The sequence below is a fragment of the Triticum aestivum genome, chromosome 2B, assembly GCF_018294505.1.
Source record: "Triticum aestivum cultivar Chinese Spring chromosome 2B, IWGSC CS RefSeq v2.1, whole genome shotgun sequence".
NCBI lineage: Eukaryota > Viridiplantae > Streptophyta > Magnoliopsida > Poales > Poaceae > Triticum > Triticum aestivum.
The window spans coordinates 382961651-383033739 of record NC_057798.1 but is presented as its reverse complement, the minus strand read 5'-3'; positions in this window follow the sequence as shown (position 1 = coordinate 383033739).

The window sequence follows — 72089 nt, the reverse complement described above, 5'->3', positions numbered from 1 at the left end:
TGTTTATGGAGTTTTGGATAAGTTCGTCGTGGTGTTCATTGATGATATTCTGGTCTACTCGAAGAATAAAGAGGAGCATAAGGAGCATTTGTGATTCGTACTTGGAAAGCTCAAAGAACATCAGCTATATGCCAAGTTCAGCAAGTGCGAGTTTTGGTTGAAGGAAGTTGGATTCCTCGGACATGTTATATCTGGAGAAGGAATAGCAGTAGACCCCACCAAGGTTGTCATTGTGACAAATTGGGAAACATCCACATCAGTTGGGGAGTTCCGGAGTTTTCTGGGACTCGCGGGATACTACCGGAGGTTCATTGAAAATTTCTCGAAGATTTCAAAGCCCATGACTAAATTGTTAAAGAAGGACACCAAATTGAAATGGACTGAGGAATGTGAGGCCAGTTTCCAGGAGTTGAAGAAATGTTTGGTTACATCACCAGTGTTGATTCTGCCAGATCAGCGCAAGGATTATGAAGTATATTGTGACGCTTCTCATCGAGGACTTGGAGCAGTGCTTATGCAGGAGGGAAGAGTTGTTTCTTACACCTCACGACAGCTTAAACCCCATGAGTTAAACTATGCTACACATGATTTGGAGTTAGCAGTCGTAGTGCATGCGTTGAAGACATGGAGACACTTTCTCATCGGAAACCATTGTGAGGTGTACACAGATCACAAGAGTTTGAAGTATATCTTCACGTAGAAGGAGTTGAATCTCAGGCAAAGGAGATGGTTGGAGCTCATCAAGGATTATGATATGAGATTGCACTATCATCCTGGAAAGGCTAACATAGTAGCTGATGCGTTGAGCCGCAAGAGCCATGTCAACACACTCATGACCGGAGAGTTACCCAAGGAGTTAGTAGAGGATCTTCGCGGGCTATGTTTGGAGATAGTTCCGAGAGGCTATGTAGCAGCATTGGAGGTTCAGTCTACTTTGATGGATAAGATCCGAGCAGCTCAGAAGACGGACAAGGAGATTGCCGATATAAAGGAAAGGATGAGCAAAGGAAAAGCTAAGTGATTTCATGAGGATGAGCATGATACCTTATGGTTTGAGGACCGCGTATATGTGCCTAATGATCCGGAGATCAGGAAGTTAATTCTACAAGAGGCCCATGATTCGCCGTACTCGATTCACCCAGGAAACACCAAGATGTATCTGGATTTGAAGGGCAGTTTTTGGTGGACTGGAATGAAGAAGGATATTGTGGAGTATGTAGGAGTTTGTGATGTATGTCAGAGGGTAAAGGCAAAGCATCAGAAGCCAGCAGGTTTGTTACAGCCATTGCCGATACTATCACGGGATTGCCCAGGACTTGTTCAGGCTATGACTCGATATGGGTTGTAGTCGATCGTTTGATGAAGGTAGCCCATTTCATCCCAGTGAAGACCACTTATACCAGTGCTAAGTTGGCAAAGATATATATGACCAGGATCGTATGTCTGCATGGAGTTCCGAGGACCATTGTATCAGATAGAGGAACCCGGTTTACCTCAAAGTTCTGGAATCAGTTGCACGAAACCTTGGGTACCAGGCTAGAGTTCGGTACAACCTTTCATCCGCAGATAGATGGACAAACCGAGAGAGTCAATCAGATTCTGGAGGACATGTTGAGAGCTTGTGCACTTGATTGTGGATCAAGTTGGACGACAATTTGTCTTATGCAGAGTCCTCTTACAACAACAGTTATCAATCCAGTTTGAAGATGGCCCCTTTTGAAGCTTTGTACGGAAGGAGGTGCAGAACACCGTTGTGGTGGGATGAAGTTGGAGACCGTCAGTTGTTTGGAACAGATTTGGTCAAAGAGTCTGAAGAGAAGGTTAAGCTGATTCGCGATAGACTCAAGGTAGCCCAGTCCAGGTAGAAGAGCTATGCGGATTCGAAACGCATGAAACAGTTTACGAAGTCGGAGACAGAGTTTATCTTCGAGTGTCCCCGCTTCGAGGAGTTAAGCATTTTGGAGTTAAGGGAAAGTTAGCGCCACATTTTGTGGGACCATACAAAGTATTGGAACGTATGGGAGAAGTTGCTTACAAGTTGGAGTTGCCCGAAGGATTGTCAGGAGTTCACGATGTGTTCCACGTTTCTCAGTTGAAGAAGTGCCACACCGAGATGGCTGATATTCCTTTGAGAGATACAGTGCCACTGGAAGCGATTCGGTTGGATAGTGATTTGACCTATGAGGAGAAACCAGTCAAGATTCTCGAGTTTGCCAGCCGAGTCACATGCAGGAAGGTTATCAAGTTCTGCAAAGTTCAGTGGAGCCACCATATCGAAGATGAAGCCACCTGGGAACGAGAGGAAGACCTATGGAAGGATCACCCTCACCTATTTTCTAGCCAACCTGAATCTCGAGGGCGAGATTCATCTTAAGGGGGGTAGGTTTGTAACATCCCAAATTTTCAATTTGGAATGTTATACATTAGATCATCATTGCATATCATATTTTATTGCATTTTGGTTTGATCCAAGAAAATTCTAGGAAACACAAGGACCTACGGAGAGAGTTGGGGATTTCGTTATTTTCCTATTTGAGTTTTCTCAAATTTTTGAAAATAAAAGAGGATCATTTGGTTTTAAATATATTTTTTCGTTATATTTCATTTACAAAATAAAAGAGAGGGAATAATATAAATGAAATACCAGAGGAAAAATATTAAAATCAAATAAGTATTTTATTTGGGAGTTTTATTGCAATTTTATTTGAATTAGAAAAAAATGCACGTTTTCAAAATTGCATTTTAGGGCCAAGAAAATGTTCATCTTGTTCTAAATATTTTATTTAGACAGAGAAAATTTGTTTTGGTATTTTTAGATTTTTATTTATTTTTTTAGGATTTATTTTTGGTGGTACGTTATTTTTTTTAAAAAACGCGCGCCCGACTGGGCCGAAAGCCCAGCCGAGCCGGCCCAGCGCCGCCACCATCTATCGCACCGGCTCGGGACCGGAGTCCCGAGCGAAACCGCCGCCGCCGCCCGAGTCCGGGAGGAGCACACCTCCTGAGGCGGCCCCTCCCCCACGCCAGCCGCCCCCCCTCCTCAAAAATACCGCCGCCACCGACCCCCACCACCACCACCCAAGCCGCCCCGCCAACCCTACCGCCAGCGCCGCCGTCCGCCGCCTGCCATTGCCGCCCCGCCGTCGACCGAGCAGCCCGCCGAACAACCGGACCCCGCCGGAGCCGCCGGATCTCGCCGGAGCCCCGCCGAGGTAGACGCCGCCGCCGCTGGTTTTCTAGAGAAAACTGATTCTGTTTTTTTAATAACCCTAGGTTTTATTTTTTTAGATCGGTTTAGTTTTTTCTTCGGTTTAGTTTATTTAGCGAGTGTCCGCTCGTTCGTTCATTTTAATGAACGATTTTCAACGTTTAGCCGCAGACAGCGAACATTCGTTCGTTAGCATGTTCGTCAGTTTTTCTTTTTCCAGGGTTTTTCCGCAATTATTTTCGATCACGATTTCTGCCCTAATTTTTGTTTTAGTTTATCTTTTCGCTTGTTTATCGGAATCAGGCGATTCAAGCGCCTAGAGTTTCGTCTTGAAACCCTCTTTCTGTTTAACCAACTTAAACAAGTTTTTGCTACTGTAAAATTTGACTTAAGTCCAGATTAGTAAACAAAGCTTGTTTCTTTCGCAGTTTGAGTTTCGTTGCCTTGTTTGATTTGATTCTTTTTGCAAAACGAAGTTCTTAAGTTGAACTTTCTGGTTAGATATCTTATTTGAGTTTTACCCATGCTTCTAGTTGAGTGCTTATTGTATGCTTGTGTGTTTGTCATAGAGTATCCGGAGTGCGAAGGGTGCTACTACGAGTCTCTAGGTTTCACGGATCATCAACAAGGCAAGTAACACTTTGATCATACCTCTTTACTAACCAGTTTTATTGCATTAGATCAATCCTCAAACAATTGCATGATTAGGATCTTTTAATATGTGGGTTTTGGGAAGTAGATGAGGTACTACCTATTATCCTGTTTATTATCAAACTTTGGGAGTTACTTCTACGTTGCTTATATTGCTATGCTATGCTTGTAGACGTGGATTGGGTGAGTGTATTCATGACAGATGTGAGTATTGTTAATTAATGGTTAACTTAAGGTGGCAACTTTAATACACATCTGGGTGGATTGAGGCACCTGGGGAACCCAGTGTTGCCTGTATTTTTGGAAATCCCGGGGTTTCATGTGATTCTCCTATGGACCGCCACCCAGGCTCAAAGGGATCATAAGATTATTCATGCTAGAAACTTATGTGTGCAGCCACAAGCTATTATGGGATCTAGCATAGTTGAGTAGGTTGCATGACCTCTTTCAGTGGTGGGCTAGTAGATGTAGGGGAAAGTAGGTGTAACTATCCATCCAGAGTAAAGAGTTATTGTTTCTGAAAGACTGTGTCTCGGTCATCCGTTTCTCAAACATCATGTAGTGCAAGAAATCCAACGGAGGAGATCGAGTCTTGTGGGGAAAAGTGCGCAAACCTCTGCAAAGTGTACAAACTAATCATGGTTAGCCGTGTCCTCGGTTATGGACGTTTTAAGTATCTAGTTCTTGGATTATCATGTTGATCTCATCATGTTACTTAATTTAATTTGCTTGGGTTTAATGATGATCCTTAATTGGGATTGAGTTGGAGGAACCTTCTCAGTGTTTAACAACCACCATGATAGTTAAATAAATTTATTCCTTTGTTGTAGGGAAAAATTGACTTTATGCAAAATTGTAACCATAGAGTTTTCCACCAGCCACATATGCATGTAGTGATAGCATTATTCAGTTCATTACTCTCTATGTGTTACATTGCCTGCATATTCCATGTGCTGGCCCGTTTTCGGGCTGCAACATTCATGTTGCAGACTTTTCAGACGACGAGTAAGGTGCCTTAGGTCGTGATCTTTCACTCAATGATGCCGTTGGAGTTGATGGACTCACTTTGTCTTCCAATCCTTCCGTCGTTATCATATTTAGATGGCCTTAAGCCATATTTATTGTAATAAGTTCTCTTTTGAGACATTCGATGTAATAAGTGTGTGATTGATACTCTGTTATAAATCCTTCAAGTACTATGCGTGTCAGCATTACCGATCCAGGGATGACACTGATGCATAGAGATCAAACTGTTTGAGGTCTGGTCGCTACACCAAACTAAACCGATAATTCGAAGAGACTTGCAAAGATATCAAATCATGCATATAAGAATTCAGAGAAGAACCAAATAATATTCATAGATAATCTGATCATAAATCCACAATTCATCAGATCTCCGCAAACACACCCAAAAGAATATTACATCGAATAGATATCCAAGAACATCGAGGAGAACATGGTATTGAGAATCAAAGAGAGAGAAGAAGCCATCTAGCTACTAGCTATGGACCCGTAGGTCTGTGGTAAACTACTCACGCTTCATCGAAGAAGCAATGGTGTTGATGTAGTAGCCCTCCTTGACCGAATCCCCCTCCGGCAGGACACAGGAAAAGGTCCCTAGATGGGATCTCATGTGCACAGAAGGTTGCGTCAGTGGAAAAGTGGTTTCGTGACTCCCCTGGATGTGTTTTTGGGTATGAGAGTATATATAGGTGAAGGAGCTAGGTGAGGAGACCCTCGAGGGGCCCATGAGGTAGGGGCGTGCCCTACCCCCTGGGCGCGCCCTCCTACCTCGTGGCTGCCTCATTGCGTCTCCTACTTCATCTCCAAGTTTTCTGGTTTCCTTCTGGTCCAAGGAAGATCATCGCGAAAGTTTCATTCTGTTTGGACTCCATTTGGTATTCCTTTTCTGCGAACTCTAAAATAGGCAAAAAAAACAGAAACTGGCACTGGGCTCTCGGTTAATAGGTTAGTCCCAAAAATAATATAAAATAGCATATAAATGCCTATTAAACATCCAAAACAGATAATATAATAGCATGGAACAATCAAAAATTATAGATATGTTGGAGACGTATCATGATGCCTATGTTCATGATCATTGCCTTAGATATCATCATAATTATGCGCTCTTCTATCAATTGCTAGGCAGTAATTTGTTCACCCACCGTATTATTTGCTATCTTGAGAGAAGCCACTAGTGCAACCTATGGCCCCCGGGTCTCTTTTCATCATATAAGTTCTATTTTCCATCATACTAGTTTCTGATCTACTATTTTACAATCTTTTACTTTCCTATCTATAAACCAGAAATATCAAAAATATTTACTTTACCGTTTATCTATCTCTATCAGATCTCACTTTTGCAAGTAACCGTGAAGGGATTGACAACCCCTTGATCGCGTTGGGTGCAAGTTTGTTGTTCGTTTGTGCTGTATCCGGTGACTCGTGCGTTGTCTCCTACTCGATTGATACCTTGGTTCTCAAACTGAGGGAAATACTTACTCTACTTTGCTGCATCACCCTTTCCTCTTCAATGGAAAAACCAATGCAATCTCAAGAAGTAGCAGTCCCTGAACTCCATCCTCCATCTCATTGCCTTCATCATGGTCTGCGAGGCCTTTCTTGCTGCGAGCCCCACTTCCGCATGTGTCTTAAGATCTTTGGAATCAAGCCGAAGTCCAGTGGCTCCGACCTCGCGGAGTGTAGAGGGGCCATGATCAGCAAGAATCAAGGGGTCGAATGGTTCAAGGGCACCTTCATCGAAATGGTGAAAGAATGGCAGCGAGAGTGGTTCTACATCACCGAACCGCTTACCCGTGGCCAGGCTGGAGTCCCAACATTCTCAGTCGGGCCTCCCAAGAAGCTCAAGTCCTAGAAGAAAAAGGGCGTCATCTGAGGGAACAATAAGGAGGTGGAGACCTTGGAGGGTCAAATGATGGTCCACCACGGAGAAGGTCGAGCTGGCGGTCATCATCAACGTCATGGTCAACCACCGCATGCTCCCTCTCCAACTTCTGACCACCCCATGTGGGCACAAAAGTCTGAGGACATGGGCCCTCTCAACGCCTTCTTCTGCGCCACCTTGGCTGCCATGTGGACCAAGCTCATGAAGCTGGCCAAGGACAAGATCCCCAAGGAATTCAAGGACTGCGGCCTTAAGGACGGCTATGAAGCCCCTCCCCCCCGGTAAGCGACTCTACTCACAATTTATTATTTTTGTCCTCCGAAGAGTAGACTTTATCGAATCATTATGCTTGATGCTCTTGCAGAAGTAGTTGTCCTGGGTAGTGGGCGTGCGGTGCCTCGCCCCACTACCAGAAGAACAACAGACTCCTCTGCTGGCGGCGCTCCTAACAATGGAGCCGCACGTGGTGATCCCCAAAGGGACGAAGTCCCAGAGAGGCAAGCTAAGTGCTCGTACATGGGGGACTTTGGCCTCCCGGTCCGAGGAGATCCACACCTCCGCCACCCATGACGGAGACGTGGCGGTGGATGATGTGGAAGAGATTCCTCCCCCGAAGCAGAAGAGGGTGGCATCCGAAGACGCCGAGGCCAGTAAGCAGCCCAACGGATCAAAGAGGGCAAGGAGGACCTCGACCAGGGTCGGCGACTCGGAAGAAGACCTCCCCGCGATGGGGAGGAAGAAATCGGCACCTCGAGGGTGAGCCGTAATCTTTAAATTATGTCTTTCTATTTGACAAGTTCTTTTTACAGAAGGAGGACTCACAAGGTATCTTTTCTTATGCAGTCCGCCAAAGGAGATCCCCAGCGGCTCCTCGAGCGGACTATCCTCCGCTAGCGGCACTCCGGAGGCCGTCATCCCTCCCTCGTCGCATGATGGACTGGGGGAGGCGACGTCTATCCTGGCCCCTAACATTGACATGACGAGGATCGAGGAGGAGGCCGTCATGGCCAAGGTCGACACCTCGGCCCAACAAAACCCGAGGAAGAAACTCCCCGAGGTTGCCAAGGATGGGTTGGGCCAGTCGTTGGCTCAGTCAATATCTGCTTCAGCTCTGCCACCGCAAGTGGAGCCTTCTCGACCCGGCACGTCGGTGCTTGGGTTCGAGGTCATCCCACCACCGCTGCCAATTGCCCAAGAACTGATGAGTGTGGGGTGGAACAAGGAGATGGAGGAGACCCTAAAAGGTTCCTCCATTAAGGAAGAGCACCGTGCCTTAATAGGCGTGGTGCTGCGGGATTTCTGGTCCGCAAGTGCCGGCCTGCATGAGGCTTTCAAGATCCTTGTGATGAGCTTTGAGGTGCGCTTCTATCCCTTTATTTTGGTGCTATTAGAGATTCATTTACTTGTCCAATGACATGTCATTACAGCCTTCTAAATGCTTAGTGAGTGAGTAGCCCTGAGCCCAAAGTTGGTTTCAAGAAACCGGCATTGGGGTCGTATAATTTAATAGGAGCTTGCCATGTAGCCCCAGGTTGTTGCCTAAGGCAGTCGTCCTGGATAAGTATTTTGACTGTGGGTAATGTAATAAAGAGTTCTGTTGACAGGTTTTGACCTTGGTTCCAGGCTCTGTCTCCGAGGAGATAGAAGATATTAACCGGAAGCTCGAGAGGTCCCAGAAGGACCTCGAACTGGTCAAGCAGAGGTTCGAGCAGTCTCAAGGTAAGCAAGGCAAACTTGCGTGATGTTTTTACAAGGAATAATATATTTTACTTGATCAAAAACTAAGGTCGAGCTAGTTTAATGATAGCAGCGTTAGTTGGGCTTGAGACGCTCAAGACAGAGCTTGAAAGAGCTCGGCAAGAGTCGAAGTAGCATGAAGTTGTAGCCATGAAGGCGGAGGAGGCCCGAGCCTCCGAGATGGTGGCCGGGGACAACGACCGGGTGCAGGTGGTTAAGGTCGAAGAGACCCTGAAGGGCGTGTTTGAAGCACGCGAAAAGCTTCAGGTGGAAGAGCAGCAAATGAAGGAGGAGCTCGAAAATCTCAAGCTTGCCCATGCCGACCTCAAGACCGTGGCCCGGGCGGACCGCGAGGTGCTCCATCAGTTGGAGCAAATCACCTCGGATAAACACTACTTACTATAGTGTGTATTTGGCACCAAAGGGTGCGTCGAGCTCACCTAGCTATGGCATTCTGCAGAAGTCTTCGCAGATCTCCCGCAGAGCATGACAGACGCTAAGCAATTGAATGAAGCAGTTGGACGAGCTGCTCCGCATGGCGAGGCTGGCACTTCAAGAGCTCTGTGTCACGCTCTGGCCTGTCGACATCCTTCCAGGAAACCTCTTCAGCCACATGATGCGCCTGCGGGAGTTGTCCCGCGTGCCTATATCTAGAGGAGGTCTGTGTGCTCTGAAGGAGCATAGAAGGTGTACGTCTGCGTGAAAACACACTAGCGCAAGGTTAACACAATGACTGTGGCTCTGGGTCCTTGATATGTCCATTTTGCATCATGTTTACCTACTATTATTTATATTGTTTTTATGCATAATAATGCTTTTTGGAGTAATTCTAATGCCTTTTCTCTCATAATATGCAAGGGTCACACAAAGAGGGAGAATTCCGGCAGCTCGAAATTTGGACCTGAAAAAGCTACGTCAGGCTACCTATTCTACACAACTCCAAATGAGCTGAAACTTCACAAGGAATTTTTATGGAATAAAAGAGAATTATTGGAGCAAATAAGTACCAGAGAGGGCCCACTAGGTGGGCACAACTCACCTGGGCGTGCCAGGGAGCCCAGGCGCACCTTGGTGGGTTGTGCTCCCCTCGGACCACCTCCGGTGCCCCTCTTCTGGTATTTAAGTCATTTGACCAAGAAAAAATAAGGAGAGGACTTTCGGGACGAAGCGTTGCCGTCTCGAGGCGGAACTTGGGCAGGAGCACTTTTTCCCTCCGACAGAGTGATTCCGCCAAGGGAACTTCCCTCCCGGGGGGAGGAATCATCGTCATCATCATCACCAACTACTCTCTCATCTTGGGGACGGCAATCTCCATCAACATCTTCAACAGCACCATCTCCTCTCAAACCCTAGTTCATCTCTTGTGTTCAATCTTTGTACCGGAACTATAGATTGGTGCTTGTGGGTGACTAGTAGTGTTGATTACATCTTGTAGTTGATTACTATATGGTTTATTTGGTGGAAGATTATATGTTCAGATCCATTATGCTATTTAATACCCCTCTGATCTTGAGCATGATGATCATTTGTGAGTAGTTACTTCTTGAGGTCACGGGAGAAATCATGTTGCAAGTAATCATGTGAACTTGATATGTGTTCGATATTTTGATGAGATGTATGTTGTGATTCCCTTAGTGGTGTCATGTGAACGTCGACTACATGACACTTCACAATATTTGGGCCTAAGGGAATGCAATGTGGAGTAGTTATTAGATGATGGGTTGCAAGAGTGACAGAAGCTTAAACCCTAGTATCCAAAAGTTTGATGCTATGGTTAGAATTTATTCTTAATATTTTTCTCATAGTTGTGGATGCTTGCAAGGGGGTTAATCATAAGTAGGAGGTTTGTTCAAGTAAGAACAACACCTAAGCACCAGTCCACCCACATACCAAATTATCAAAGTAGCGAACACGAATCGAACCAACATGATGAAAGTGACTAGATGAAATTTCCGTGTACCCTCAAGAACACTTTGCTTATCGTAAGAGACCGTTTTGGCCTGTCCTTTGCCTGAAAAGGATTGGGCTACCTTTCTTCACTTTTGTTACTACTACCGTTACTTGCTTGTTACAAATTATCTTGCTATCAAACTACTCTGTTACAATTTCAGCACTTGCAGACATTACCTTGCTGAAAAACACTTGTCATTTCCTTCTGCTCCTTGTTGGGTTCGACACTCTTACTTATCAAAAAGCCTACAATAGATCCCATATACTTGTGGGTCATCAAGGCTCTTTTCTGGTGCCGTTGTCGGGGAGTGAAGCACTCTTGGTAAGTGGAAATTGGTAAGGAAAAATTATTACTACATGCTGATATTTATTGTCATTTGTTACTATGGAAAACAATCCTTTGAGGGGTTTGTCCGGGGTATCCTCACCTTGACCGAAACTACAATTAGTTACCCCTCAACCTACTACACCTACTAAAAATATTGAATATGAAATTCGTTCGTGTATTGTAGAAGAACTGCTAGCAAATCCTTATGCAGGAGATGGAACCGAACATCCTAATAAGCACTTGATATATGTGGATGAAATTTGTGCATTGTTTAAGCTTGCAGGTTTACCCGAACATGAAGACAAGAAGAAGGTTTTCCCTTTATCTTTGAATGGAAAGGCATTGAAATGGTATAGGCTATGCGATGATATCGGATCTTGGAATTGGAATCAGTTGAAATTGGAGTTCCATCAAAAAAATTATCATATGCATCTAGTTCATTATGATCGGAATTATATGTATAATTTTTGGCCTCGTGAAGGAGAAAGTATCGCTCTATCCTGGGGGGTCTTAATTCAATGTTATATTCATGCCCCAATCATAAGCTCTCAAGAGAAATTATTATTCAGAATTTTTATGCTCGACTTTCTCATAATGATCAATCCATGCTCGATACTTCTTGTACCGGTTCTTCTATGAAGAAGACTATTGAATTTCGGTGGGATCTTTTAGAAAGAATTAAACACAACTCTGAAGATTGGGAACTCAATGAAGGTAAAGAGTCAGGTATTGAACTTAAGTTTGATTGTGTTAAATATTTTATGAATACCAATGTTTTTCAAAAGTTTAGCACTAAATATGGACTTGACTCTGAGATAGTAGCTTCCTTTTGTGAATCTTTTGCTACTCATGTTAATCTTCCTAAAGAGAAGTGGTTCAAATATCACCCACAATTAAAGAAGAAATTAAAGAACAAGTAAAAGCTAAAGGTGAAACTATCATTTATAATGTTGATCCAGTTGTTCCCACTGCTTATATTGAAAAACCACATTTCCCTGTTAGGATGAAGGAACATACTAAAGTTTCAACTGTGGTCAACAAAAGTTATATTAGAACACCTAAACCAGCTGAACAAATCAAAGTAGAACCTAGTGTTCCTATGGTTAAAGATCTCTTTGTCGAATATTGATGGGCATGTTATTTACTTCTCTGATGAAGCTACTAGAATTGCCAAACCCGATGAAAAACATAAACATAGACATGTTGTTGGCATGCATGTTGTCTTAGTTAAGATGTTATCACGGTTTATGTGACATAAGTGCTAGCGTGAGTGCTATTCCTTTTACCTTATATCAAGAAATTATGAATGATATAACACCCGCTGAAATAGAAGACATAGATGTTACTATTAAGCTTGCCAATAGAGATACTATATCACCAATTGGGATTGCTAGAGATGTTGAAGTCTTGTGTGGGAAAATAAATTGCCCTACTGATTTTCTTGTTCTTGTTTCCCCATAAGATGACTTTTGTCCCACTATCTTTGGTAGACCTTTCTTGAGCATCGTTAATGCTAAAACAGATTGTGAGAAACAAACTACCGGTGTTAGTTTTGGTGATGAGTCTCATGAGTTTAATTCTTCTAAGTTTAGTAGAAAACCTCATAAGAAAGATTTGCCTAGTAAGGATGAAATTATTGGTCTTGCTTCTATTGCTGTACCTCCTACTGATCCTTTAGAACAATATTTGCTAGACCATGAAAATATTTTGCATATGCATGAAAGAAATGAAATAGATAGAATCTTGTTCGAATAACAACATCTGCTTAAACACAATCTGCCTACTGAAACTCTAGGAGGTCCTCCTCCACCTAAAGGTGATCCTGTGTTTGAATTAAAACAATTGCCAGACACTTTGAAATATGCTTATCTTGATGAGAAAAAGATATATCTTGTTATTATTGGTGCTAACCTTTCAGAACATGAAGAAGAAAGATTATTGAAAGTTCTAAGGAAGCACCGGCTACTATTGAATATATTCTTGATGATCTTAAGGGCATTAGTCCCACTTTATGCCAGCACAAGACTACTATGGAACCTGATGCTAAACCCATTGTTGATCACCAACGTCGGTTAAATCCGAAGATGAAAGAAGTGGTAAGAACGGAAATATTGAAACTTCTGGAAGCAGGTATAATCTATCCGATAGCTGATAGTAGATGGGTAAGTCATGTTCATTGTGTCCCTAAGAAGGGAGGTATTACTGTTGTTCCTAACGATAAGAATGAACTTATTCCACAAAGAATTGTCATAGGCTATAGAATGGAATTGATTTTAGAAAATTAAACAAAGCAACTAGAAAAGATCATTACCCCCTCTCTTTTATTGATCAAATGCTAGAAAGATTATCTAAGCACACACATTTTTGCTTCCTTGATGGATATTCTGGTTTTTCACTAATACCTACTTCTCAACCCGATCAAGAAAAGACCACTTTTACTTGTCCTTTTGGAACTTATGCTTATAGACGTATGCCTTTTGGTTTATGCAATGCACCTGCTACCTTTCAAAGATGTATGACTACTATATTCTCTTATTTTTGTGAAAATACTATTGAGGTTTTCATGGATGACTTTTCTGTTCATGGGAAGTCTTTTGATGATTGCTTAAGCAATCTTGATCGAGTTTTGCAGAGATGTGAGAAAACAAATCTTGTCTTGAATTGGGAGAACTGCCACTTTATGGTTAACGAAGGTATTGTTTTGGGCCATCAAATTTCTGAAAGAGGTATTGAGGTGGACAATGCCAAGGTTGATGCAATTGAGAAAATGACATGTCCTAAAGATATCAAAGGTATTCGTAGATTCCTTGGTCATGCTGGTTTCTATAGGAGATTTATCAAGACTTTTCAAAAAACTTAGGCCTCTTACAAATCTTTTGCAAAAGGATATTCCTTTTGTTTTTTATGATGATTGTTTAGAAGCCTTCGAAATACTCAAGAAAGCCTTAATTTCTGCACCCCACCTGATTGGAACTTGCCTTTTGAAATTATGTGTGATGCTAGTGATTATGTTGTTGGTGTTGTTCTAGGACAAAGGGTTGATATGAAACTAAATGTTATCCACTATGCTAGTAAAATGTTAGACAGTGCTCAACGAAATTATGCTACTACTGAAAAAGAATTCTTAGCAGTGGTGTTTGGTTGTGATAAATTTAGATCCTACATTGTTGATTCCAAAGTGACTGTTCACACCGATCATGCCGCTACAAAATATCTTATGGAAAAGAAAGATGCTAAACCTAGACACATTAGGTGGGTTCTTCTACTACAAGAATTTGATTTGCATATCACTGATAGAAAAGGAGCAGAGAACCCCGTAGCTGATAACCTGTCTAGGCTTGAAAATATTCTTGATGACCCACACCTATTAATGATAGCTTTCCTGATGAACAGTTAGCTGCAATAAATGTTTCTCATAACACTCCTTGGTATGCTGACTATGCTAATTATATTGTTGCTAAATACATTCCCCCTAGCTTTACATACCAACAAAATAAAAAAATTCTTCTATGATTTAAGACATTACTTTTGGGATGACCCACATCTTTATAAAGAAGGAGTAGATGGTATTATTGGATGTTGTGTACCTGAGCATGAACGGGAATAAATCCTAAGGAAATGTCACTCTGAAGCTTATGGAGGACATCATGTGGGAGACAGAACTACTCATAAGGTATCACAATCTGGTTTTTATTGTCCTACTCTCTTCAAGGATGCTCGTAAGTTCGTCTTATCTTGTGATGAATGTCAAAGAATAGGTAATATTGGTAAGCATCAAGAAATGCCTACGAATTATTCTCTTGCTGTTGAACCATTTGATGTTTGGGGATTTGATTATATGGGACCTTTTCCTTCCTCTAATGGGTATACACATATTTTGGTTGTTGCTGATTATGCTACTAAGTGGGTAGAAGCTATTCCAACCAGTAGTGATGATCACAACACCTCTATTAAAATGCTTAAGGAAGTTATTTTCCCAAGGTTTGGAGTCCCTAGATATTTAATGATTGATGGTGGTTCACACTTTATTCATGGTGCTTTCCGTAAAATGCTTGTCAAGAGTGATGTTAACCATAGAATTGCATCACCCTATAATCCTCGGTCTAGTGGTCAAGTTGAACTTAGCAATAGAGAAATAAAATTAATTTTACAAACGACTGTCAATAGGTCCCGGAAGAATTGGTGTAAGAAATTAGATGATGCACTTTGGGCTTATTGAACTATATATAAAAATCCTATGGGTATGTCTCCTTATAAAATGGTTTATGGAAAAGCTTGTCATTTGCCTCTTGAGTTAGAACATAAAGCATATTGGGCAATTAAAGAACTCAACTATGATTTCAAACTTGCTGGTGAAAAGAGGTTATTCGATATTAGCTCATTAGATGAATGGAGAACCCAAGCTTATGAAAATGCCAAGTTATTCAAAGAAAAAGTTAAAAGATGGCATGATAAAAGAATCCAAAAGCGTGAGTTCAAAGTTGGAGAATATGTTCTTTTGTACAACTCTTGTTTCAGATTCTTTGCAGGAAAACTCCTCTCCAAATGGGAAGGACCCTATGTTATCGAGGAGGTTTATCGATATAGAGTTGTCAAAATAAATAATGCTGAAGGTACTAACCCGAAGGTTGTTAATGGGCAACGAATAAACATTATATCTCAAGTACGCCCATTAATGTTGAAAGCAATGTTATCCAAACTATGACACCGGAAGAACACATAAAGAAACCTTCTGGGACGCTCCAGAATCGTGAAAAAAGGAGGTACATGATACAGTCAGTAAACAGACTCCAAAAAGTCTGCAAAAATATTTTTCTCAGTTTTAGAATATTTAGAAAATTAGGAAAATAAGAAACTACCAGGTGGGCACAAGACACTAGGGCGCGCCTGGCGCCAGGCGCGCCCATGTGGGTTGTGCCCACCTCGGGTACCTTCCGGACTCCGTTTTTCTTCTATTTGCTTGTTTCCCAAGATAAAAAGTCTTTATATACTCCCCGAACCTATTGACCTCCGTATCACGGACAAATCTTCTATTTTATTTTCTTGCTGTTTTCCTGACATATCTGAAAACATGTCATCCCAAGACTCGGAGGGTGAAAGATGTTGCTGATTATATTGCAAACCCCAAGGTTTATGGGGATGTGGAGCACTATAGCTGGACTTCTGAGGAAGAAGAAGACTATGATCCTAAAAGGGAGGAGGAGACGAGCTCAGACGAGGATGAAGCCCCATTGCCTCAACATGGGGACATGCACATTGAATTTAAGAAGTCGAGTCTCCCCAACAAAGCAAAGAAGCCTAAGATGCAGTTTATCCCCTTTCATATTTTGTAGCAAAACAAGCAAGATTTATGTAAAAAGGTATTGGAACTTGAGCAGAAGATCAGTGAATTGAAGGATGAGAATTCCATCCTTAAGCGTAAGCTAAGGAAGAAAGACAAACCCTCTACTTCATCAGCACCACCTCCTTCTTCATCACCAAAAGAAAATTGAGTATCGGGTATGGGCACTCCCCTTGGCTTTCGCCAAGATTGGGGGAGGTGCCCCGGTATCGTATCACCTCCACTATCTTTTGCTTTTACTTTTCTTAGGTCGATCCATAGTTATCCTTTGCTTTAGATGAATAAAAGTTTAGTTTGATCATTTCTTTTCGAGAGTTTGTTTAGTGATCTATCCTTGTAACCGTGTGCAATATTTATAATAAAGTTTAGTTTGAGTTTTGCTTTCTTTACTTTCATGTTTCAATAAAAAGAAAGGAAATAAATGAAAAAGATCATATGCTAATCTTATGGTAAGTAATGACATCACACAAGGAAAAGTATAAGTAGAAAATTTTATTGTAGATTGACAAACATAGCATTGGTCAATGATGCAATTCATGAAAGAATTAATAAGGGAACAGAAGTTTCACATGAAAATACACTATCCTGGAAATCTTTTGTGATTGTGAGCACCCATCAAAATATTATATGCCAAAATTGTTGGCGTTGGACAAGGAAGACAACGTAATGATTTATGTTTGTTCATATTCACATAGAACCTATATTGTCATAGATCCTTCAACATGTGGTGTTTTCCCCCTATCTTTGCTAGCCAAAAATTCTGCACCAAGTAGAGATACTGCTTGTGCATCAAAAACCCTTAAATCTAAATCTTGTTTTGAGAGTCCACCATACCTACCTATGGATTGAGTAAGATCCTTCAAGTAAGTTGTCATCCGTGCAATAAGGCAATAAAAATTGCTTCTAAAAGAGTTAGATCATTTAATGTAAGAGAAAACTGAGCATTCTACGAACTTGTGATGGCGAAGAATAAAAGCGACAGACTGCATAATAAAGGTTGCCATCATAAGGGGCAATATAACATGGTGTTATCTTGCACTAAGGGATTGAGCATACAAACAAAAAGTGCATGGCAACCACTGCTTCCCTCTGCGAAGGGCCTATATTTTACTTTTATGTATTTACTTTCACGCAAGAGTCAAAGTTCTTCTCTCTATTCCTTTTTATTTTCTATTTTGGCAAGCATAATTTGGTGAGGAAAGATCTAGGCACATATATCCAGTTGAATATGGGTAGCATGAGTTATTATTGTTGACATCACCCTTGAGGTGAATACGTTGGGAGGCAAAAATATAAGCCCATATCTTTCTATGTATCCGGTTGAAACATTTTGCTCATGTGTATGCGGTGAGTGTTAGCAATCATAGAAGACTATATGATGGTTGAGTATGTGGACTTGCCTAAAGGCTCCGATACGTGACCCTTCCTGAAAAGATGATGAATTTTAGTTGCAAAGTTGACTGAGAACATAGTTTGGGTTTCCAGTAGAGTTTATACTTTATACTTCGATGTTGTGATGAATTGTTACTTTTTCATGAGAGGTCTATAATAAAAGTTTTATGTTAAAGTTTATTGTTGTCATAGTAAGTTAAATGATGCTACTATGTCCGTATTTTGTTTTTATCGACACCTCTCTCTCTCACTCTCTCTCTCTCTCTCTCTCTCTCTATATATATATATATATATATATATATAAGCACGTGGACATGTTTTTCGATTTCCGTTTTCGCTCGAGGACAACCAAGGTCTAAGCTTGGGGGAGTTGATACGTCCATTTTGCATCATGCTTACTGTTATTTATATTGTTTTTATGCATAATAATGCTTTTAGGAGTAATTCTAATGCCTTTTCTCTCATAATATGCAAGGGTCACACAAAGAGGGAGAATTCCGGCAGCAGGAAATCTGGACCTATAAAAGCTACGTCAGGCTACCTATTCTGCACAACTCCAAATGAGCTGAAACTTCACGAGGAATTTTTATGGAATAAAAGAGAATTATTGTAGCAAATAAGTACTAGAGGGGGCCCACCAGGTGGGCACAACCCACCTGGGCGCGCTAGGGAGCCCAGGCATGCCCTGGTGGGTTGTGCTCCTGTCACGCCCAATATGTGACCCTATCCTCGAGGAACTTGAAGGTCCCACCAAGGATAGAAGCGCATATTGAATACGCTTCGCAAGGTGGATATCATTACCTCGTACCATTACATAATAGACGGGGATACATACAAAAGGCATACAATGCCACATGAATACAACAACATCATACATAAGAGCAACATCCGACTACGGATGTAACACAAAGAGAAACTCAAACGACGTGCACCCTGCTAGCCCAGGCTGCTGACGAGGAACCAATCCCCTGATCAAAGAAGAAGAAGTAGAAGAACTCCAAAATAAGAAAACATCGCTCTCATGTCAGATCATCGCATTACCTGTACCTACAACTGTTGTAGTAATCTGTGAGCCATGAGGACTCAGCCATCCCATTACCATGGGTATCAAGACTAGTAGAGCTTAATGGGAATGGAATGGAGAAGTGGTGAGGTTGCAGCAAGCGACTAAGCAATGTATGGTGGCTAACTTACGAGTACAGAGTAAGATGAGAAACTACGCAAACGGTCACAAACTAGTAATGATCAAGAAGTGATCCTGAACTACTTACGTTCAAACATAACCCAGCGCGTTCTCTTCTTGAATTGAAAAGAGACGGTTACACACACGGTTGGTGTTTTTTAATTCGGATCTAGTGTCAAGTCCTCTACAATCGGATATTAAAAACTCCCATCTGCCACATAACCGTAGGCACGGCTTTCGAAAGATTAAACCATGCAGGGGTTTCCCAACTTTGCCCACAACAAGCTCTCACGATCAACGAAGGAAAATCCTCCTCTTGGAACAACTCAATCAAGCTCGAAATCTCGGTTCACAAGACATTTCGATGATGGTAAAACAAATCCAGCAAGACCTCCTGGCATGCCAGCACCCTGATAGCCATGCATATCTCGTCTTGGGCCACGACCTGATAGGTCAATCTATGAGTAAAACCAGATCCTCGGGTTGCCCGTGATGGCCCCGTAATCTGCCCGTTTGGGACCAACACTATCAACACTGGCTCCCATGTATTATGTTAAATTACTCCTCGGATAGCGCTAACTCCCTATGCATCAAATTTAATATCAAGTTTATTATGTTGGGCAAATGTTAAAACCAATGTTGGGCCTTGCTAGAAGAGTTTTATTCAAAGCGAACTGTCAAGGGGGGGCATAAACCCCGGCCATGTTAGGAACGCAAAATCAAGGAACATGACACCGATATGACGGAAACTAGGATGGCAGGAGGGGAACAAAACACTAGGCAAAAGGCCGAGCCTTCCCCCCTTTGCCAAGTATATATGTGCATTAACTAAATAAGGGATATTGTGATATTCCAAGATATCCATGTTCCAACATGGAACAACCTGCAACTGCACCTGCAACTAGCAACACTATAAGAGGGACCGAGCAAAGCGGTAACATAGCCAAACAACGGTTTCCTAGGATGGTGAAAAAGGTTAGAGGTTGTTTCATGGCATATTGGAAGGCTTCATAAACAAGTGGTAGGAAGCGCGACATAGCGATAGCATCGAGACAACTAGCATAGCAATGATAGTAGTGAGATCCAAGGTGATGGTCATCTTGTCTGAAATCCCGCTAGGAAGAAGAATGAGTCCATGAAGAAGACAAACAAGCGTAGACAAACCAACGTAGTCGAACGAATCCTCACAATCGCAATGAAACAGGAACTATCGAGAAGAAGCACAACCGGAAAGAAGCAAACAACATGGTAAACACGACACATAAATGACATGATGCTCAACCAAGTATGATGCATGACAAGGCTATATGATGCTACTCATGGCAAGAGACGATGCATACAAGAACCCCACATCAAAGCAAGTTTAAATGAGGCCGGAAACAACATATAACAATTCCGGCAAGTCCTCATATGCAAATTTCGAAACTCGTCCAGATCTGAATAACACATTATGTTGAAGTTGTTAAACAGCAAGTTAAAATGCACCACGATGATCTACACATTTTTCTAGTCAAGTTACATATAAAGTTCATTTAATTCGGAGCTACGGTCTAGAAGATATGAGCAAAACAAGTTAAACATGGCATCGATGGAAAATGCATTCAAACATCAAGCACAAACCTCAAAATATGGATGCAACATAACAAGTTGAAACTACATGTAAAACCAAGCAAGTTTCATCTAGAGCATGCTCAAAACGGAGCAACGGTTCAACACATACACTCTAAACAAGATATAACAACAATCTGCCCAAAACAACAACTAGGCACATTGCAAGCATCAAAACAACAAGCTATAGGAACTATATGAGCACAAACTTGATGTGCACTTCAATTACAGATAACATGCTTCAAATATTATTAAGTTTCAGGTTCATAGGCATCAAGATTAAACCAATATGATCAATTCAAAAAGGCAACTTTATAACACATATTAGGACAGTGAAAAACAGGGTATACATATGAGCAGAGTTAACATGATGACATGTTGGAGGCATGAAATAAAGATGCTACATTGCAAGATCATGGTAAGAGAAAGCATGGCATGCTAGTACATAACATGCAGCTCAAATAATACAACATGGCATATACATAGAGGTAACAGGTTCATGGGAATCATCAAGACATAATGCAAACATGAAATAGCAGATTCTCAGACTTGGTGAAAATCTGGGAATGCAAAACAGTAACATTATGATGCTTTTCCGCCAAAAAAATAACATTATGATGCTGTGTTTGGAGGCACATAACAGCAAACACAAAAATTTTAATATTTATGCAAAGGACATGAGCAAATAGTAGACATGGCATACTTCAACTTACTCCATGGGCACAAGTTCGTATGACGAATATATTGATTACTATGATTTTTGCAAAATGGAACATGTTGTTAACAGATTGACATATTTAGCATGATGGCAACTTGAGAGCAAGAAAGAGACAAGCTACAACAATCTATAATTGCAAACAAGGGCATAGATGGATAGATCACGACATGGAAATCAAAACATGATTACTGAAGACCTCCTGATTATGCATTGATTTGATGGTAGCATCAAGCAAACATGGCATCAGAATATAACAGTTTCAAACAGTAGAAAATACTAAGTCTCAGAAAATAGCAAACAGTGAGTAGCCCACTTCACAAGCTTGTTTTAGACACCACATGGCATATCATGACATGTGAGTTACACCATGGCAAAGATGACATAATTGTTCTTCTAAGCATGTAGGCATGTTGCTCAAAAGAAAATCACACAAAATGCTATGAAAAAGACAAAATGACAAGTTTCAGACGCTTTCAGCAGGTTATATCACTTAGCACTTTTGCAACAGAGATTATGGAAAGTAGATGAACCCTATCATGAATGCAACAACAACCATCATATAGAGCATCAAGAGATGAACATTTGACATATCATACACTCCAAACGGACCAATATGCACAAAGTTACATCATATTGAAAATACACATGTGATGCTGAAATTCACAAACTTGGCCGAAATTCGGAACCCGGGCGACATATAACTATACCGCGCACAGGCGGAGTTTAACGGGCGCTCACCACGGGCCTAGCTCAAGTTGAGGAGAGGAAGCAGGTCGGGGCTGCTGGGCCAAGGAAGTTGCAGTGGGCTGGGATGGCGGCCCACGCGGGGCCCACACGGCACGAGCGTATTGCGGCGGCGACCGGATTAGGCTCCTCCCGATCCGACTTCGGCGGCACCTGGAGGGGCTCTCTGGCGAGGGGCAGGGATGGCGTGGGTCAGAGGAGACCGGCCGAGACGCGAGCGCGCGGATCCGAGGCCGGCGATGCCGGATCCGGCAACAGGCGGCGCAGGCGCGGCATCTCCGACGAGGAGGAGGCTGCGGTAGGGGAGGTCCGGGCGGCGCGGCGCACGGCGAGGCGGCGGGAGGATGCGCGGCGGCGCGTCTTCGGTGGAGGGGCGACGAGCGGCGGGCGGCGCGGAGGTGCGGGGTAGTGGCGATGGGCGGCGGCGAGGAGATGGTAGCCCGAGATCCAGTGGCGGGTCTGACACGGGTGGAGGCGAGGTGCGGACGGCGAGGCGGCGGTGGTGGCCAGCGAGGAGAGGGCTCCCTCGGGCCCGGCGTGGCCTGGGGCAGGCCCGATCTGGGCTCTCACGGGCCCTGGCGGCTGTGGAGGTGGGAGGAGAGAGGGAGGCGGCGTGGATTTCAAGGAGGATTAGGGTTTGCCCAAATTTCGGGGGAGGGGACTAATTTATTGGTAGAGGGAGCTAGAGAGGTCTATGGAGGCATCGTTTTTGCCCGCACGATTGTGATCCGACGGCAAAGAGAATGGACGGGAGTTAGATGGGTTAGTACGCTGTTGTGGAGAGGTGGTGGGCTGCAAAGAGAAGGAGGGCTTCGGTCTGGTTCGTTTCGGAGTACCGAAACGTCCGGCGGTTAACGCGGTTAACCGTTGGGGGATCCAACGACCTCCAAATGGAATGAAATTTGACAAGCGGTCTACTGGTGATATACCAAGAATGCTCGTCAACTCTCAGCCCATTCCGAGAACGTTTTTCTCCCGCTCATAAAAGAAGAACTCGGAGGTGCGGTGCGTGCGTGTGGGAGTGACTGGGATCAGAATGGACAACGGAGAGATTTGTGAGACCCGGACGGATGCAAGTTTTTGAAAAACATGCAGATGAAATGTGCATGATGACATGGCAAAGCGCAACACGCAAGCAAATGACATGGCAATGATGGCAAATAACTGGAAGACATCTGGCGCATCGGTCTCGGGGCGTTATACCTCCCCTTGGCCCACCTCTAGAGCCCCTCTTCTTGTATTTAAGTCATTTTGACCTAGAAAAAATAAGGAGAGGACTTTCGGGACGAAGCGCCGCCGTCTCGAGGCGGAACTTGGGCAGGAGCACTTTTGCCCTCCGGCGGAGCGATTTTGCCAGGGGAACTTCCCTCCCGGAGGGGGGAAATCATCATCATCATCACGAACAACTCTCCCATTCTGGGGAGGGCAATATCCATCAACATCTTCAACAACACCATCTCCTCTCAAACCCTATTTCATCTCTTGTGTTCAACCTGTGTACCGGAACTATAGATTGGTGCTTGTGGGTGACTAGTGGTGTTGATTACATCTTGTAGTTGATTACTATATGGTTTATTTGGTGGAAGATTATATGTTCAGATCCATTATGCTATTTAATACCCCTCTGATCTTGAGCATGATTATCATTTGTGAGTAGTTGCTTTTGTTCTTGAGGTCACGAGAGAAATCATGTTGCAAGTAATCATGTGAACTTGATATGTGTTCAATATTTTGATGATATGTATGTTGTGATTCCCTTAGTGGTGTCATGTGAACATCGACTACATGACACTTCACCATATTTGGGCATAAGGGAATGCATTGTGGAGTAGTTATTGGATGATGGGTTGCGAGAGTGACTGAGGCTTAAACCCTAGTTTATGCGCTATTTCGTAAGGAACCGATTGGATCCAAAGTTGAATGCTATGGTTAGAATTTATTCTTAATACTTTTCTCGTAGTTGCGTATGCTTGTGAGGGGATTAATCATAAGTAGGAGGTTTGTTCAAGTAAGAACAACATGTAAGCACTGGTCCACCCGCATACCAAATTATCAAAGTAGTGAACACGAATCGAACCAACATGATGAAAGTGACTAGATGAAATTCCCGTGTACCCTTAAGAACACTTTGCTTATCATAAGAGACCATTTTGGCGTGTTCTTTTCCTCAAAAGGATTGGGCTACCTTGCTGCACTTTTTTTACTACTACTGTTACTTGCTCGTTACAAATTATCTTGTAATCAAACTACTATGTTACTTACAATTTCAGCACTTGGAGACGTTACCTTGCTAAAAACCACTAGTCATTTCCTTCTACTCCTTGTAGGGTTCGACACTCTTACTTATCGAAAAGGCTACAATTGATCCCATATACTTGTGGGTCATCAGTCCTCCTGCGGACAAGCCTCACACCGAGAAGCAGTTCTACCAGGAGGTGGAGGAGGAAGCTCGGATTACCGACGCCGAGTGTCCAAAGGACACTTTGTATCATTAGATAGTACTTCAGAATGCCGAAGTGCTGGATGTATAAAACATTATATTTTTATTGAATGGTTATGGCTTTAAATTTCATACATGTTGTTTTAGTTATTTTTACCTCCTGGGTGACTTTTTTAACCTGAAAGTGGTCAGTCGTCGGCTTCAGCCCCATGTAGTTTAGTACAAAGGGTGTTCCGAGATTTAGATTTGACTCTTAGCCGATGTCTCCATTCCCGAAGGCGGTCTTCTACATATAGGAACAAGGCAATCAGACTGTAGTGACTTGAGAGCTTTCAAGTAGTCCTAGGAGTATGACTGTGGGGCTGAATGACCAGCCCCTGGTGTGGGAAGTGGTCGGCCTGGCAGGCTAACGGGGTACACAAACAGGGGTGTATGTTTCCCCTGACTTGTGCATGGACAGCAAGCCTCCGACCCGTCAGCAAGGGAGCAAACAACACCAAGCATTCAAGTCAAGGCCAAGCCAGAGCGATAGCTCTTTGAGAGATCAAAGGGCGGAACAAGAAGACCAAGACAAGCCAAAGCAATTGGATATCACTAAGGGAAAACCTCCCTTGTCGAGCAAGCGAGCTCGATCAGGTCGAGCGCTCCCCTAGGATGAAGCCAATATTCCCCCTGCAGGCCTGCCGGGGCTGCTGATGGTGGTCCACCCCACCAAGACTCCACTGCTCCATCGCATCGCAATGCAAGTCACCTATCAATGCGACGTCGAGCCTCCAGGTGATTAAGTGGTTATTATTTGGCATGTGGCATCCATTCGGAAAGAAGATTACCTGCAGGTGACACCCATCCAGAGGCATGTCAAGCTGACAGACAAGCAGTGACTAAGCGGTGCAGCAGGCTTGCCGGGCTGCATCCACAGCGTGACACCTAGCAGTGCATTTAATGCACTTTGTCCTAACTGCCAGAGTTAGGTATGATAGCACTGTTGGCTATCTAATCTGTAGATAATAACCTTTTTGCCATTGTGGTAACCCCTTAGCGTATAAAAGGAGGACCGTGGCTAACTACGAGAGGATTCGGACCCTTGTACAATCATACGCGTGTAGCTGATCTCCTCGAGGAACCCTTGCCTGGCTCGAGCGCGGCATGATCTTTGCGGTCCCTCCATCAGTCCACCAAAGAAGGAGTAGGGTTTTACGCCTCGCGGCGGCTCGAACCAGGGTAAAAACTATCGGCATCACCAATGTCATGTTGTTTCCATGGCCTTTGCTCTTTCTGCATTGTGATCCTCCCCCTTGACGGACCACAAGGGGATGACGTCCCCATAGGTGATCATGTTCCACCGCAACATATTTGGTGCGCCAGGTAGGGGGTAGAACGTGCGTAAACCTGAGGTTTTGATCTGCACGTCAATATTCATCTTCTTCTTCTTCATCGTCGGCTTCATCATCTATGGTGCTCAAGAAGAAAACCTGACACGATAGCCCGCCCTTCCACCTCAAGGGCCCCCTCGAACACAGCCACTGTGTTGTAGGGTAGAACCCTAGATGCCCAATCTTTCACGATTGGAGGGGATCCTACGAAGAACACGAAGAACACGAGGAGAAATCACGAGGTGAAACACGAGAGAAATCACTCAACCAACAAGATTTGGTCACACATATGCTAGATCCTCGAAACAAAAAGAGTGATACACGATTCAAAGTCAACAAAGGACGATACAAAGGTATTCTCCCTGAGGAGGTCTTGAAGGGTCTTCCCATGATGGGGTCTTGAATCCGCTTGGGGGATCTTCTTCGAAGAGGTCGTGAGCTCCGAGGAGAAGTAACTAAGTGGATGAGCAAAGCTCTATCTCAAATATGAGCTAAACCAATGCTAACCCTAACTGGGAGGGGGAGGAGGTCTATTTATAGTCTAAGTGCAAATGGGGGCGAAATGAAAAAGTACATGGGCCTCGGGCCCGTAACTGTGCACACACAGGCAGCGAACGTCCGGCCTTTACTGGTCGTCCAGTGGCTCGTGAGGGACCGGACGTCCGGTAGGGCTCGGACTTCCGCTATTTTCGTTCTGTAAAAGTGACACCGGCCGTCCGGAGATGGCCGGTCATCCGGTCACCGGTCGTCCGGTCCTAGACGGACATCCGCTTGTTGTAGCTGGCGATGGCTGGGACTTGGGCCGGCTGGGGCTTCAGGCATCGGGCGTCCAGTCCCGACCGGTTGTCCGGTGGCTTCCAGGCGTGGGACGTCCGGTTGCTATAGATTTCTGATAGCTTCTCCGTTTGGCCCTTGTACTTGGTGTCCTCGCCGTCTTGTCCATGGCCTTCCCTCTTGGTTCCTGGTCATGCATAGCACATATGTTTGAGGTAGTAGCCTTGTCTCACATGTGGAAAGTGATGGTTCGGAGAGGAGCGAGTTCACCTTGCATCCAATGGCATATAGTCGAGGTCTCATCTTATGTATCCTTGGGTCATGGGAAGTGGTCGAAGTGAACATGTGGATGATCGTAGGATGTTCCGCATCATCTCCCCCCCCCTGGGAAAGATCCGACCTCGGATCGTGATCCTCATCACCATGGAAACGGTTGTCGTGGACGGACTTGTAGTTGGACTGAGTTGAAGGAATGGCACAATCCAAGTACTCCAAGGTGTCTCCGGTATGTGGTACATGCAAAATGAGCAAACACAAGCGACACTCAGAAATACAATGGTTAGTGCACATAAAGTGTCCATCAATTAAGCGTGAGTCCGTGCGAAGAGATAGTGTGTGGCAAAGCGCAAGATGCTTATCCAAAAGATGTAGAATGATACGTAAAGCATTCAAGGGGTAATTAGCATGGTGCACAAAGTAACAAATTCTACCATTGTGCAAAATGATGTCATAGAGAGACGGTTTATCAATAGCATGAATATGGTAATGGATGCTCAATATGTGTATGTTATCATGCAACTGATGGTGGACAATATGATCATGATGTATGAATATGCCATCAAGGAAGATCACAACAAATTTTCTAAGGAAGTGCACAAGCTCAAATATCATGGATGACATGGGAATACAAGATGCAACAAGGCAATCATAATGTGAGTCAATCCATGCATAAGATGCAAATTTGTCATGTGTATGATATGTCCATCGAGCATGACATGTGTGAGCACAATCAACATATATGGAGGTGTTGGTGCAATGTGTCAAAGGAGTGTTGATGTACCAATGCTTGATGTCGTGGCATGAGTGGAGGTTCAAAGGTGCATCCAATAAGTGCGAGCGCTCCTCAACTTGAAGGTCCAAAGGGTCCATCTCCAATGCTGCTCCTCCATTTGCGAGATGTATCATGTAGACAACAAGAAGGAGACAACAACGAAAGAATGACCCATCCAACATGTGTCTTTGAGGATGGCTCAAAGGGAAGGAGTTCACCTTTATGAGGATGTCAAAAATGTTGGTGTCGCACATCGTGTATGCCTTCACATGACCAAGTTGTCTCATGATGTTACCACCTTGTGAATCCTTCAAAATGAAAGAACATGACAAACACTTGGAAAAAGAAATGAGGTTAGTGCAAATGCAACACCTATCATTCATGTGGTAAGATACCCAACAAGTGTATGCATCATTCTCATCATAAGAAAGGACAATGGAGTATTTCATAGTGTGGAGGCATATGATGCAAGAACAACCAAATACAATAGGCTCAATCAAACAAGCATGCATCACAAGTAAGGTGTCCAAGTCTCCAAGATCAATAAGCATAGTATGGTTGCACTCAATACAAGTGGATATGAGAGAGGCAACTAATGGACACAAGAGACAATTATCAAGATATATCATGTGAGAGGCATGAACATATATATCATCAACCAAAGAAAGCGGGTAAGAGTGGAACATGGGTGATGCAACAAAGCAAGCAATCATAGTGATAAGTTGAGTAAGCTAGTGGTGCGAAGATGCAATGTACTAGAAGGAATCATGGCAAGCATGTCATGTTTGCAAATAGTGGGCATGAATAATTCACATGTCATATCACAAGCATGAAAGCAAGATATGAGGAAAGTATCATCATTGTATTGGCGAGAAGTCGTATGTAAATAGCAATGATACCTCATGACTCTCCCAACACAAGAATCAACAATAACATGGGGCACAAAGAAACCATGGCAATAACTATAAGTATCTCCACCAAGCATGCAAATACACATAGAAGTAGCATGATGGTGAATCATGGGTAGATGCATGCAAGGGTCACAATTGCATGGCAAAATCATGTAAAGAGGCATAACATGCAAAGTGAACATGGTACAATCGGCATAAATGAACAAGTGGTATATAGCCCATAGCCGTGTGAGAGCCAAGTAGAAGAGATGTGTGTAGTCCTTGCGCGAAGGGAACGATGGTAAGGATGGTCCATGGGATCCAAAGTCAACGTTGCTCTCAAGAGCTCGTTTCGTCAACTCATGGGATTCTGAGGTTGACGAGTGTTCATAAGTACCTACACAAAACAAAGGCAAAGGAAAAATTGTGTGTGCATGCATCATCCATCAGAATGGGCACGTGCTTGTGTTGGTTAGCACAAAATATCCAATGCTCAAATAGATGAGTTGCGTGATATAGAAACATGTCACCCATCATGATAGGTTTGTTTCTATGTATAGCATAATGGAAACTCAAAGGATGTAATGCATCACGAGAAATATGTAGAGAATTATTGTTCATGGAATGCATATGGTGCACACAATCATGGTGATCATGCAAGTTACGGAATGCATCAAGATCTCCTAGTATGTATGAGGACACTATGGGGGTCTCCTCATGAGAATAGTTGAAACATCACATGGAGAATATTGACAACATCCAAAACAATGCATATTTGGAACAATGTGATCATGGCATGGCATAGTAGATGAGTTGCGCAAATTATGTAAAGGAAGCTTAGCAATATCATCACAAGAAAAACAAAAACCAATGACCATCATCTCGTCATCTTTGCCATAAGTGCAAATGGGATTGATTTTAATGGGGCATGCATGGTTACTATGTTGAGATTGAAATGATGCAATAAGAGAGATCTCACTCATAGCATATGACAACCTTAAAGGGTTGTCGAACATGATGTGACCAAAATAATTTTCACATGATATCCTATGGAGCATAGCATCACAAGTAGGCAATTCAACATGTTTATTATCATATTCATCACAAATTGGTAAGTCATGACATGAGGAAGTCGCACTAGCATGAAGCATGGGAATAGTTGGATCAACATCATGCAAGCAATTATTGGTGAGATAGTCCGCTAGTGGGACAGGAGAAGCACCATCACCTATGTTACCTTTGGAGCATCGCTCATGTGTTGTAGGTGACGTGTCGAAGATCAAGTCATGGTCATCGTCATCTTGATGGAACCATGTGTGGGTGGTGCATCTTCTTCCATCATGGACATCGGTTTGTCCATTGGAGGGATGGACTCGTCGAGGGTAGGCATGTCGTCATGTAGGAGACCTAGCACCAAAGAAAACACACTCGGATGAGAGGTTAAGTTGTTAGAATTCATAGTGGCCTCACGTGCCCTCTCAACTACCTCACTCACTAAGTGTTGTGTCTCACTCACTCCCTCTTGGATGCTCTCACTCGTATAGTTGGTGGAGTCACTCAAATGACTCTTAACCTCACATAGGATGTGTGGCATGCTCTCACGTGTTGGGCTACTGATGGTCACACTCATCCTCTCTGTCACGCCCAAGATGCGACCCTATCCTAAAGGAACTCGAAGGTCCCACCAAGGATAGAAGCGCATCTTTAAGACGCTTTTGCAAGGTGGATATCATTACATCAACATTACATAATAGTGGGGATACATACAAGAGGCATACAATGCCACACAAATACAACATCATCATACATAAGAGCACCATCCGACTACGGATGAAACCTAAACAGAAACTCAAATGACATCCACCCTGCTAGCCCAGGCTGCCGACCTGGAACCTATCCCATGATCGAAGAAGAAGCAGAAGAAGAACTCCAAAACAAGCAAACATCGCTCTCGCGTCATGATCATCGCATAACCTGTACCTGCAACTGTTGTTGTAGTAATCTGTGAGCCATGAGGACTCGGCAATCCCATTACCATGGGTATCAAGACTAGCAAATCTTAATGGGTAAGGAAGGGGTAAAGTGGTGAGGTTGCAGCAACGACTAAGCATATATGGTGGCTAACATACGCAAATAAGAGCGAGAAGAGAGCAAATGGAATGATCGTGAAGCTAGCAATGATCAAGAAGTGATCCTGAACTCCTACTTACGCCAAACATAACCCAAAACCATGTTCACTTCCCGGACTCCACCGAAAAGAGACCATCACGGCTACACACGCGGTTGATGCGTTTTAATTCGGATCTGGTGTCAAGTTATCTACAACCGGACATTAACAAATTCCCATCTGCCCATAACCGCGGGCACGGCTTTCGAAAGTTTATACCCTGCAGGGGTGTCCCAACTTAGCCCATGATAAGCTCTCGCGATCAATGAAGGATATACCTTCTCCCAGGAAGACCCGATCAGACTCGGGATCCCGGTTTACAAGACATTTCGACAATGGTAAAACAAGACCAGCAAGACCGCCCGATGCACCGACAATCCTGGTAGGAGCTGCACATATCTCGTTCTCAGGGCAACACCGGATGAGCAATCCTTACAACTAAAACCAGACCTCAAGTTTCCCTGAGGGGGACCTGCAAAGGGCTCTAGTTCGGACCAACACTTAGACAAGCATTGGCCCGGGGGGCTAAAATAAAGATGACCCTCGGGTTGGCCGACCCAAGGGAAGGGTATAGGTGGTGGTGAGGCAAATGGTAGAACCAAGGTTGGGCCTTGCTGGAGGAGTTTTATTAAAAGCGAACTGTCAACAGGGTCCCATAAATCACCCAACCGCGTAAGGAACAAAAAATCCGGGAACATAACATCGGTATGACGGAAACTAGGGTGGCAAGAGTGGAACAAAAAACCAGGCATAAGGCCGAGCCTTCCACCCTTTACCAAGTATATAGATGCATTAATTAAATAAGAGATATTGTGATATCCCAACATAATCCTGTCCATCATGGAGCAATCTTCAACTTCACCTGCAACTAACAATGCTATAATAGGGGCTGAGCAAAGCGGTAACATAGCCAAGCAACGGTTTGCTAGGAAAGGTGAAAAAGGTTAGAGGCTGACATGGCAATTTGGGAGGCTTGAAGAGCAAAAGATAGGCAGCGCAGCATAGCGATAGAACGAAGCAACTAGCATGGCAATGATAGTAGTGAGATCCAGGGTAACAGTCATCTTGCCTGGAATCCCGCTAGGAAGAAGAACGAGTCCATGAAGAAGACGAACGGGAGTAGTCGAACGAATCCTCACAATCGCAACATTACCGAAACTAAGAAGCAACACCGGAAAGAAACGAACAACATAGTAAATGCGCAATCATAAACATGGCATGATGCACAAACAAGCATGATGCATGTCCGGTTTAATAAGGCATGGCATGGCAAACGTCAACACACAATACTACAAATTAAGTGGAGCTCAATATACAATGAGTTTCATATTGACAAAACACCACATTGACATATTTAGTTTAATCTCGTTTATTTACCCAACAATATTAAATGTTGATTAACATGGCAAGGGGTGTAACAAAAGTAAACTAACTATTTAGGCAAGTTTAAATGAGGCCGGAACAACGAACAACAATTCCGGAAAATCCCCATATGCATATTTCGAATTTGGTACTGTTCTGCTCTAAAACATATTTTATTGTTGTTAAACAGGAAAATAAAGTGCACCATGTTAAACTAGGCATTTTTCCACCCCATTTACATATAAAGTTTATTAAATTTGGAACTACGGTTATTTAGTTGTGAAATAAATCATTTTAACATGGCATTTGATCAAATTTAAACAAACAACATTTTAAACATTTTACACATGGATGAAAGTGGCATATTATTAATCTACACAAAATTCTAAGCATTTTACATATATAAATTATTTACATAAGATGCACAGTTGTGGTGTTATTAAATGCATGATGTATGAGGGTTTTTCTGTAAAACTGTTAATTCACTCGATAATGTGAAAATCGCAGATCTGAAAAAAAACTCTACAGTGGCCGAAACTAAAACTGGAGCAGGCCCAACAGTGCACAGGGAGGGTTTGGGTCGCTCACCATGGGACATGGCCCAGATCTGGGGATGCGGTGGCCCACGCGGCAGGGCAAGGCGCGGCTGGGCCCTGGCGCTCGTCCACGCTGGCGGGATCGAACGAGGAGGCGCGGTCAACGCGCTCGGGAGCGGTGACCCGCATCGATGCAGGCGCGCGCCTGAGGTCGCAGCGAGCAGGGAAAGCAGAGGATGCAACGGCGCTGGGCTTGAGGAGGCCGAGGTCATGAGCGAAGGGAGCTAGGCCTGCGCGGTTGCGTCCGGGTCGATGACTCGACCAGATCGAGCGAGGACCAGCTAGCAGCGAAGAGGGACTTGGCACTGGGGTCGTCCAACGCAGGAAGCAGAGGGTGAGCAGGAGAGTTGGCATTGGTCATCGTCGCCCCCGTACGCAGAAGCAGGGGAGACCGATGTTGGGGGCTTGGGAAGGTTGATCCGGGCCGGACCCGGTTGCCTCCGAGGCTTGGGCGCACTGGAGCTTCGAGCTGGAAGCGGCGGACGGCATCCATGGCCATGGCGGCTCCCTGTTGCAGCGGTACAGAGAGAAAGAGAGACGCATGAGAGAGAGAAGTCGGGAGAGAGAGAAGAGAAAAGGGGAACGGGCATGCGCAGCTCACCGAGGTTCTCACCATGCACGCGAGGCATGATGGATGGAGCGACTCCAGCGGCGCTTGAACAAGGAGGCAGAAGCGTGGCGTTGCCCCAGTGGCTCACGGACAGGAGCAGCGGCGGCATCTGGATCGGCAAAGCGGCTAGACGCGGGGAGGAGACGATGGACAGGACAGGGAGGCGCTGGATCGAGCAAGGCTCAGGGATGAGGGAGATCGAGTGCTGCAGGTTGATTCGATTTCGGTGGGGAATGGCCGGCGCTGAAGAATTAGGAGGGAGGGGACTGACTGCTGGCGGTTGCGGGAGACATGGAGGCTGGTCGGCTGGCTTGGATCTGAGGGAGAAGGTAGTTGGCTGGTTGGTGAAGACGAGGAGATCAGCTGGGTGAGATCCCGATGGGACCAGGAGATGGCGGCGGGATGGATGGAATGGACGGGACAACCTAGGATTTGGGGTTTGGTCTCAAAATAGACTAGAGTCTATATATATAGGAAAGAGGGGAGTTTTTGGGTCATCCGATTACGATCGAACGGCTCCGGGAAAAATGGGCAAGGGAGTCTAATAAATAAAATGAAGATATTTTACGGATGTTAGGGGATGATTCGAATCCAACGGAGATGACTGTGCGGGTCAGGTTCAGGGCAGGTTTCGGGCGCACATGAGGGGTCTGAGAGAGGTCGACGAAGACAAGGGTCTTCTAACAATTGGTCAACAGAGACAAAGAGAAAATCGGCTCGGCAACTACGAACGGTAACGAGTTTTATAAAAACATGTGGATTCAATATGCATGATGACATGATGAAAAGCAACAACAACAAAATAAAACACACGACGACAACGAAAAACATGGAAGGCGTCTGAAGCGTCCGTCTTGGGGCGTTACAACACTCCACCACTACAAGAGGATCTCGTCCCGAGATCTAAGATGGCACCGGAGAGAAATGGAAGAGGAAGAGAAGAGGTAGAGCTAAGTTGCTTCTTCGATAAACGAGTGAAACCACGAACCTCGAGAGGTTGAACAAATTGAAAGAAATAAAACAACGGAGATGACCAAGATTACAAACAGTTCGTTGGACAAGTGGAACAAGGAACATTACGAGAACCAAGAGCTTAGGGGACAAGGTAGACTTTGAAGCCACTCCGGTTAAAATTAGCTGGACAAGGAATAAGAATAAATAATTCGGGCAGCACTCCGGTTGAAAAGAGATGCGAGACTTGATAAGATGAAAAGAACTTGAAGAGATGACACAACACTCCGGTTAAATGGATAAGCAAGAAAAGAACACGATCCTCACAATTCGAGATGATGAGTGAAAAGAGCAACATCACCATGCCTCCGGAAGAAATAATAGAAGATATACCATTGGAATAAAGGAATGGAGAAGAAAATGCCAACTTCTGCCACAAATGAGCTTGGAAAGCACCCTTCCAAGAAGGTTATAACGGTGTTGTTGGAAAACCAACAACGAAACGAATAAACTTGTAGTGGGCTTATGGAAAACATCTCAAGACTATGAGGTGACAACCGACCACTAATGGAAACCATTGATTTGATTGAGAGCACCAAAGAGATGAAAAACTTCTTCCACCCAAATGATAAAGAGCAAGCTTGGGTCATGCATAATCACCACAAATAGCAACAACTCTTAAGGAAAGCTTTAGGTGAAATCTAACCCAAGATAACTCCAACAAAAGATTGATTTGTTGAAAAGATCTCTTGAGCGAAGAGAAAATGATGGATTTAAATATCTCATTCTTAACGACTTGACCTTGAAACATGAAGGAAAATTGTCAAGAATGGCATAACACCACCTCAAAAGATAAGGTAGGAGAATTGCACTGTGGAATGCAAGATGAAGAATACTTGAGCTTCTCCAACAAGACTCTTGAAGAACACTTCGAGAATGAATTAAATCCTTGGTGAACCACCATGAAGAGCCTCTTGGAAGATCTCCGGAAAAGAAAATGATTATGAAGAAGAATTGGAGGTTGAAGAGAACCATAATTGAAGCCTTGCAATGATTTAAATGGAGCTACAAAATGAGTAAACTTTGAACTCCGGACAAGAAAGATGAATAACTTGGAACAGAGAATTACTTCCTGATGAACAAACTCTGAAAGAAGGAATTAATCACTTGGATGAAACAATAATAAGAATTACGATATGCGTATCCTTCACCAATTTAAATTGATGACAAACAACGGATTTTGCATACTACTTATTCTCGTAGAAAGGATTAAGAGAGATATAGCGGAAACTTGAGAAGGTATTGATGGAACCACCGATGGGATTTGGAAACAACGAATATTTGATATGATAACGGAGGAAGAGAAATCCTGAACGAACCACCGTAAGAATTGAAAATGAAAGTAGCAAAAGCACAATTCACCGGGAAGAATTGGAAAACGAAAGAAGATACTTGAGGGGATTTAGATACATGAGAACAAAGAGATCATGAACTAATTAGAGGATATTTGAGCGATGCACCGGAAGAATTCGAGAACGATAGCTACACGCTGAGAACGAAGAATTATGACATGATGGCCTTCGGAGGAAAGAAATGGAAACAACTCATGAAATGCGTCTGATGGTAAGAAAAGAATTGTCACAATCGAAAACAATTACGAGAGGATGGTATAAAGTTTGAACTACGCATCTTTGGAAGAAAGGATAAGGACTAAAGAGAAACTCTTCTTCGGTCTTCAAATGCGGAGAAAGACGAGGAGAAACACCACCATGACTTGTTGAGATACTCCGGGAGAATGAAAAATAAGAAGGGTTGAACCAAATATGAAAAGAATTTCGAAGCGATTTTGGAGATGGCATCTCACTGATGAAATTTCAATCTTACGTTAAACTTCGAAATAGGATTTGAGAATAGCTCCGGGAAATTAGAATAGTCAGGTAAGATCCTGGGAAAAGACCTGTGGGTTAGGGCCCACTCAAGAGAAACACCGTTGAAACAATTTTAAAGAGAGATTGCACCGGTAGAATAAAATGACTTGAATGAGATAATAATCTCGAAATAGCTTGAACAGATTGAGAATGGAAACACAAGTCTTGTGAGATATCTTCAACACTCCAGAACAAATGAATAGGAAGAAGTGAATGATTAAGAGGTGCATCGGCATGAGAAAGCATTTGCCACGAGGAAAGGAATATGATCAACACTGAAAGCTTGAATTGGATCCACCGGAGAAGAAAAATAATGAAGAACGATGAACTCAAAGCTCCGTTAATATCTTCCTGAGAATCACCGGATAAGAACATTGACGGGAAAAGAATGGAGAAACTTGACATCCATAAGATGGATAATTGATTAAGATATCTGAGTCCTTGAAGAAAAGGGTGGGAGGGCGGGAAAACAAAGGCAACTTGGGGAAGATGGAAGAAACACCGTTGAGAAAACTTAGAATTGATCTCGCAAGTGTTGAAATGATTGGATCCACTTGAAGAGAAGCATGCCAGTTGGAAAAGAATTAACATGACGACCTCGATGATCAAGAAGGATTAGCATTCACATAGCAATATGAGAACACCGATTGAAAGGTATGGAATCAACACTTGACTTTGAAGCAATTCGAATACCACAAATAAAACAAAACAAAGTATTGGCTTCCAGAATAAGCCGGAACAAATACATATGATAGAGATTTACCCAATCCCATATCATGCATCTGTCGGAAAGATATTCTAGGAGCTACTTGAATTCCCACCTATAAACTCCCGAAACTTTATGGTTATGCAATCTGGTGTTGAGGATACAGGGGAAGCAATATATCTCACCCAAACTAACAATCCCTACATCCAGCTATATCCACCCGTCAACACATAACCAAGAAAACTCCAGAAATCGTGTACCTCAACCTTCGAAAAGCATCCGTTATATGAGATATGGCAATACTCCCGAACTCCCGGCCCAGTACTGGGTGCCATCGAGGTTATCTCACCAACAACTGCATAAAAGAGATTTTCGATGTCGGCAAAACTCGGGTATTCCAGAACTGCAATGATAAAATTGTGACGACAACACCTCGGAGCTCAACTCCCTGGGTCACTGCCACATAAAAGACAGGGGGCACCAAGAACAATGTTCTCGTCACAAAACCATCGGAACGATTCCAAGATACCCGCGTGATCCTAAAAAAAATTAGTGAAATTTAAGGAGAGGAAAGTCAAAACATCTACGTCAGGAGAACTCACCAGAGCGACGAAGGGGGCTGAGGAGTAAAAAGAATCCTACTCTCCGATATATATAATCCTAAGACTCAAAATAGTTTTCTTCTAGACTCAACAACGGCCAACAAACAAGGGGGCTCCTATGGTCGGTCGAGGCTCTCATACCAACTAGCCACGCCCAAGATGCGACCCTATCCTAAAGGAACTCGAAGGTCCCACCAAGGATAGAAGCACATCTTGAAGACGCTTTTGCAAGGTGGATATCATTACATCAACATTACATAATAGTGGGGATACATACAAGAGGCATACAATGCCACACGAATACAACATCATCATACATAAGAGCACCATCCGACTACGGATGAAACATAAACAGAAACTCAAATGACATCCACCCTGCTAGCCCAGGCTGCCGACCTGGAACCTATCCCATGATCGAAGAAGAAGCATAAGAAGAACTCCAAAACAAGCAAACATCACTCTGGCGTCATGATCATCGCATAACCTGTACCTGCAACTGTTGTTGTAGTAATCTGTGAGCCACGAGGACTCAGCAATCCCATTACCATGGGTATCAAGACTAGCAAAGCTTAAAGGGTAAGGAAGGGGTAAACTGGTGAGGTTGCAGCAGCGACTAAGCATATAGGTGGCTAACATATGCAAATAAGAGCGAGAAGAGAGCAAATGGAATGATCGTGAAGCTAGCAATGATCAAGAAGTGATCCTGAACTCCTACTTACGCCAAACATAACCCAAAACCATGTTCACTTCCCGGACTCCACCGAAAAGAGACCATCACGGCTACACACGCGGTTGATGCGTTTTAATTCAGATCTGGTATCAAGTTATCTACAACCGGACATTAACAAATTCCCATCTGCCCATAACCGCGAGCACGGCTTTCGAAAGTTTATACCCTGCAGGGGTGTCCCAACTTAGCCCATGATAAGCTCTCACGATCAACGAAGGATATACCTTCTCCCAGGAAGACCCGATCAGACTCGGAATCCCGGTTTACAAGACATTTCGACAATGGTAAAACAAGACCAGCAAGACCGCCCGATGCGTCGACAATCCCGATAGGAGTTGCACATATCTCGTTCTCAGGGCAACACCGGATGAGCAATCCGTACAACTAAAACCAGACCTCAAGTTTCCCTGAGGGGGCGCTGCAAAGGGCTCTAGTTCGGACCAACACTTAGACAAGCATTGGCCCGGAGGGGCTAAAATAAAGATGACCCTCGGGTTGGCCGACCCAAGGGAAGGGTATAGGTGGTGGTGAGGCAAATGGTAAAACCAAGGTTGGGCCTTGCTGGAGGAGTTTTATTCAAAGCGAACTGTCAAGGGGGTCCCATAAATCACCCAACCGCGTAAGGAACGCAAAATCTGGGAACATAACACCGGTATGACCGAAACTAGGGCGGCAAGAGTGGAACAAAAAACTAGGCATAAGGCCGAGCCTTCCACCCTTTACCAAGTATATAGATGCATTAATTAAATAAGAGATATTGTGATATCCTAACATAATCCTGTCCATCATGGAGCAATCTTCAACTTCACCTGCAACTAACAACGCTATAAGAGGGGCTTAGCAAAGCGGTAACATAGCCAAGCAACGGTTTGCTAGGAAAGGTGAAAAAGGTTAGAGGCTGACATGGCAATTTGGGAGGGTTGAAGAGCAAATGATAGGCAGCACAGCATAGCGCTAGAATGAAGCAACTAGCATGGCAATGATAGTAGTGAGATCCAGGGTAAGGTCATCTTGCTTGGAATCCCGCTAGGAAGAAGAACGAGTCCATGAAGAAGACGAACGGGAGTAGTCGAACGAATCCTCACAATCGCAACATTACCGAAACTAAGAAGCAACATCGGAAAGAAACGAACAACATGGTAAATGCACAATCATAAACATGGCATGATGCACAAACAAGCATGATGCATGTCCGGTTTAATAAGGCATGGCATGGCAAACTTCAACACACAATACTACAAATTAAGTGGAGCTCAATATGCAACGAGTTGCATATTGACAAAACACCACATTGACATATTTAGTTTAATCTCGTTTATTTACCCAACAATATTAAATGTTGATTAACATGGCAAGGGGTGTAACAAAATAAAACTAACTATTTAGGCAAGTTTAAATGAGGCCGGAATAACGAACAACAATTCCGGACAATCCCCATATGCATATTTCGAATTTGGTACTATTCTGCCCTAAAACATATTTTATTGTTGTTAAACAGGAAAATAAAGTGCACCATGTTAAACTAGGCATTTTTCCACCCCATTTACATATAAAGTTTATTAAATTTGGAACTACGGTTATTTAGTTATGAAATAAATCATTTTAACATGGCATTTGATCAAATTTAAACAAACAACATTTTAAACATTTTACACATGGATGAAAGTGGCATATTATTAATCTACACAAAATTCTAAGCATTTTACATATATAAATTATTTACATAAGATGCACAGTTGTGGTGTTATTAAATGCATGATGTATGAGGGTTTTTCTGTAAAACTGTTAATTCACTCGATAATGTGAAAATAGCAGATCTGAAAAAAAAACTCTACAGTGGCCGAAACTGAAACTGGAGCAGGCCAACAGTGCACATGGAGGGTTTGGGCGGCTCACCATGGGCCATGGCCCAGATCTGGGGATGCAGTGGCCCACGCGGCAGGGCAAGGCGCGGCTGCGCCCTGGCGCTCGTCCACACTGGCGGGATCGAACGAGGAGGCGCGGTCAACGCGCTCGGGAGCGGTGACCCGCATCGATGCAGGAGCGCGCCTGAGGTCGCAGCAAGCAGGGAAAGCAGAGGATGCAACGGCGCTGGGCTTGAGGAGGCCGAGGTCACGAACGAAGGGAGCTAGGCCTGCGTAGTTGTGTCCGGGTCGATGACTCGACCAGATCGAGCGAGGACCAGCTAGCGGCGAAGAGGGACTTGGCGCTGGGGTCGTCCAATGCAGGAAGCAGAGGGTGAGCAGGAGAGTTGGCACTGGTCGTCGTCGCCCCCGTACGCAGAAGCAAGGGAGACCGGTGTTGGGGGCTTGGGAAGGTCGATCCGGGCCGGACCCGGTTGCCTCCGAGGCTTGGGCGCACCGGAGCTTCGAGCTGGAGGCGGCAAACGGCATCCATGGCCATGGCGGCTCCCTGTTGCAGCGGTACAGAGAGAAAGAGAGACGCGTGAGAGAGAGAGAAGTCGGGAGAGAGAGAAGAGAAAAGGGGAACTGGCATGCGCAGCTCACCGGGGTTCTAACAATGCAAGCGAGGCATGACAGATGGAGCGACTCCAGTGGCGCTCGAACGAGGAGGCAGAAGCGTGGCGGTGCCCAGTGGCTCACGGACAGGAGCAGCAGCGGCATCTAGATGGTCACAGCGGCTAGACGCGGGGAGGAGACGATGGAGAGGACAGGGAGGCGCTGTATCGAGCGAGGCTCGGGGATGAGGGAGATCGAGTGCTGCAGGTTGATTCGATTTCTGTGGGGATTGGCCGGTGCTGAAGAATTAGGAGGGAGGGGACTGACTGCTGGCGGTTGCGGGAGATGTGGAGGCTGGTCGGCTAGCTTGGATCTGAGGGAGAAGGTAGTTGGCTGGTTGGTGAAGACGAGGGGATCAGCTGGGTGAGATCTCGATGGGACCAGGAGATGGCGGCGGGATGGATGGAATGGACGGGACAACCTAGGATTTAGGGTTTGGTCTCAAAATAGACTAGAGTCTATATATATAGGAAAGAGGGGAGTTTTTGGGTCATCCGATTACGATCGAACGGCTCCGGGAAAAATGGGCAAGGGAGTCTAATAAATAAAACGGAGATATTTTACGGATGTTAGGGGATGATTCGAATCCAACGGAGATGACTGTGCGGGTCAGGTTCAGGGCAGGTTTCGGGCGCACACGAGGGGTCTGAGAGAGGTCGACGAAGACAAGGGTCTTCTAACAATTGGTCAACAGAGACAAAGAGAGAATCGGCTCGGCAACTACGAACGGTAACGAGTTTTATAAAAACATGCGGATGCAATATGCATGATGACATGATGAAAAGCAACAACAACAAAATAAAACACACGACGACAACGAAAAACATGGAAGGCGTCTGAAGCGTCGGTCTTGGGGCGTTACACTCTCATAGGAAATGCTCTCAATGTCACATATGGTGGAGTCGCTCATGTGGTGGTGGCTCTCCTCATATGTCAATTGGGGAATCTCGTCATATGTGGATGTCGGAGAGATGTAGGTGCAAATGTCTCCATGATCAACTCCTATCGCTGACTTGGTTGAAGGGATAGTCCCATTCTCAACCTCCTCGTCCATAACGCCTCCATAGATGAATGTCGTAGGATGTGGCAAAACATCACTCTCCTCCAAGACCAAAGCTAAAGTATCATGTGCGGTCTCGTAGCTTGGCTCGGAGTATGAGTCCAATATAGGCGTCGTCTTCATGTTATTGAAGAGGTGCATGCTCGTTGCCGTGGTCGAAGGGGATGGCCCTTGCTCGACCTTCTTGTCTCCATCTTGTTGTTGGAGGCCCATATGATGTGGCACCTCGTAGCTCGATTCCATGGCCGAAGGGAATTTCCCATGCTCGGCCATCTTCCTTGAGGGGCTTCCGAAGATGGAAGTGTCGGCCTCACTTGTAGGTAGTCGCCTTGGACTTGATGAAGTCATTGTAGGCGTACTCGTGGGAAGTAGGCGAAGATGTCGTACATCCAAAGGCGAAGATGCCTTGATAGGACTTGGCGAAGATGCCAACGTGGTGGTGGCAGCCGTAGCTCTGTCTTGGTGGTGCTCGTCTCGCGGTCTTCTCTTTTGCTCATGAAGTTTGGACTTGGCGTGAAGTAGGGCTTGTTGGGACTTGTGCATTTGTGCTTGGCGAGCATCTTCATGATGATGTTGTCATTGTATGACTTGAGCTCGTAGTAGATGTCGTTCGTCGTCGTCCTACACATGGTGCTTGGAGGTGACTTGCCCTTCATGACGATGTGGGTCACGAATGTGATGGTGGTCGCCATGGAGATGTGGACGAGGATGAATTGCGCTTGCATCACTTGGGTGCTCTGAAGATGATTGACTTGGTCGCCGCCGCCTTTAATATGACGAAGGGGAAGTAGACTTGATTAAGGCCCGAATCTCCTCCATCCTTGCATCTTGCTCCTCCTTTTGTGCGAAAATCTTGTTGTCGATGTAGTCCCTTTTCCTTGCTTCGGAGTGATGAATGTCGATGGAGAGGTTCTTGATGCACTGTCGCAATCTTGATTGTGTGCCTTGCATTTGTCGTTGTAGATTGGAGATTGACGATTTGGTGATGTAGTTGTTCACGCTATCGTTGTTGTCGAAGACCGGAGATGAAATGCCTCTCCTATCCATCACAAGACTCGAGAAAATATGAGTGGAAGAAAGGAGAGAATTATACCAAATGTACCTTGATCGATGTTGAAGATGGGTTAGTGATCACTCAATGATGTAACAAGGAAATAGCACAATTGGTACCAATCTTGTCAATTTCTCACACCTACACAAGTAAGGCTTTTGGTGGAGCTCCGTGAGGATAGTGGCACAAAAATTTCATGCAAAAAGTTAGCAAGAGTCAATAATGTTGAAAGAGATTCACAAATTTGCAAATGTAACAAGTAGACCAATAGTAATGAAAGGCACACGACACTACTAGGGAAAGGCCTATACACAGAATCTTATCGGCAGCGTGCTTTAAAATAAGGCGCTGCTGCTAATTAGCAGTAGCGAGCTCAAGAATAACTCGCTACTGAAATAAATATAGCAGTAGCGCGCCTGCTCAAAGATGCGCTACTGCTATAATTCCCACGAGGCCGCCATGAGGCTAGTTATAGCAGCAACGCGTTATAACAACGGGCGCTACTGCTATGTTGATTTAGTAGGCTAGTTCATTTAGTTGATTTAGAACATTTTGATTTAGTTGATTTAGTAGGCTAGTTCATTTAGTTGATTTAGAACATTTTGATTTAGTTGATTTAGTAGGCTAGTTCATTTAGTTGATTTAGTAGGCTAGTTCATTTAGTTGATTTAGTAGGCTAGTTCATTTAGTTGATTTAGTTGATTTAGTAGAGTTCGATCACATGCTTATTAGTGTAGAATCTAAGGAAACTATTAATAGTGTAGATAATCCATATGTACTTATTTGCGAGGCTATTTATCAATTGATATGTTTTTCTTATTCAAAAATTGGCAAAGAGCATATCTGTGAGTTATGGTATCGAGCCTGATGAAGAAGGCTCAGCTGGACTACGCCTTACTACAAGGGGCTCCGTCACAACCTGTACTTACCGCGTGGACACGGACGGTCGCACACACTTAAACTCGGTTGGGTGGAAGAAATTCCTCGATGGCAAGAATTTTCATGTTGGACAGGCCATCCTAATTACTATCAGGAACACCAATGCCCAGGCTTGAGGATGATGATTGTCTTCGATATCATCTAGAACTACATATGTGTGTGTGTGGATATATCATCTAGAACTACATATGTGTGTGTGGCTATACCATCTAGAACTACATATGATGATCGTTGTCGATATCATCTAGAACTACATATGATGATCGCCGTTGATATGACCTTATACTGCTTGAGGATGCATGTTGACTATGCATGAAATTGTTATCTAGTACTCCCTTCGTTCCAAATTACTCGTCGTGGTTTGAACTAAAACCACGACGAGTAATTTGGAACGAAGGGAGTACTACCCAGTAATGGTTTATGAATTTGATATCTACTAGCAGTACCTAGTATCTAGTATCTGAAAGGGAAACTGAAAGGGAAAGGGGTACGGGAGGAAAATGATGAAAGATATAGCAGTAGCGAGGGACTGCAAAATCGCTACAACTAAGTAATAGTAGCGCATTCAAAAAGTGCTGCTGATATCGTCAACAGTAGTAGCGCGGGTACGGGCCGCGCTACTACTATAAGTTAGCTGTAGCGCCTTATTAGTAGCGCGGCCACCCGCGCTGCTGCTAGCCTCAAAACCCGCGCTACTACTAGGGTTTTTCCTAGTAGTGCGGGAACACACGCACGAATAGATAAATGGGGTCGTGCAACCAAGGAATGAGCATAAAATGTGGAAATCCACGGAAAACGCTCGTATTGCACAACTCTAGAGAGATGCTAGCATGATTGCTCAATAGGCAGATACGACACTTGTGCACAACCTATAAGATACAAAATGTAGCAACTTTTTATCCCAAGTATGCTATGTATGTATGGTTCCCGGTGTTTCTCACAAGATGATCCAACATGATCATATATGACAATCTTATATGCTATGTGGTATGATGCTATGGCTATTGCTTACAAGCTTCTTTACTCACTATTTGTTTGCTTAAAATCTTATTCTTTTTTTTGTATGGTTACTTTTGCACAATGCACAAACCAAGATAGCAATAGTGTATATGCAGGAACAAACTTGTGATGCAAGATATGATATGATAGCAAGATGATACCAATATGATATGGTATATATGCAATAGGAAGTATGATCACTAATGTGCACAAGTAACATTGCCGGCAATACTCAATGGCTAGTCTCGATAGGCAAGTGACGCAAAATAAGCTAGGGGTTAACAATGTAATGGCAAGGAGAATGTACAATGATGTCGTCGAGGCTACCGTCCATTCCAATGATGAGTGGTGGTGTTCTTGACGTCGACCCATTCCTAATTAGCCAAAACACCTTAGGAAATGGAAAAACCACAATTCAAAATCTCAAGGACAAAAGTCAAATGGTGGTAGCGGAATGTGGTAGTAGTTTGCACTCGGCAATGCAGAAGTGGATTGATGGGCTATACACATGTCGGAGTTGAAGTTGCCGTCCCTAAGTAGCTTAAACACCTTAGGGGACACAAGCCACAACTCAAACAACAATTGGGTTAAGTTGGGGAACAAAATGGGTTAGGTTGCGCAAGTCGGTGGTGGTGTAGCGGATGATGTGGTGGAAGCCCTAGGCAAAGATGCCAAAATTCCAAATTCTTGATGGATTCTAATGATCTTGGTAGTATTTTTGTGGGATAGGGGATGTCAATAGCTTCAAAACAAGCTAAAGAACGTTGAAATCGGAGTTCGGATGAAGTAGTTATGGACAAAACAACAATCAGCCGAAGTTGAAATCTACAGGTGTCGGACGTCCGGTAATGGACGGATGTCCGGTCGTCGGACGTCCGGTGAAGCTCAGAAATCCACTGTTTTAGCTTGGGTTAGGGGTTCCGGTCATCTGGTAAAGGGCGGACGTCCGGTGGGTCGGGGTCAACGAGGGATTTGAGCTCCGGGACGCGACTTTGGGCGAAATTTGGGGATTTTGGGGTCAAAATTGAGCAAATTTCATGGATGAAAGATGGGAAAACTTGGGGAGATGCTAGATCCACTAGAAACCAAGCAAATTCATGGATCAAAATCAACAAAACATCATCAAACCAGCAAATCACAAAAAAATGGGGCTATTTTTGGTGGGGATTTTCGAAATTGGGGAAGAACACAACAAAATTAGGCTAGAAAACAAAGGGGATAGGGGCTCCAAGTTCGTAATCAACCTTGCTCTTTCACGATTGGAGGGGATCCTACGAAGAACACGAAGAACACGAGGAGAAATCATGAGGGGAAACACGAAATAAATCACTCAACCAACAAGATTTGGTCACACATATGCTAGATCCTCGAAACACAAAGAGTGATACACGATTCAAAGTCAACAAAGGACGATACAAAGGTCTTATCCATGAGGAGATCTTGAAGGGTCTTCCTGTGATGGGGTCTTGAATCCGCTTGGGGGATCTTCTTCGAAGAGGTCGTGAGCTCCAAGGAGAAGTAACCAAGTGGATGAGCAAAGCTCTATCACAAATATGAGCTAAACCAATGCTAACCCTAACTAGGAGGAGGAGGAGGTCTATTTATAGTCCAAGTGCAAATGGGGGTGAAATGAAAGGGTACATGGGCCTCAGGCCTGTAACTGTGCACACACAGGCAGCGGATGTCCGGCATTTACCGGTCGTCCGAGGGACCAGACGTTCGGTAGGGCTCGGACTTCCGCTATTTTCATTCTGTAAAAGTGACATCGGACGTCCGAAGATGGCCGGTCGACCGGTCCTAGACGGACGTCCGCTCATTGTAGCTAGCGATGGCTGGGGCTTGGACCGGCTAGGGCTTCGGGCGCCAGACATCCGGTCCAGACCGGTCGTCCGGTTGTTGTAGATTTCTGACAGCTTCTCCGTTTGGTCCTTGTACTTGGTGTCCTCGTCGTCTTGTCCATGGCCTCCCTCTTGGCTCCTAGTCATGCATAGCACATATGTTTGAGGTAGTAGCCATGTCTCACATGTGGAAAGTGGCGGTTCGGAGAGGAGCGTGTTCACCTTGTGTCTAATGGCGTATAGTCGAGGTCTCATCTTATGTATCCTTGGGTCATGGGGAGTGGTCAAAGTGAACATGGGGATGATCGTAGGATGCTCCACATCACGCTGGCACTATGAGGGGGCAGCGGCGGCATTGGGGCCGCAGGTGCCGCGGACGCCATAGGAGACATGACTGGCGCAGGTGGCACCGTTGTCATTTCCCCTATGGCCGGAGCGGAAACGTACGACGATTGGGATGCGATGGCTGTAGGCAGCTCGGATGGCATACCCTCCCCGCTACCTGCGTCCGAGGACACGAGTGAGGCAAGCAACAATGTCGCCCTCCTTGCAAGCTCGTAATAGGCACATCCAATGCCAAAAGGTATCGCTTGGGCAAAAAGAGAGGAACGGTATGTGGATGGCCCCTCCTTCTCTTCCCACACGTTAGTATTCAAGCCACGAAGCGGTGGCGCCGTCAGTGTCAATGAGCACACGAGGAACTCAGTACAAACAATTATCCCACCAGGGATAAACCCTGAGTGAGACATTGGTGCAAATCCGCTGGTCGACGTCCTGGCAAGCGCGCTCGAGCGGAAGGCCTCTCCCATCAGCATGGCCTTTTGTACTCGCTGTCGTGGGATCATTGACAAATGTGAGGAAGGGAAGAGAGGAGCTGGACCTTCTTTTCTACCATGCCTCATCAGCCGCAAGCATTTGAAATAAGCTCCACAGGCTCCTTGCCAGAGACGGGTGCATTACTAATGGACCGCCAAGCCTCTCTCTTGTGTGTTTTCCCGTTTGTTATCCTTTCTGGACAGGGATGGAAGCACGAACGGAGGGGGCAATCCCAAATGGGGAAGGAGATGTTATGCTTGATAAAACGCACACCCGGCAAAGGAATGAGACATGAACGAAAGCTAGGTTAGCATGTTCATTAAGTCGTCTTTAAAAAGTTTTGCCTATCCCTTGGACAACCAAGATTTTTGTATGGCAAGCCCTTTCGTATGATGGCACCTCGTTGTATTTGACTGCGCCACTACCTTGTTTCAAGCATGCTCAACATGGTAGGCAGTTGCGTCGGAGACCGTTGAGGAAAAACTTGTCGGGGCATATCCTCGCCAGTTGAATGCTAAGGATCTGTTCCTCCCGGCAATCGCGGCAGCATGCTACTGGCGGGCAACCAAAGTACACTAAGGGAACTAACCATACGAATATCAATGGGTAAATAGAAAAGAGATAGCGCGTGTCGCGATAATTAAAGCATTATTTCAACAAGTGCAAACTCACAAACGGTACGGGGCCTAAACACAAGGCACATGATTGTTTTTGTTATAGGGCACCACGGCAGCAAAAACGACTCTAGGCAGGGCGAACTCATCTTAGGGGGCCCTGGGGACGGAAAGGACCTTGTCAGCCAGAGGACCGACCTTCTCTTGGGTGGCAGAAACATCGGCGCCCGGTGGCAATCTCTTGAAGCCGTCAAAAAGGTCAAGGTCTGTGTGGTGATAAGCACGGTTGCTCAGGACCATGAAGAGGGTGTCGCGATCAAGTCTCCGGGACTCATTCGCAAAGCAGGCATCCCTGTCCTCTTCATACGTCCTCAGCCCTTCGATCAAGCCTTCGAAGAAGAGTGTCAGTTTGGCACTTGGAACTTCGTGATAGCCAGCGGAGAAAGCCCAGATTTTTATGTTCATCATTGAGATCTAGGCAGTGAGGCGCTCGACAATATCAACTAGGCTCTTGATACAGAGGTCGCGCTGCTCGACTTGCTTCACCAGTTTGTCCTCAGTGTCCTTTTAGATGATTCTCGTGTTTTCCAAGTCCTTCATCAGCTGCTTCTCACGAGCCCCGGCAGACTCAGTTTCACTCTCCAGGGTGCCCAGCCTCCATGTCGATGATAATGCCATTAGTGGTGTCGAGATCTTGGCTCTTGGAGGAAAGCTGTGATTGCACCTCCTTCAGAAGAATCTCCGCCGTCTACGCTTCCTCCTTGAGAGCTACAATTTTCTTGGCGCTTCCGGCAAGGTCCTCTGTCAGTTTGGCCACCTGCTGATCGAGGTCAGCTTTGGCAATGGATGCAGCGGCAAGATCATCAGCAATCTCCTTCAGCTAGGCAGCAGAGTCCTTGTGCTTGACCTCCAGATCCTTGGTACGCTGCTGGACAAGGGCCTCCAGTTCTTCATCCTTGCTGTGGAGAGTGGCCTTGAGGTTCTCTTCCCGGGAAGAAATGTCCTTATCTTTGGCGTTCAGAAGCGTGGCGCGCTCCGCCAAACGAGCTTCCCGGGCAGCGATGTCCTCCTTGGCCATAGTCCAAGACAACACTGACCGAATCATTAGCCTCTTCAGCTCGCTGGGACAAGGGTTGCACGATGTGTTGGATCTCTTCATCAAGGTCTGCGCTCACTACCACGGACGAACCGGGGGCTCCGACCCCTGGTTGGGCAAGGACCAATGCCAGGTTCCTCGAAAATGGTTGCGGGGCCGCAGCCGATGTGTCGAACTAGGGAGGAGGTATCAAATTTGGAGTGGGATTTTCTCCTCGACCACCCCCTCTGATCCAGGCACGCTACCGGGGGTCTTCTCTGCCTCCTTCCAAGCCTCTTGGGTATCCCCGGCAGAGTGTTCATGCCCCTCCGCGGCAGCGATCTTGGCGGCCTCTTCAGCAGCATCCTTGCCAATGCTGGCCACTTCCTCCAGCAGCTCTGGTTCCTCGGCCAATGGGGCTACCAGCAGGATCAGTGAACAATGACAGGGAAATAATATGAGTCAGAAAGCTAGAGACTTGAAGCACAAATAAAGCAAGCCACAAATGACAAAGAGCAAGCAACTTACCCGGAGATGTTTGTCGTGGGGGGACATCATTTTCTCCGACAACACCAGTTGCCGGGGGATGACCCCCGGTCTCTTCTTCGGTAGTCACAACATCAGCATGGGACGATCCTTCCATGGAGGCCCTTGCTGGGGATTTCTCAGCTTGGGCATCGGGTGAAGTGAGCCCTTCCTAAGGAGTGTTGCCCTGGACGAGCCCCCTCTCTCCCTCGATGGAGATGGGACTCGCTCTCCCATGCCATCTGAGTGAGTCCTGGACTAGGGGGTGTCCGGATAGCCGAACTATCATCATCGGCCCGACTCCAAGACTATGAAGATACAAGATTGAAGACTTCGTCCCATGTCCGGATGGGACTTTCCTTGGCGTGGAAGGCAAGCTTGGTGATACGGATATGTAGATCTCCTACCATTGTAACCGACTTTGTGTAACCCTAGCCCTCTCCAGTGTCTATATAAACCAGATGGCTTTAGTCCGTAGGACGAACAACAATCATACCATAGGCTAGCTTCTAGGGTTTAGCCTCCTTGATCTCGTGGTAGATCTACTCTTGTAACACACATCATCAATATTAATCAAGTAGGACGTAGGGTTTTACCTCCATCAAGAGGGCCCGAACCTGGGTAAAACATCGTGTCCCTTGTCTTCTATTACCATCCGCCTAGACGCATAGTTCGGGACCCCCTACCCGAGATCCGCCAGTTCTGACACCAACATTGGTTCTTTCATTGAGAGTTCCTCTGTGTCGTCACCGATAGGCTCGATGGCTTCTTCGATCATAAACAATGACGCAGTCCAGGATGAAGCACGTGCTACACCCGTCTAGGATACAGCACAACGGAGACACAGGCGCAGACGTGCAGCAGGGACCCGTTGCAAGGATTCTTTTCAGATTAAGACCCTGTGTAAACATTTCTTACTGTCTCTTGTTGATACACATCCCCCGGTTTTCTACCATAACCGAGGAGGAGGCTGGCGTTTTGGCATCGGCCGCGTCAGAAGTTCCCGCCTGTACCTGGACACTAGGGGCTTAGGGCATTGTTCTGCCCGGTATTATAAAGACCGAACACCTCACGGAGTGTTCGGCGTCTCGAGTTAGGCCTCATATGCACCAGCTCCGAATCATGTCTTTGGTCAAATGTTGGGTTTGCCCGGCTCCTGTGTTTTGCTGCCTTACGTTCCGCTCCATCGGCTAACACGGCACCAGGAGAACTACTGCGATTGTGCCCCGGTTCGGCCGGGCGAGCACCTCAGTAGAAAAAGCCGAAAATTGACTGTCATGATATAGCGAGAGACTGGTCAACCACTCGATCGACTATTGGAATGTTTAGAATTCCTCCGCTTTGACGAAGGACTGCTTCCCGGTCAGGCACATACGTGCCCCGAGTTCGGAGAGCGCGGTGCCTCTAGGGGCTATATAGTAGCCCCACCATCGAGCTCCTATGGCTAAGTGAAAGTGATAAAGCAGTATAGTCCGGTTGCCTAGTTTGCTATGCTATCACCTCCTTCAAAGGACCAAGACGTTGGATTAAGTGTGAAAAAGTGCTTTTGTTTTTTGCAAACACCCCCGCACCATGTGCGTGGGGGCTGAAGCCAAAGACTGCAACTTTCAAGTTATTCATACATATACGGGCGCACAGGAGATAGTTCAATACTTGAACGCACAAGTATAAAAAGCCGTTGCATTATAAACATGATCTCAGAAATCATACATGTCCTTTAAACATAACATCTTTCGAGTACTGCGACTCTATTAAACGAGCGCCCTGCAGGACTTCCTAAAAATAGTGCTCGGCGGGTAATCGGCTTTTGTCCGAACCCCGGGATGCAATAGCGGTGGCATCCATCTCCGCCCAGTATGTTTTCACATGGGCGAGAGCCATCCGTGCACCTTCTTTGCATGCCGACTGCTTCATCGCCTTGATATGCGGCACCGCCCCAAGGAATTGCTGCAACAAGCCAAAATAAATCTTCGGCTTGGGCCTGTCCGGCCACATATGAGCGACCACATCCGTCATGGCAAGTCCGGACAATCTATTCAGCTCAGCCCACTCAGCCAGCCGATCAGTCAACGGAAGTGGACGCTCCGGACTATGGAATTGAGACCAGTAAAGCTCTTCCATTTCGTGATCCTTCTGGCTTCGGAAGTGCACGACTGCGTCCGCCGCACTCGCCGCCAAATCCAGATAAGGATCATCCGCACCACACAACTGGCCCAACTGAGCATACTTCGGATCCGTGAACTTCCTACGCAGAAAAAAGGGCTTTCCAGCCGCAATGTCTCCGGCTTGACGCAGTTCCTCCTTCATTGCCCGCATCTCACTCCGGGCATCCTTGACTTTGGCAGCGGCCTTCTTCAGGCCCTCTTGCTCCACTCGGTGTTCTCCTTCAAGAACCTCACAACGGTCGGTAGCATCTTTTAATTTCAAGGCCATTCCAGCCATCTCTTCCCTGCTTCGGCAGTGAGCAGCCTTTTCGGCTTTTAGCTCTTCTGCTACCTTCGAGGCAGCCGCATCACTTTCCCTGGCTTGCTCCTTGGCTCGAGCAAGCTCTGCTTGAAGGTCTTCCACAACAGCGGCACCATCTGCATCAAGCATACAAATTGTAAGGAATGGGCGTCAGCTCCCTTACTAGCCGCCCGCGGAGCAACCACCTACCTTATGAATCATCAAGTCGTTTATTGACTAGCGCGATGTCCGCATCCGCAACATTGAGTTGCCTCTTCAGCTCGGCAACTCCATCAGTCCGACTGGCCACCGAATGTTTCGCCACCTGCATAGGAAAGGCGACATTCTATTACTGAGATTATGATCCTTGGCACGCTGTCGCTTTCGACAGCATACCAAGTCTCAGGGGCTACTATCTATACAGGGCGCACTCCATGTGCAAAACTGTCAAAAGGTATGTCATTTTTTGCGTACCTCAAACCCCGTCAGCAAATTTCCGACGGCCTCATACAACCCGCTTTCGGCGGATGAGATCCTCTCAATTACCATACTCATTAATGTGCGGTGATCTTCCGAGATAGACGCCCTCTTGAGAAAATCCTGCAGCTCCACCGGTCGTACTCCAATGGGTGCCGGACTCTCCAGCCCCGCCGGACTCAGGGAGACCCTCCGTGACGACACCTCAGGGTTGTCCGCCCCGCCCGACGGGGCAGCAGATGGAGGCGTTTCGCTCTCCATCATCTCCGGACGAAGGTCCCCCGAAGTTGAGCTCTGCTAAGATGGGCAGAGATCCAAACTACAAGGTGAAAACTTTGGTTACCTTTGGAAATAATATAGGGTCGTTCCCTATTACAAAATTCCCCCTTTTTTACTTACGGCTCGCTGGAGGGCTGATTCCTATGGGGAGACTGTGCGGCCGGGGCTCTTCCTGGCACAGGACCTTCCGGTGCAGATTTCTTTCCCCACTTTGAGGCCTTGGCCTCCGGGTCTTCGGAAGCAGTCCTCTTCTCCCCCTGGAAGGAGGGACTCTCGATTCCCCCTTACTGAAAGCCTCCTTGGCAGAGGTGGTAGTTTCCCTGTGCCCCCCTTCGCTCTCCTCCGAAGGCGCAAACTCCAACATTTTGACTAACACGGGATCCGGCGTGGTCTCAGGGAGGGGGCCAGACACCATATCAGTTTTGCTTGCGCTATCCACTCCTGTCCAAGGGATAGATGGTTAAAAGGTAGACCCATGATAAATAAATGGACAATATGTCCGGACACAGGGCTACTTACTTGAGTATCCGGGCGATTACAGCTTAGGCCGGCGTCCTCGGTCAAGTCCGGACGCATCTCTTGCAATCCGAAGAACAGTTTGTACATCTCCGCGGGTGTCAAACCCATGAAGTGTTGGAGAGCTCGTGGCCCCTCCGTATTAAATTCCCACAGGCGGAGGGGGCGACGTTTGCAGGGTAGAAGGCGCCGGGTCAGCATAACTTGTGCCACTACGACCAGATTAATCTCCCTTTCTTGGAGGCCTCGAATCCGGTCCTGCAACAGGGGTACGTCTTTGGACGGCCCCCAGTTAAGCCCCTTGTTGACCCATGACGTCAGTCGTTGTGGAGGGCCCGAGCGGAAGATGGGCGGCGGCTTCTGCCTGCTGCCCCTTGGAGCGGTGATATAGAACCACTCCTGTTGCCACGAGCCGAGCTCCTCCTGAAAAGAGCCCTCGGGCCATGGAGCATCGGCCCTCTTGCTTATAACCGCCCCGCCGCACTCTGCCTGACGCCCCTCAATCATCTTCGGCTCCACGTTGAAGGTTTTGAGCCACAAGCCGAAGTGAGGGGTAGTTCGGAGGAAGGCTTCGCAGATGACAATGAATGATGAGATGTGGAGGATGGACTCCGGAGCCAAGTCATGGAATTCCAGCCTATAGTAAAACATGAGCCCCCTCACGAAGGGATCCATCGGGAAGCCTAAACCCCGACGGAGGTGAGACACGAACACGATGCTCTCGTCGGGCTCGAGAGTAGGAATAACTTGCCCTCGGGCAGGCAACCTATGCGAAATCTCGTAGGTCAAGTACCTGGCGTCTCTCAGCTTTAGCACGTCTTCTTTCGTGACGGAAGAGGGCATCCACCGGCCTCGTAGATTGGAGCCGGACATTGTCCAAGGACGAAGGTACCCGAATCTGGAGCCCTGGGTGTTGGAACTCAGGAGCGAGGGGCGGATTCGATTGAGGATTGAAGAAAAAGAACAGGCCTTGGTCTCATTATAAAGAGGAAGAATACCAAGAGCCGTCCCCGTGACCGTTTGGAACCCGCCTTCGATGGCGGGGGAGTGGCAACGGGCGCGGTTGGGTTACCCACGTCCGTATTTATGAGAATCCGGGAATAAGGGGAACACGATCTCTGCCTCGACAAGACGTGCCAAGGAAACCGCTTCACTAAACACGCTGAGGTGGCACAATAAAAACGATTCAAGAAAAGGCTTGGTAGTGGTGTGACGTCACGCCACCAAATACGTTAGCAGATTGAACTTGTGTAATATTATTCTCTCTACGGTGGTACGTGGAATTTATTTTGCAGAGCCGGACACTATCCTGGTGTTCACAATCTTCTATAAATTATTCGGAGGAGGAACCCGCCTTGCAATGCCGAAGACAATATGCGCGCCGGACTCGTCGTCATTGAAGCCTGGTTCAGGGGCTACTGAGGGAGTCCTGGACAAGGGGGTGTCCGGATAGCCGAACTATCATCATTGGCCGGACTCCAAGACTATGAAGATACAAGATTGAAGACTTCGTCCCGTGTCCGGATGGGACTTTCCTTGGCGTGGAAGGCAAGCTTGGCGATACGGATATGTAGATCTCCTACCATTGTAACCGACTCTGTGTAACCCTAGCCCTCCCCGGTGTCTATATAAACCGGATGGCTTTAGTCCGTAGGACGAACAACAATCATACCATAGGCTAGCTTCTAGGGTTTAGCCTCCTTCATCTCGTGGTAGATCTACTCTTGTAACACACATCATCAATATTAATCAAGCAGGACGTAGGGTTTTACCTCCATCAAGAGGGCCCGAACCTGGGTAAAACATCGTGCCCCTTGTCTTTTGTTACCATCCGCCTAGACGCACAGTTCGGGACCCCCTACCCGAGATCCGCCGGTTTTGACACCGACACCATCCTTGATGGGAGAAGCCTGTCCCACGCCTTCTTGCTGGGGGCTGAGTCGGGGGCTTGGCGCTGGATCAATCATGCTGCCTTGCACCAAGCCGTGCCTTCCGAAGGCCCTGAGGACTCCACTTGCTTGGATCACTTGGCTTAGTGGATGAAGGTTTCTTCCTCATCCCTCTCAAGGATGACAAACAAGATTGGGTCAGAAAACCCGCAAGTACATGATGCTTCGATAAGAAGAGATAATGTTTCTTATACTCTGAGTCAATGAGCATGGAGCCCAGCGCAAACTCCATAGGTGATGGGGTCGCCCTGCCTCTCTTCAGGGTTAGAGAAGCAGTGCTTCCTGGCAGATTTGTGCCCTTTGAGGTAGCAAGGGCTCCAGCGAGGACGAGCTACGCGAGGAGCTCAAGCCTGACTCAGGTCTGGGGTCGACCCCGATGATTGCTCGCCACTTGGTGGGAGGGGTCTTGGCTCAGAAAGGCGAGATGAATGGCGGTGCACCATGTCCGGCCCCTCGACCTTAGAGATGGTCTTCTTCTCCCTCTTGGCGGCGGGCGCTAGAACAGGGGCCGACGTTCCTTGGTAGGGCCGCCTACGAGTGCGTGTTCCAAGACTGGCTCCGGGCTTGAAGGCCCGCTGTGAGCCACTCCTCCTCTGGCTGCTTCACTTCCTCAACCTCGTCCCTCTCTTGGGCCTCTGCTTCCACGATATAAAGGTCTTCGACCTCGGCAAGCTTGTCCTCGGCAGCCTCCTCCGCGGCATGCCCCTCTCTCTTGCCATGGGAAGAGCCTTCATCTTCGGCCTCCTCCTCCCCTTCTTCCTCCCCTCTTCTGGGCCTTACCTTCCCGGCAGCCCAGAGCGCCTTGTCCTCCTCGATCTGCCTCTTGATATACTCAGCTTCTACCTTAGAGGTGCGCTTGAACATATTGTTTTCCACCCTGGTAGCCCTTTCCTCCAGGTAGGAAGCCCACTCAAGCTCTGCATCAAGTTCCGGCAATTGCCAATCAGCTGCAACTCCATGCGCATTACAATCCGGCATCCACTTCAAAATCTGGTCCAGGGAAGAGTTGACGTTCAGCGGAATGACCTTTGTCGGCAATTTGAACGGCCCAAGGCTACCGAACAATTGTTCGCACAACCAGGTGTGGCCATAAACCGTCAAATTGTTGGTAAGGCATGGGTACAGGTGCATCATGTCCCCTGCATCTCCATACCGCCAGGCAAACTTGTCCCTTTGCTGCAGCGGTGCAATGCAGCATCGGAGGAAGTCAGCCCCCACCAGTTCGATCATTAGCCCAGCAGCCTTGAGGCGGGCAATCCTATTCAAGGCCGGGCGAAGCCTATCGTCAGTAAGGCCTAGCTTCCCCCAATGCTTGCTGCGTACGACGCGCTCCGTCCGCGCCCGGCAGTAGTCTGAAGCATTTGATCCTGAATCCAGCACCAATCTGCTCTCCATTCTTCCCATCTGCCGCGCTGCTGACCAAGAATGTAATCCCAAACATTCCTTGCCACCCGGGGGATCCAGCTTATGTTTCCTGAGCAGATATTCTTGTCCTCAACCCGTGGGACGAAGAAGTGCCTGAACAGATCCACGTTGGGGGCAACTCCGACGAAGTTCTCGCGTAGATGGGCGAAAATCTCCATGCACGCCATTGCATTCGGCGTGAAATCCAGGAGGTGGAATCCATATATTACCTTCATCGCCTCGAAGAAATTTGAGAAAGGAGGGCTGAGGCCGCAGAGGAAATAGGCACAAAAAAAGCGATACTAATTGGGTGGATCCTTCTCCCCCACATATATCCATACCTTGCGACCAAGGTGTTGTTGTCCAAGCTCGACGGGAAGAACACTACATCTTCCCACCACTTCCTGTCTAGCTCTGTTGCCTTCTTCTTTTTCCCCTCCGCCGCATTTTCCTTCGTGACAGTCGGACGCTTCCCCCTTCCGGCAGTTTTCTTCCCAAACCTTCTGGGTTGTGTGGAGGGTGGAAGGCTAGACGAGATATCAGAGGTGATTGTGGGCCTCGAGAGTGTTCGTTTGGCTTGAGGAGGAAGATGATGGTGGGTGAAACAGATGCGAATGAGCAGTGCCCCTTCACGTTTTTCTCTTTTATGACGAACAAACATGGGGGGAAGGGGCGACTCTTCGCTACTTTCTCTCAGGAAGTTATTGTTTTACATTAACTACTACAGTCACCACGACCCCACGACCTGCGGTAATTACGCAGAGTGGACGTTAAGTTGACTAGTCATCATAACAAACCACTGCAGGCGCAAAATTTCCTCAACACGTATTCGTGCACCATTTGGGCCCTCACCCAACGTGCAAGGCACACGTACGGCTCAGGCTCGGGGGCTTCTGTCGGGGTACACAAACCGGGGTGTATGTTTCCCCTGACTTGTGCACGGACAGCGAGCCTCCGACCTGGCAGCAAGGGAGCAAACAGCACCAAGCATTCAAGTTAGGGCCAAGCCAGAGAGATAGCTCTTTGAGAGATCAAAGGGCGGATCAAGAAGACGAAGACAAGCCAAAGCAATTGGATATCACTAAGGGAAAACCTCCCTTGCCAAGCAGGTGAGCTCGGTTAGGTCGAGGCTGGCCCTAGGACAAAGCCAATATTCCCCCGGCAGGCCTACTGGGGCGGCTGATGGTGGTCCACCCCGCCAAAACTGATAAAGGTGAAGGTCTCCCATCTTTCGATGAGATGGTGATTATCATTTCGGAGGAGAAGACTTTGACGATCCGACTACGTACGTGCAAGGTCGTCGCGCCTTAGCAATCCCTAAACCAACTCCAAGAGGTTATTGACCACGCCAGAGCACGATCAACCTGACCACAAGGGTCTATTTCCTGCGAGCAAATGAAGAACAAGCAAGAAACTGAGATTGTAATATGGATATTGCAAATATAAGATGAAATCTTTATTGATCAAGATGGGGTTCTGTGACGTCTTGGTATGGTTGTTGAACACAAATGAAGTACGTGAAGTTGCAGCTATGGCAAACTTTTAATCTAAACAAAACCCAAAGTCTAAACGGTGCCCTAAGGGCTGTATATATGGAGGAAGAGGGGGGGAATTTCATGGTCCTTGGGGGAGGGGTCCGAAACCAACCCAATCTCTTGTTCCCCACACATACGGACTCTAAAAATAACCTATACTTATGTATTTCAAAATTACATGGGCCTGGCCCAATAATAAGGTGTCGCGGCACCTAGAATAGCCTCTGGACGAAATTTATGAAGTGGCATCTTGTATATTTCATCCAAGGCTTCATGCACTCATTATGGTGGCTTCAAAGTCCTGAAATCATCACTTGTAACTCCGTTCTTATTTCCCTTGTGCATGCCATCATCTCCATGCTTGTTCTTGCTTCAATGTTCATCCTTCTGAAGCTAGGCCCTTCATTTGTAAGCAAAACAAATGTATCCAATTTAGGCAGCATCATATTCTCATGAACATTAGAATAATTACCAAGAAACGGAAGTACCTGGTAATTCAATTGGCGTGCGCGAGCTGTAGTAATTGGTCCAGTATGTATAGTAGTAGGGACTATGGGTGTAACAACGGTATTGATGTCCTCATCATCCTCCCCTTCTTGAAATGAAGTCGTCCTTGACGGAAGCTCGTCTACCTCACCAAAATAAGGCTTCAAATCTGCAATGTTAAAAGTGGGACTAACCCCAAAATATGCAGGTAGCTCAAGTTTATATGCATTATCATTTATTTTCTCCAATACCTTAAAAGGACCATCAGCACGTGGCATTAACATTGATTTGCACAAATTAGGGAATCTATCCTTATGCAAATGTAACCAAATAAGATCTCCAGGTACAAACACAACATGTTTTCTACCCTTCTCTCCAGCAAGTTTATATTTAGCATTCATACGATCAATGTTTTCCTTAGTTAACTCATGCATTTTAAAGACCAATTCAGCATGTTGTTTAGCATCAAAATTAACCTTCTCCAAACATGGAAGAGGCAACAAATCAATAGGTGCACGAGGTAGGAAACCATACACAATTTCAAAAGGGCACATCTTAGTACTAGAATGCAATGAACTATTATAAGCAAATTCAATATGAGGCAAGCATTCCTCCCACATTTTCTTATTATTATTCAAAACAGCCCTAAGCATAGTAGACAATGTTCTATTGACTACTTCAGTTTGTCCATCAGTTTGGGGATGACAAGTAGTACTAAAAAGCAGTTTAGTCTCCAACTTAGGCCATAAACATCTCCACAAGTGGCTAAGAAATTTAGTATCACGATCTAAAACAATAGTATTTGGCACACCATGCAAGCGAATAATTTCACGAAAGAACAAATCAGCAGCATTAACAGCATCATCGCTTTTATGACATGGTATAAAGTGTGCCATTTTCGAGAATCTATCCACGACAACAAATATGCTATCCCTCCCCTTCTTTGTTCGAGGTAAATCTAAAACAAAGTCCATAGATATATCCTCCCAAGGAACACTAGGTACAGGCAAAGGCATATATAAACCATGAGGATTGAGTCGTGACTTAGCTTTTTGACATGTAGTGTAGCAAGCAATAAAACGCTCAACATCCCGTCTCATCTATGGCCAAAAGAAATGTATAGCAAGTACATCCTCCGTCTTCTTCATGCTGAAGTGTCCCATTAATCCTCCTCCATGCGCCTCCTGCAACAACAAAAGACGAACGGAGCTAGCTGGAATGCATAGCTTGTTAGCACGGAACACAAATCCATCATTAACGACGAACTTGTTCCACATTCTTCCTTCCTTACAATTCTGCATTACATCTTTAAAATCAGCATCATGCACATATTGATCTTTACTGGTCTCCAAACCAAATATTTTGAAGTCAAGTTGTGAAAGCATAGTATAGCGACGAGACAATGCATAAGCAATTACATTTTCTTTACCCTTCTTGTGTTTAATGACATAAGGGAAAGTCTCAATGAATTCAACCCATTTAGCATGTCTACGATTCAGTTTAGCTTGACTTTTAATATGTTTCAAAGATTCATGATCAGAATGTATAACAAATTCTTTGGGCCATAAATAATGTTGCCATGTTTCTAAAGTCCGAACAAGAGCATATAATTCTTTATCATAAGTTGAATAAATCATACTAGGCCCACTCAATTTTTCAGAAAAATATGCAACAGGTTTGCCATCTTGTAATAACACACCTCCTAATTCAATTCCACTAGCATCACATTCAAGCTCAAAAGTCTTATTAAAATCAGGAAGTTGGAGTAAAGGAGCATGTGTCAACTTATCTTTTAATACCGTGAAGGCTTCTTCCTGTAGGGTACCCCAAACAAAAGGCACATCCTTCTTTGTAAGCTCACTAAGAGGTGCAGCAATGTGCTGAAATCTCTCACAAAATGCCTATAGGATCCAGCGAGGCCAAGAAAACTCCTCTCTTGTGTGACCGTTTTGGGCTGCGGCCAACTCTCAATAGCTTCAATCTTGGATTTATCAACGTCAATTACTTGTGGAGTAACAACATAGCCAAGAAAAGATACTCAGTCGTTGCAAAAGGTGCACTTCCCAAGGTTACCAAACAAATGTGCATCATGTAAAGCAATAAAAACAACATGTAAATGTTCCAAATGTTCCTCCAAATCTCTGCTATAAATCAGTATATCATCAAAATAGACTACCACAAATGTCCAATGAAAGCACGTAAAACTTCGTTCATTAATCTTATGAAAGTACTAGGTGCATTAGTTAACCCAAAAGGCATGACTAACCACTCATATAATCCAAACTTAGTTTTAAATGTTGGTTTCCATTCATCCCCCAATTTCGTACGAATTTGATGGTATCCACTACGCAAATCAACTTTGGAGAATATTGTAGGGCCACTCAATTCAGCAAGCATATCATCTAGCCTAGGAATAGGATGACGATAACGAATAGTAATATTATTAATGCCTCTACAATCAACACACATACGCGGTGTACCATCCTTTTTCGGCACTAGATTAATAGGAACAACACAAGGACTAAGCGATTCGCGTATATAACCTTTGTCGAGAAGCTCCTGTACTTGACGCATAATCTCCATTGTCTCCTCTGGATTGGTACGGCATGGCACACGGTTTGGAAATAAAGCACCGGGAATTAAGTCAATCTGATGCTCAATCCCTCGAATAGGCTTGTAATCCTGGTGGCACGTCTTGTGGAAAGACGTCAGTGAACTCCTGAAAAATGTTAGTGACAGTAGGAGGCAAAGAGGAAGGTGTGTCCTCAAATGAAAATAATGCCTCTTTGCACACAAAAGCATAGCAAACACATTTGTTGAAATCTAGCTCATCAATATCAGGTTTGGTGGAAAATAAACATGCACTTTTCAATTTAATTTTAGAAGCAACACTAGATGGTTTATTGCTAGGCTTCATTTGTTGCTCAAAATCTTTTGCCACAATCTAATTTTCACTCTTATTTTTCTCCTGTTTTGCTTTATTAGCTCTATTAATATCATCTTTCAAAATGGAATCAGGAGACATAGGAAGCAAAGTAATATGTTTATCCTTATGAACAAGAGTATACTGATTGTTTCTACCATGGTGTACAGATTTTTTATCAAATTGCCATGGTCTACCAAGTAATAAGGAACATGCTTGCATGGGTACCACATCACAATCAACACAATCAGCATATGTAGAGATACTAAAATGCACATGAACAACACGTGTTACCTTAACCTTGTCGCTGTTACTGAACCATTGGATATAGTAAGGATGTGGATGTGGCCTTGTGGTGAGAGATAACTTATCCACCATCTCCATGCTAGCCAAGCTGTTGCAGCTCCCTCCATCAATGATGACGCGAACAGAACGTTCCTTCACAACTCTATTTGTATGGAAAAAATTATGCCTCTGATTTTGCTCATCTTGTGTGACCTGCACACTCAAAACTCGTTGAGCAACTAAACATTCATACCTGTCAGCATCTTCAGCAGCCATGTATTGCGTCGCATGTTCAGAATCATCTCCACCATGTTCTTCACGTGTAATAAGAGCCAAAGTCTCCTCAACATAGTCACTAGCGGACTCATACCCACCATACTTAGTAGCAATCATCACACGCTCAGATTTGCATTCTCTCGCATAATGACCTCTTCCCTTACAAGGACGACAAATAATATCACTTGTGTGCCCTGTTGATGCCATGGAAGAAGAAGAGCTCTGTGCAGGCCCGGCAGGGGCGCTCTTGGCAGATAGTGGTGGTTGTGCCTGCTTTCTTGTATCACGGCTGGAGGTGGCACCTAATGGAGGTGCTGGTGCAGTGGAAGTAGAAGATGCACGCGGTGTCCATGATGAAGGCCGACCTGCAGAAAAGTTAGTTTGCGCCAATGCTTGTCGATCCTGCACTTCATGTTCAGCTTTACAAGCAAGATGGAATAAATGAGTGATATTATTATACTCCTTATACTCTAGAATGGTCTGAATCTCTCTATTTAATCCACCCATAAAATGTACAAGTATAGCTTCATTCTCCTCAACAATACCACATCTAATCATGCCAGTTTGTAATTCCTGGTAATATTCTTCTATAGAATTTTTTTCCTTGTCTCAAACGCTGCAGTTTTTGAAGTAATTCACGTTGATAATATGGTGGAACCCAACGAGTATGCATAGCAGTTTCCAAAGAAGCCCAAGTAGCTGGAATAGGATATAATCTACAATGTTCAAACCACCATACACATGCAAAACAAGTGAAAGCACAAATAGCAGCAGCAACCTGTCTCTCCTCAGGATATTGTAAACATGTAAAACGTTGTTCAGTTTCTAACTTCCAATTAAGATATATATCAGGAACATATCTACCCTCAAATGGTGGAATATTCAATTTCATTTTAGGAATATGGTCATGATCTCGTACCTGAGGTGGTGGTGTAGGCCAACCGTTGCGAATGTATACCTGAGGTCGACCTGCTGGTGGTGGTGTTGGTGGCTGCACGTAGTTATGATTTTGATCAACCTCATCCTCGTAATAGTCATCTACCTCTGCAGTAGCAGCGGCACCAGAATTTTGTCCTGGCTCAAGAGGAACACGTTGTGCTCGCCCTACTGTATCGCGGCGTGGAGGTGGTTGTGGGAGACATTTGAGTAGTTCATCAAACTTGGCGTCCAACTTCGTGGCAATTGCCTTCTCAATGTCCTCCATCTTCTCCATTGCCTTTCCAAAGCTGGCCATCATGTCTTCCACATATTGACCCAACATTTGATGAAACTTGTCATGAAGCTCCCCATTCATCATGTTCTCCCAGTCAATCGTCGGCTTGTGGTCCTGCCATAGTTAGCCGCAATAGAAACAGACAAGCATATGATCCTACAGACTACTAGAAAGCGGTGGTGGTGGGGTGTCACAAATCTGTCAAGCAAATATCAAATTCTTACCAGTTCTTACCCAGCAGCAGGTGGTGATTGGCAACCGTTGTAGTCAAAACTCTCAAAGCTTGGATAGAGCGATTACCAGGGAGAGTCAAACGCACGATGTAGATGTATGTGGAGCTGGGAAGGCTTATAATAAGGTAGCAAAAAGGGTCAGCAATAATCAATTCAGGGATGCAAAGTTGAATAAACGCTCAACGACGGTACTGTGCTGGTCCTAGGCTAGACCATGCTAGAGACACGAGCCTAGAACACTAACAAAATCACGGTGCTACACCGAAACAAGGGAAAAGCACACTCTGATATTTTTTTGCTCTCTTTTTTTGTGCTCTCTTTTTTTTGCGCTCCTCTTTTTTTTGCCAAAAATCACTACAATGGCGAGTGTCTCAAAACTCTTCCCAAGTCAAGATAACAGGATAGACATAAAAATTTTGCGACCAAATTAATTTTTTTTTCGACCGCCTGGACCAAAATCTGGAAACGGCTCAAAAAAAACTTTCTATAATGGCACCTGTCTCAAAACGCTCAGAAACACCTAAAAATACGATAGACAAAAAAAATTGACAAGTGCTTTTTTGGAAAATTTTGGGCCTAAGCGGAGGGTGGTTTCCGGACTCTCTTTTTTTTGGAAACCAACCTCTTCTACGGATGGCAAAAGATTGATGGAATCCGAAACCTACTCAGAACAAGAAAACACGAATCTGGAAACAGATGGATCGCGAAAGCAAACCTAATATGAGATGGACTCGGAATGATGGTGGTATATGGATACGGATCGGTGGTGATATATGGACTTGGAGCAGTGGTGAGATAAGGACTCGGAGCGCTGGTGGTATATGGACTCAGAGAGGTGGTGGTATATGGACACGGATTGGTGGTGGTATATGGATTCGGAGCGGTGGCGGATAAGCGATGGTGGTAGATGGCAGGGGCAATGATGATGGTGCAGCGGCGGCATGAGTACTATGACCAGAACTTGAAACTCTAAAAGACAAGGCGCTAAGACCAGCAACTGACACGACGATGCAACCGCAAATTCAACAAAGCAAAATACTAAAAAGACTATGCAATGGCTCAGACTGGTTCGGATATGAACTAACCCTTATATTTTTTGTGGCTTTTTCATGGATAGTAGGTATTGAGGGAGTCCTGGATTAGGGGGTATCCGGACAGCCGTACTGTATACTTTGGCCGGACTGTTGGACTTTGAAGATACAAGACTCAAGACTTCGTCCCATGTCCGGATGGGACTCTCCTTTGCGTGGAAGACAAGCTTAGTGATCCGGATATTAGATCTCCTTCTTTGTAACTGACTCTGTGTAAACCCTAGCCTCCTCCAGTGTCTATATAAACCGGAGGGTTTAGTCCATAGAGGAACAATCATAATCATCATAGGCTAGCTTCTAGGGTTTAGCCTCAATGATCTCGTGGTAGATCAACTCTTGTAATACTCATATCATCAAGATAAATCAAGCAGGAAGTAGGGTTTTACCTCCATCGAGAGGGCCCGAACCTACGTATAACATCATGTCCCTTGCCTCCTGTTACCATTAGCCTTAGACGCACAGATCGGGACCCCCTACCCGAGATCCGCCAGTTTTGACACCGACATTGGTGCTTTCATTGAGAGTTCCTCTGTGTCGTCACTGCAAGGCTCGATGCCTCCTTCAATCATCAACAACAACAAGGTCTAGGGTGAGACTTTTCTCCCCGGACAGATGTTCATGTTCGGCGGCTTCACACTGCGAGCCAATTCGCTTGGCCATCTGGAGCAGATGGATAGTCAGGTTCGGAAACTTGAACTACACGGCCAATATCCGTGGGGACTTAATCTTCGACGGATTCGGGCCTATGCCAGGAGCGCCGAACAGTCACGACGAGCACGGCTTAGACCTGCTGTTGGACAATACTCGGGATATCGCACCTGCAGGAGCTCCGGACCTAAATCCAAGGTAGATTGCATCGTCCGGGGACGAGTGGACAGACCCCGCCTCTGAGGCCACACACTCATTGGCGGTAGAGCCAAACGCAGACTCCACCCCCAAGGAAGCCTGTGTCACCAGACCCCTGGACTCGTGTCCGGCTGTAGGTTCCAGACCGCACGCCCCTGAGCCCGCCGAATCTGGTTGGGCTCCGGTAATGGAGTTTACCACTATGGATATTTTCCAGCACTCGCCTTTTGGCGACATGCTGAACTCACTAAATTCTCTCTCTTTGTCGGGAGACTCTCGGCCGAACTATGTCCGGCTCGAGTGGGAAGCAGGTAACGAGGGAACTCATTGCCCACCCACCACCCACTTCATTGCCACTATTGATGATCTGACTGACGTGCTCAACTTTGACTCTGAAGACATCGATGGTATGGATGACGATGTAGGAGAAGAACAGGAACCACCGCCCACGCGGCGCTGGACAGCACCTCCTCGTACGACATATACATGGTGGACACTCCAAAAGAAACCAATGGCGATGAGGCAATGGAGGATAACCCCTCAAGGAAGAGGGAAAAACATGGGCGTCATCAGCGCCGCTCCAAGCCCTGCCACAGCAATACCGGCACAGGACACGAAAACAATTCGGATGGTGCTGAAGAAGAATACAACCCAGATCAGCCTGCCTTCGAGCAGATGGAACAGGAAGACAGACAGGCCAACCCAGACGAACAGGCGACAAACGGATACCCGGAGGAGGACAACTACATGCCCCCCTCAGAAGACGAGATGAGCCTCGGCGATGATGAATACGGCGTGCCTGAGGACCCCGTAGAGCAGGAGCGCTTCAAGCACCGGCTCATGGCCACTGTGAGGAGCCTGAAAAAGAAGTAGCAACAGCTTCAAGTTGATCAAGATCTGCTCACAGATAGATGGACTGAAGTCCTGGCAGCCGAGGAATATGGACTCGAGCGCCACACCAAAGTTACCCAAAGCACAAGTTGCTACCTCAACTCGAGGAGGAGCCTGTACTAGAAGCACAGGACGAGGCTGACCGGCCACCTCATGGCCGGGATAAAATGGCGTATCAGCCTGAATACCAGCCCGCACCCCCACGCTGATACACTACGGCCCGGGGCAATAGGCAGGACCTGCGAGACATACTAGAAAACAAGGTAGGACAGCCAAGATCGATCTACGGATTGCGGGGGCGTGCCCCAACACGTGATGATGATCGTCACGCCGGATACACTATCAACAAGTCCGGCAGGGCCAAACATAGCCAACCAGACTCATTCGAACTGCGTAGCCACATAGCCCGACATAGAGGCACTGCACACCCCCTCTGCTTCACCGATGAAGTGATGGATCAAGAATTCCCAGAAGGGTTTAAACCCATAAACATCGAATCATACGATGGCAGAACAGACCCCGCAGTATGGATCAAAGACTTCCTTCTCCATATTCACATGGCCCGCCGTGACGATCTACATGCCATCAAGTATCTTCCCCTTAAACTCAAAGGACCAGCCCGGCACTGGCTAAATAGCCTGCCGGCAAATTCCATCGGCAGTTGGGAAAACCTGGAGGATGCGTTCCTCAACAACTTCCAAGGCACGTACGTGCGACCATCCGATGCTGATGACTTGAGTCACATTACCCAACAGCCCGGAGAGTCAGCTAGGAAATTCTGGACTCGGTTCCTAACTAAAAAGAACCAAATTGTCGACTGTCTGGACGTTGAAGCCTTGGCGGCCTTTAAGCATAATATCCGCGACGAGTGGCTCGCCCGACACCTAAGCCAGGAAAAGCCGAAATCCATGGCGGCCCTCACACACTCATGACCCGCTTTTGCGCGGGCGAGGACAGCTGGTTGGCTCGCAATAGCACCATGCCAATAAACTCCAGCACTTCAGATGTCCGCGACAATAAAGGCAAGCCACAGCAGAACAGACATAAGCATCGGAACAATGGCGACAACACCGAAGACACGGCAGTCAACGCGGATTCAGTGGCTCAAAATCCGGTCAGCGGAAAAAGCCGTTCAAAAGAAACAATCAGGGATCGTCCAGTCTGGACCGCATACTTTATCGCTCATGCCAAATTCATGGCACCCCTGATAAGCCACCAAACCACACTAACAGAGATTGCTGGGTGTTCAAACAAGCCGGCAAAATAAATGCCGAAAACAAGGACAAGGGGCTGCACAGTGACGATGACGAGGAGCTCCGGCGTCCGAACATGGGGGGACAGAAGAAATTTCCTCCTAAGTGAAAATGGTCAATATGATCTATGCCACCCACATTCCCAAATGGGAACAAAAGCGAGCACTAAGGGACGTCTATGCGATGGAGCCAGTCGCCCCAAAGTTCAACCCATGGTCAGCCTGTCCGATCACTCTTGATCGTAGGGATCACCCTACCAGCATCCATCATGGCGGTGCAGCCGCATTGGTCCTAGACCCAATCATCGACAGATTCCACCTGATGCGAGTCCTTATGGACGGCGGCAGCAGCCTGAACCTGCTTTATTAGAACACGGTGCGCAAAATGGGCATTGACCCTTCAAGGATCAAGCCCACCAAAACCACCTTCAAAGGTGTAATCCCAGGAGTAGAGGCCCGTTGCACAGGTTCCATAACACTGGAAGTGGTCTTCGGATCTTCGGATAACTTCCAAAGTGAGGAGTTAATCTTCGATATCATCCCTTTCCGTAGTGGCTATCATGCACTGCTTGGACGAACCGCATTCGCTCGATTCAATGCGGTACCACACTATGCATACCTCAAGCTCAAGATGTCAGGACCTCGCGGGGTTATAACAGTCAATGGAAACACGGACCGCTCTCTCCGTATAGAAGAACATACTGCAGCCCTCGCGGCAGAAGTACAAAGCAACCTTCTCCGGCAAACCACCAATCCGGCGACAACAACCCCGAACACCGTCAAGCGAGTCCGGTGTACCCTGCAACAGGATCGCCAGGCACACCAAGAGCGCGACTAGCAGTCCGGCCTCCATCCCAGCCCCATTCAGGCAGCATTCGTCCCGCGCATACACAATTACGCACTCAAAATACCATGGGCATAGGCGGAGGCGCAATAGTGATGCGATAAACAGCACGGTTCAGCCAGAACATACTTTAAATAACCCCCTTTTCTCTTTTAGGACCCTACTTTCGGGCAGCCTCTTCAGAGAGCCGGATCATCGGACTCATCACAGGAGGGAAAACCAAGGAGGCACAAGGTTTTACGCACAAAGGGAATACCCAGGTGGTATCTATCAATGATCGTTATACCTGTTTTATATACCTATATGCGGCATGCCCTTGGATAGGACATGTCAAATAGTCCTATTTGCTTTTGCTCAACGCATTAATTGTACACATACGCTTGGACGTATTATTTATCAATGGGAGATAATATATAGCGTCAGCTTATTATTCCTACCTTCACATTTTCCCTAAAAATGTTTATTTAATATTGAACCCGTACACTTGGGTATGGTCAGTTTGCCAGGGGCTTCTCATGGGGCCCCTTAATACGGCAAGATAAGTCCGAACACTTTCAACATTGTGGCACCCCGAACTTATAGCATTATATGCATCAGCTCCGAATCATGTCTTGGGTCAATAGTTGGGTTTGCCTGGCTCCCTTGTTTTGGTACCTTATGTTCCGTTATATCGGCTAAGTTAGCGCAGGGAGAACTACTGCGATTGTGTCCCGGTTCTTTCGGATGAGCACCTCAGTAGAGAAAGCCGAAAATTGACTGTCATGATGCCGCGAGAGCTGGTCGCTGTTCGAGAGGTCTTCAACATCTTAAATATATTTTCCGCTTTAGGCGAGGAGTCGGCCTCGTCCGATTTAGGCGTGTATAGCGCCCAATTCGGCCTTCTGAATTCTAGGGGCTTCGCCGCAATTTAAAATTGTAGACTTCTATGGCTAAGTGAGAATTATAAAGCCGCATAGTCCGATTGCCTTGGTTGCTGTGCCAAACACCTCCTTCACGGACCAAAAATTTGGATAAAAGAGTGTTTTGGGTTTTCCACGAACACCCCAGTACTAGTTACGTGGGGGCGGAGGCCGACGACTGGCCTACTTTCAGAATTTTAAACAGCCGCACAGAAGGTAATATTTTAAATCAACAAAATGCTATATAGCGCAAACAAGTTCGTTTTCATATTACAAAAGACGACATGAGTACATTCATTCAAAGATTGTGTCCTTGGTACATTCATCGGCCACGAGACGAGCACCTTTCATCACGCAATCATAATATTTCTCGGGGTAGCGATGCGCCTTGCCCTCCGGCGGTCCTTCCTTCACCAGCTTCTCCGCATCCAGCTTGGCCCAATGCATCTTCGCACGGGAAAAGGCCCGGCGGGCACCCTCAATGCAAATGGATCGCTTGATAACTTCAAGTTGCGGATAGGCATTCACCATCCGCTTTATAAGACCGAAGTAGCTGGCGGGCAGGGGCTCACCAGGCCACATCCGGACTATGAAATCCTTCATGGCCACTTCGGCCGCCTTGTGGAGTTCAAACAATTGCTTTAGTTGGTCACTCAGAGGCATTGGGTGTTCGGCTCCAGCATACTGGGACCAGAACAGCTTCTCCATTGAGCTCCCCTCTTTGGCACGGTAGAACTCCGCGGCATCCGATATGCTGCATGGCAGATCTGCGAATGCCCCTGGAGAGCTCCGAATTCGGGTAAGTAAAAGAAATGTCTCCTCCACATGCTTGCTTTGCATAATGAATGCCTTACCCGCCGCTATCTTCTTGGCCGCCTGGATTTCCTGTTGGGCCTTTTGGGCTTCGGCCTTGGCGTCTTTCGTCCTCAAAAGGGCCTTTGCAAGCTCAGACTCCTTCGTGTTGAAGTCACACTCCAAGGACTCGAACTTCATGCCGAGCTCCTGGAGCTCTTGCTGTACCTCGCCCACCCTAGCATCCTGCTTTTCACGCTAAATCCGCTCCATGGCCACCTTGTTTTCGGCCTCGGATAATGCTTTCTTCAGGGCCGCCACTTCGGTCGTGGCCCCTATTACAAAATCATGACGCTTTTTGTTAGCATTACTAATTTTTCCTACTATATGTGATATATGAACGGGGTATCACTCACCTTTGTTCTCTTCGAGCTGCCTCTTTGTGAGGCTGAGATCCTCTTCGGCCTGCTCTAGGTCCCATTTGAGTCCGGTGACCTCTGTTGTGCGGGCAGCAGCGGCAAGCAACACCGCCTGCTTATTCACATAGACACATATTGTTAGACTCCTGCGGTTTAGAGTTGACCCTCCGTTTGGCTTTTCTTTTCGAACACCAAACAAAGTATCAGGGGCTACTATCTATGAGGTGATAATTTCTCACACTTTTGATTACTTACCTCAAAGCCTGTCAGGAGGCTGGTACAGGCTTCGGTCAATCCACTTTTGGCGGACCGAACCTTTTGAATCACCGCACTCATAAGAGTACGGTGCTCTTCATCCATGGAAGCGCCGCGAAGCACTTCCAGTAGACTATCTGATGCCTCTGGTGCAACAGAAGTCATCGGCACGGCCGGCTCGCCCTCCTTAGCAAGGAGCGGCCTGCCCGAATCCGGAACCTTTAGAGGTTCCGGTACAGTGTCCGGCTGGGAGCCCAACTTGCTACGGCTCCCGTCGGCATAATCTGCGGGGATCTTACGCCCCATGTGCCCGGCGTCTGGAATTTCGCCTTGGGGTGTCTCCAGAGTCACCTTCCCCTGCTCTGGGACCCTTTGGGACAACACCTCCGTGTCATCTGCAGGCCGAGGGGAGGTGGCCGTCGGGAGTGAATTCATTGCCGAATCGCTCAAAGACCCATCCGAAGAGGATACCTCAGGCTGGGCCATGGTTGGACTGCATATATGTGTTCGGTGTTATAACAAACCATGAAGCTAAGTCGCCTAAAGTACAACAGAGTGCGGATACTTACGATCTTACTAGGGGCTTCCCCCTGGGCAGCCACTCCTCCTCGCTGTAGGCGGCCGTGGTGGAGTGATCCGGAAGGGACGCCTTTCCATTCTTGGGCATCCTAGCCTCCCCCTCCGAGGCGGCTTTCCATTTCTTCTCCTCCCCAGTGCGGGGAGGCGGAGTTTCCTCGTGTTTCCCCCCGCCTCTGCGGGAGGAATCTACCACGTCGTCTTCGGACGACGAGTCCATGACGGCCTTGCGCCGGGGACCCTTCCTGGTCCCCTGGGCCACCCTCTTAGGCCCATCGGCCTCCCCGGATGGGGCGGCCCTTTCCTTTTCCTCCTCCCCTTCATGGGAGGAGTGTGCCTCATCATCTTCGGACGAGGCGTCCGGTACGACCTTACGCCGGAGACCCTTCCTGGTCCCCGGGGCCTGCTTTTTGGCCTTCTTTTACGGCACCTTGTAAGGCGCCGGGACTAGCATCTCCGTCAGGAGAGCAGTTGCTGGACCTTCTGGCAGTGGACCAAACAGTCGATCCGCTCCGCCGTCACCATGTAATCCTGATTAAATACAGCGATGACTTAAAATCCTCCCATGAGTATGCTGAGAAAGCTACATCTGGTGAAGGTCAGAAAACTCACCGGATAAAGGAGCCGCGTGGCGCGGAGTCCGCGTGATGCGGAGCATCCTTCGGTCATCCCCATGGACCTTTCGTCGCCTCACGAAGCACCAAGAGGACCCATGACACGAGCCCGAGCTAAGGCTATTGAAGATAAGGTGAACTCGCTCCTCTCCGAACTTTCTCTTCCTACTCACGAGACATGGCTACTACCTCATTCGGAAACTCC